This window comes from Perognathus longimembris, chromosome 11 (genome assembly GCF_023159225.1).
Source record: "Perognathus longimembris pacificus isolate PPM17 chromosome 11, ASM2315922v1, whole genome shotgun sequence".
Classification (NCBI taxonomy): Eukaryota; Metazoa; Chordata; class Mammalia; order Rodentia; family Heteromyidae; genus Perognathus; species Perognathus longimembris.
The window spans coordinates 56518039-56583847 of NC_063171.1; the positions used below are offsets into that span (position 1 = coordinate 56518039).

General features: G+C 42.8%; 2 protein-coding genes and 2 pseudogenes across 2 annotated transcripts; 1 reads left to right on the forward strand and 3 right to left on the reverse strand.

Moving 5' to 3' along the window:
• Positions 1 to 12783: 12783 nt before the first annotated feature.
• On the reverse strand, positions 12784 to 22274 carry LOC125360218 (annotated as a pseudogene).
• Positions 22275 to 25936: 3662 nt separating this feature from the next.
• Positions 25937 to 30952, reverse strand: LOC125359318 (apolipoprotein R-like). The gene is made up of 4 exons (XM_048356997.1): positions 30552 to 30952; positions 27714 to 27884; positions 26941 to 27116; positions 25937 to 26344 (listed from the first exon to the last, which is right to left on the reverse strand). The coding sequence occupies exons 1-4, from the start codon at positions 30634 to 30636 to the stop codon at positions 26189 to 26191; spliced, it is 588 nt and encodes a 195-aa protein (XP_048212954.1). The 5' UTR covers positions 30637 to 30952; the 3' UTR covers positions 25937 to 26188.
• Positions 30953 to 35021: 4069 nt separating this feature from the next.
• LOC125360219 (zona pellucida sperm-binding protein 3 receptor-like) lies at positions 35022 to 59711 on the reverse strand. The gene is made up of 14 exons (XM_048358244.1): positions 59525 to 59711; positions 57975 to 58154; positions 56916 to 57015; positions 54794 to 54879; positions 54429 to 54623; positions 52722 to 52913; positions 51191 to 51385; positions 49054 to 49254; positions 46663 to 46838; positions 45857 to 46099; positions 40637 to 40778; positions 36972 to 37142; positions 35609 to 35784; positions 35022 to 35264 (listed from the first exon to the last, which is right to left on the reverse strand). The coding sequence occupies exons 1-14, from the start codon at positions 59709 to 59711 to the stop codon at positions 35091 to 35093; spliced, it is 2418 nt and encodes an 805-aa protein (XP_048214201.1). The 3' UTR covers positions 35022 to 35090.
• On the forward strand, positions 39117 to 39728 carry LOC125359319 (annotated as a pseudogene).
• Positions 59712 to 65809: the final 6098 nt, after the last annotated feature.

A 65809-nucleotide genomic window follows, 5' to 3' on the forward strand; every position in this document is an offset into this window, starting at 1 on the left:
TTTTTGCTCAAGGCTGGTCCTCTACCACTTGAGAGACAGCTCCACTTCCTCCAGCGCTTTGGTGGTTAATTAATTAATTAATTAGTTTATTTTTTTGCCAGTCCTGGGGCTTGGACTCAGGGCCTGAGCACTGTCCCTGGCTTCCTTTTGTTCAAGGCTCTGCCACTTGAGCCACAGCGCCACTTCTGGCCTTTTCTGTATATGTGGTACTGGGGAATTGAACCCAGGGCCTCATGTATACGAGACAAGCACTCTTTGCCACTAGGCCATATCCCCAGCCCCTTTGGTGGTTAATTGAAAGTAAGAATCTCATGGACTTTCCTGCCCAGGCTGGCTTTGAACTGCAATCTTCAGATCTCAGCCTCCTAAGTAGCCAGGATTATAAGCATGAGCCATTGGTGCCCAGCATAGAACTGAAATCTAAAGGTTTATTTGTTGTAGCAACTAATACACCTTAATTTATAATTGAATGAGCATTTATTTTCTATTAGATCTTGCTTTCTGCTTAAGTATCTTTTGTGTCAGGAGTTTATACATTTTGGGGAAAACATAGGGATATTGCAACTGGGTAATTACAGGGTAATTGCCAATAGAAATTGATGGAGATGCTTCCTGTGTGTTTGTGTTGAAATTCCTCAGAAAGATGACCTTTAACCTCACTCAATTACTTGCTGAAAGCTCCAGTTGTGTGACAGGATGGATTAGCACAAATGTCCCTCTGGGGGATATTCTCTAGGGAAATGTGATGTAGACAGAAGGGGCTGGGCTGATTTTAAAAACAAAGCTAGTTTTTAGGGATCACTTAATGTGTGTGTGTGTGTGTGTGTGTGTGTGTGTGTGTGTGTGTGTGCTATTTAAGATGGACATAAAAGATGTGACACTTGGGGCTGGGAATGTGGCCTAGTGGCAAGAGTGCTTGCCTCCTTTACATGAGGCCCTGGGTTCAATTCCCCAGCACCACATATACAGAAAACGGCCAGAAGTGGCGCTGTGGCTCAAGTGGCAGAGTGCTAGCCTTGAGCAAAAAGAAGCCAGGGACAGTGCTTAGGCCCCGAGACCAAGCCCAGGACTGGCCAAAAACAAAACAAAACAACAACAACAAAAAAAGATGTGACACTTGGTGGGCAAATGTGCATCCTCTTAGGGTGGGGAGAACTGGGGTTCTCAGTAGAGGGGTTGCTAAGCAACGCTGTGTAACTGGATTCTCCAGCAGGATGGTTGCTGTGGGAGCTGGGGCGGTCAGGAAGGGTGAGGGGAATCACCCACGAGGCAGCCCTGTTCGTTTACAGGGGTCCGTGGCTAAAAGAGGAGAGCAGAGCCATCAGGAAAGAGTGGCAGCAAAGAAAGCTACCCAGCATCCCCCTGGGTGTGGGTGTTTGCTTTCCTCTGTCCTGACTTCTAAGTCACTCAGTCCCCCTCTAAATGAGGACAGGACCATGGGAGGGGTGGGAAGGAAGGGTCCTGAAGGAAAACTAGCTGTCAGAGACCAGGCAATGCAAAGGTATCGGAGGAAAATGAGGGAGGGGGTAACAAGTGGGACAAGAAATGTACTCAGTTCCTAATGTATGTAATGGTAACCCCTCTGTACTTCACCCTGACAATAAAAGTTAAAAAACAAGAAAAGGTAACAAAAAACAGTATTTGACCACGTTTTTTCCCCCTAGGATTATAAGATAAACCCTGTGGTTTTTCCCCCCATTATCTCTGTCCTCTTGTCCTTCGGCTGTTTCTAGAGACAAAGGTTGCTGCCTTTTAGTTGAGTCATTTGGGTATTTCCTGAATGTATTTTCCACAGCAGCTCATAATGTGGTCATGTTGTACTTTAGTCGCCCCTCCACGGGACCTCCTTTATCATCTTACCTGTGACTGGAGAAGCCCATCCCCCATCATCCTTGGTTATTTTGCAATCAATATCCACATTCACCTACCTCACTTGCGGTTCATGTGAGAATACTGTTGTTGTTGTTTTTTTCTTTCCTTGCTCTGTGACTTCCTTTTGGGCCTTGTGTCTACCTTATTACAAACTGCCTTTTCTTTAATGCTCTATAGCCTGAACTAGATTTTGCTTGGCCCCTTTCCATGTATTAACATTTTATATCTCTTCTTCCTTTAAAACTCTTGCAATGTTACTTTCGTTTTTCTATATCGGTCTAGCACCAGCCTGTTGATTCACTCTCTACTGAGGTGTCCAGTCTCTTGATAAGGAAACATTTTCAGGCAAACTTGAAAGTCTAGGAGTTATTATTATTACTATTATTGTTATAGTTTTTTCTTCAACCCCCTCCCCCTTCCCATCTCTCGGTCCATTAAAGAGTTCATAATGGGGACTGGGAATATGGCCTAGTGGTAAAGTGCTCGCCTCGTATACATGAAGCCCTGGGTTCAATTCCTCAGCACCACATATTTAGAAAAAGCCATAAATGGCGCTATGGCTCAAGTGGCAGAGTGCTAGCCTTGAGCAAAAAGAAGCCAGGGACAGTGCTCAGGCCCTGAGTCCCAAGCCCCAGGACTGGAAAAAAAAAAAAAAACCCAAAAACAAACAACAACAACAAAAAAGTTCATAATGTAGATTCATTAAAGCCCATAAACTGGTTATTGAGTTGATTAGTAATCCATGTTTGTTTGTGTCTGATTTTTGTTATTCAGCTTATTGATTCTTTCATGATTTGTTGTAATGATCTTGTAAGGAGTTCAGGCAGGATTCCACCCTGTAGGCAAGAGCTGAGGGAAAAAAAATACTTCTAAATTGCGCTGATTGTCTTACTTCCCCCTTTGAAAACTGTGGAATGATTTCCTTTCACCTACAGGGAAGATTCCAAACCTCTCAGCTGCTTAAAGTCTTTTCGTGTGGCATCTTCCCACTGTCATTTCCTCAGCCCTACTCCTTGCCCTGGTTCACAGCTCCCACTGAGCCATGCCAAGCTGTCCCCTGCCCCACTGTACCTCATATCTCACCCTTTCTCCTCTTGACTTCTCTCTGTGCTTGTTGCTCCCTCTTGGTGGTAAAAAGCTGCGTCTCTTTCTGTCCACCCCCATTCCAGAGTAATAGACATACCCCAATACATTCAGAGAAAGCTATTATGCTGGGAAAGCTATTATTCAGATTTTAGGGTATACTCATTATTTAAGGCTGTGCATGCCATGCTCCAACAAATAGACAATATTATTGCTGAAAGATGAACATACGTCTTGGGGTGGGTTGCTGGTTCACCTCCTGTCAACTGCATTAGGACCATGGCGTGCTTGACCTTTCACAGAAACATTGGGTCTCTAAGCATCTGGGGCTGGCAGGAGACATGGGAATGACTAAATAAGTGGAACCACCTGAAGTTGTCACTTAAACTGGTTTATTTAGTAAAACAGAGAGATGATAACTTCTAGATACCAAAAGGTCTATTATAATTGTTGGGATGTATAAGATTCATGATATCATGTGCATTATCATCAAATTAATTCTTTATAGTATATGACCTACCATGCTGAGTTTGTTATATATGTCTTCTTCTGCAATCCTCATGCTATTTGATTTTACTCTTGCTCTTTTATTTCCAGGTATATTCTTACCATTTCCAGTGGATTCTTATCTGGGGCTAGGTTTTTTTTCTTCTTCTTCTTTTCCATAGCAATCTTTACCTTCCAAAGTACTATATTGTTTACTTGTATACTCTTCTTACTTTTTATTCACTATCTTTTCTTTCCTGGATAAAAAAAATTCTACAGAGTAGCAACCTTTTGTCATTTGTATCATGTCATTATAGACATATATGACAGGTGATCAATAAATGTGTTACATGACTAGCTGCAATCTTATGAGCTACATAATATTGTTTAAATCTTTATTGTATGAGTAGGGAGATGAGGAAACAAATATAGGTTAGAGGACAACAGGTAGGCTCAAACCCCAGGATTTGAATTAAAAGTAGCATTAGAAAGGCAGACTCTGCCAGGATGTACTGTAATGGTCTATTTAAAATTATCTTTAATTTAAACATTATCCTCACAGGAGTTGGGAATTTAGTACAGCAATGTAGTATTTGCCTGTCATTCATGAGGCCCCAATGTCACTGCCCAGAATTAAAAAACAAAATTATTGCAGGGTGCTGGTGACTTACGCCTGAAATCCTAGTTACTCAGGAAGATGAGATTTGAGGATTGTAGCTCAAAAATAGACCTGGCAGGAAAGTTTCTGACTCTTATCTCCAATTAGTCACATAAAAACAGGAAATGGTGCTGGGACTCAAGTGATAGAGCACTAGCCTTGAGCAAAAGAAGCTCAAGGACAGCTCCCAAGCCGAGTTCAAGCCCTAGGACAAGCAAAAACAACAAAAACTATCACTGAGCAACCACATAAAAAAAAAATTAAAGTCATCATCAGTTATGGTTGTAGAGAGCTAATGGTTCCTTTTATGGATAGAATTCTCTAGTTTTTGTTTGAAATGTTCTAGGATAACTGTTATTCCCAGCTTGCGTGTTCTAAAAATTATTGCCCTCATGCCCACTGTTTATGTTTTCTATTTTGTTTTTGGGGGGCATTTATTTAGGGAGTTGCCATCCTACATGAAATCACTGGTTCCTGGTAGCAGGGGCTCCAACATGTATATGAAGCTTCTGAGCCCTGTTGCCAAATGGTAGCTTTGTCACCCAGCTGGTCTTTCTGGGGATCATGACTTCACTGCCTATGGCAGCATGCACTCATGTCACACCAGAAGTCCCCATGGAAACATGACCCCACCCGCAAGTAGTTGCTGAGTTCCTGTCTTCTGCATGATGCCATCCATGTGCTCTGCATTTTTCTTTTTGTGTTTGAAAAAAATTCTAGCCAACTCATGTGCCAGGTCTGCACTCATGCAGTTAAATTCTTTTGGTGGAGACTGTGGTTGATGACATAAATACACAGAAAGTGTTATAATAAGAAGGTTTCCCTCCCTTCCTTCCTCTCTCCCTCCCTCTTCCTCTTTCTCATTCCCATCATTTTCTATTGAGAGTGAGTCCCATGGTCTTTCCTTCCTGGGATGGCTGGAACCATGAGTCTCCTGATCTCAATCTATCTATCTGACCATAGCTAGAAGAACAGGCAAACAAGCATGAGTCACTGGAACAGGATGAAGGGGGCTTTGGAAAAGGAACCTTTGCATTTTAGTTTCTCTCTGTGTCTCTGTCTCTCTCTCTCTCTTTCTCTCTCTCTCTCTCTCTCTCTCTTTTCCTCTGTCTCTGTGTGTGTGTGTGTGAGAGAGAGAGAGAGAGATTACACATATATAATAACCAGTGCCTGACTTAAAGTCCCCTAAGTTCACCCATGTTAATGAAAGTGGCAGGACCTCCTTCTTTTCTAAGATGGAATGGTATTTCATTGTATGTGAACCACAATGGGTTTAGTTATTTATCCAACTACAGACTTGCTTACCTTGGCTATCATGCAGAAGGCTGAAATAAACACAGAAGAACAGATATCTCTTTTAAAATATACTGATTTCATTTCCTTTGGGCTTTGTCTAGTCATCAGCTTGTTCCATTCTGAATTTACAGAGGGGCCTTCATACTGTGTCCCATAGTGGCTGTGTCAATATATATCCTCACCCACATAGATAAGGGTTTTCCTCTTCTTCACACTCCCATCAACCTTAACCTTTTCACCTTTTCATACTAGTCATCCTAGCATGTGTAAGGTAGTTAAGATTCACATTCCTCTGATGATGAGTGATGGAGAGTAACTATTCATATATCTGGTTGTCACACGCGTGCACACACACACACACACACACACTATATCCTTTTAAAGTATCTATCCAGTTCCTCTTTGCCCATTTTCAGTTGTGTTATTTGAGGTATTTGCTACTGAGCTGTAGACATTCTCATTATTATTTGGATATGAACCCCCTAGGAGACATGGTTTGCAGCTACTTCCAGTCTGAAGACTGCCTTTTTCTTTGTGTAATTATGTAACTATAGAGACACTTCAGTTTGATTTAACCCCACTTTTTTTTAACCTTTGCATTTGTTGCCTGTGCCTTTGCTATAATATCCCAAAGCTCATTGTAGAAGTTCGCATCAAAGATCTTTCTTGTATGTATTTTTTAAAAGAAGTTTGAAAAAGAAACAATAATTACTGGGGTTGGGAAAGGGAGGAAGTGGGAAGAAGTAAGCCAAAGGGTACAAATTTGCAGTTATAGTGGATGAATAGCAGATTTAATGTGCAGGATGAGGACTGTAGTCAATGTTGTTTGCTAAATGTTGACAGAGAATAGTTTTAAGGGCCCTTATTCTATATAACACCAACAAAAAGATATCTATGAAAGATGATGAACACATCCAGCTGTTTGAATGTAGTAGCCATTTTACTACATGTATGTTCATCGAAAGATCATGTTGTACATCTATGTATGTAAATAGAAAAAATATATATATATATAAATAAGTGAAACAAAAGAATCTTGAAATAAATGTTGAGCCACAGAAGAAAACCAATGCAGGTAAGAATGAGGCTTCTGCAGGTGGAACAACTTGTGTCTAGAAACAGCTTGAATTGAGGGCTATGAGCATAGATCAAGTGAGAGGGCTCCCACCCAGCAAGACGCACAGTTCAAACCTCAACACTGAACAGACTGGAGTGTACTTATAAGTTAGAATTGTATCGTCATAAAAAGTGTACTTTCTGGGGAGGGGAGGGGGAGCACCAATATAACATTTGCACCTAATATCAAATGGCTAAGTAGTAAAGTATATTTATTTAAAGTGAAATAAATATACTTTAATATTTAGTATCAATAGGTTGAAAGAAAAATAATGAGGGCTTTTATCCTAGGCAGTTTTAATAGTTACTGCAAGTAAATGATGGAAATGTAATAGTTTTTGTTAGGTTTTTAAAGTAGGTAGCCAGCGGCAGAAACGGCGGACGGAGCGGCAGAGAACCCGAGCAGCAGCAGTTTCACTCACCAGGGTAGACAAGTGGTGTGGAGGTGGATGTGGATGTGGAGGCCAGCAATGGTATTAGTGAAAAGTGCTGCGTGGCAACTCACAGCAGTTCGGTTCGCGGAAAAAGGGCCGTCAGGACTGGGGATACTCCCAGAAAAAGGAGAAAAATAGGTGGGAATTCCGCCTGTCCTGACTCTTAAGCCCTTCCCGAGTCACGACACCATATATGTTAGGTTTTTAAAGTAGGTAGCCGGTAAAGGAGAACGCCACGCGGTATTCAGGCAGGAAAGAAAGTTTATTACCGAACTGCTGGCCTGTGGCCAAGATGATCCATGGCCGGAGAGAAGGGAGAGAGAGAGAGGGAGCGACCCCCACCCAGCCCTGCTTTATTTAGGGCAGGGGCAAGAGGTGTGGCCAGGTGGATTAGGAGGTAACCTCAGGGAAAGGGGAGGTAACTGCCTCCAGGTCTGCAGGTTACCCAGGTAACTGGGTGGAGACTTAATGAGGTGGGGGCATCTGCATGTAGCCCTCAGGGAGAGGACCTAACAGTTTTAAAAAGCAAGCATAATTAGTACATGTCTGTCTGTGTACAGAGCCTGTGGCTCTTCTGGCTCCTCTCTTGTTTATTGGTGAACCTGGGAAGGTCTAAGTGTCAGCGGAGCCAGGAAGAGAGTAAAATATTGGGGGCCACTTCACTATTCTTTGGTAACTCCTTCCTTCCTTCATCTATCTCATAATACTTGATTATATTCAGATTGAGATATTATATTTTCAAATTTTGAGGTGACAGTGTTGGTATTTTTCTTATTCTTTAATAAGCCTCCACAAAACATATTTTTTAAAATATTCTGGAGCTGTGGACCAGTGACTCACACTTGTAATTCTAGCTACTCAGGAGGTTGAGATCTGAGAATTGTAGTTCAAAGCCAGCCCGTGGCAGGAAAGCCCATAAGACCCATCTCCAGTTAACCGCCAATAACCCAGAGGTAAAACTGTGTAAACAGCTCAAGGATATTGCCTGAGTTCAAGCCCCAGGACTGGTGTGCACGTGTGCACACACACGCACGTGCATACACACACACATACACAAAAGTACATCAGCCTACATGAAATAAGATAATCCAATTTAAAAGTCATTGTACTTAAGAAAACAAGTACCATCTCACGAAACAATTATAGAAAAAAATTAGCACTTGGATACAATCGAATCTACTGTTTGGTGTTGTGTATTTATTTAATTTCATTAGATGTTTCCTTGGCTTACATAATGTTCTTTCTCCAAAATTATCTACATACCTTGCTACTTAATCATCAAATTGTTTCTCTATTTATTTAACTCTTAAAGAGTTATTTTGTTGTATGTACAATCAAGAGCTTTAATAGCAAACATTAATCACATATAGGATATATTTGTGATGATACATATAAAGTATCTTTATTCTTTAATTAACTGATAGACTCTGACTAGAAAGCACATGAAAAATTTTCACCCTGAGTCACAAATGGAATACCTACCCATATTAAAAAGACAGTGTTCACCGGTGATATGAATCTGAATGTCATTCTTGTCATAAACGACCAATTCTGTTTCGAGGTGACATTCATGGACGCCAAGATTACATAGCAGGATGCATCTAGATATTTGTTCCCACATATGGCAAATCTGAAGAGCAAATTGTTCCCAGTGCTAATAATGTTAGTAGCATGTCTCTGACATGCATACCTTCCCCCTTGTACTACAGAGCTTGAGGAAAGTTGCTCTATTATGAAGCCTACTGTGATGATTTCCTTGGGAAACACCAGCAGTGTTGGAAAGTATGCAGGTGTCACAGTGATGGTGAGTTAAGGGTGTCGGTCATGTCACATTGCTAGACACCCATTAGGATCTCAGCATCTTAATTATACCCTAATTGCTTGTATTATCCCTCAGGTAACTGATCAGATCCCCAGATTACTCAAACTCTCTTCACTTTGATAGAAAAAAAAGAAAGGAAAAGAAAAGACAGTATTATCCAAACTTCTCAGGCTAGACACTTCCCCAAGTATTGGTTCCAACCATCTGTGTTCAGGGAGCTGGATGCTAGGTTTCATATAAATGAGTCCATGTATCTTCCACCTTCCATGTAAACCAGGATATCAGAAATTCTCTTTCTTGCCAGACATTGGTGGCTCATGTCTGTAAATCTAGCTACTCAACAGGCTGAAATCTGAGGATCACAGTTCAAAACCAGCCTAGGAAGAAAAGACCATGAGACACATCTCATTAACCACCAAACCTCACCCTCCTCCCCAGAAGTGGAGCTGTGGCTCAAGTGGTAGACAGTAAGCCTTGAGCAAAAAGACTCAGGAAAAGTGCCCAGGTCTTGAGTTCAAACCCAGGACTGGCACACACACATACACACACACACACACACACACACACACACACACACACACACACGAAAAGAAATATTCTTTCTTCTAATCATCCCCATAACCCACATTATCCATAAAAGACAGAAATTGCATATCAATCCTTGCAATTACTTTAGGTTCCTCTTTCATGCATTCATGCGAGTTCTGGGGTTTGGAATCCGAGTAGCCCTGGGTTGGGGAGGGGAGTAGGCAATAAAGAGAGTTGTGAGGCTGTGCAAAGCAGGACCTAAGTGAGAGGGAAAATATCTCCAACTGAACTTCTGTTAATTAGACCTCAAGGGTTACTACCTTCTAGAGAGGGCAGGCTCCATCTCCCTGGGTACGGTATTTTCCAGGGGCAGAGAAGAAACAGTAGCTAGACCTAGCCAATGCCACAATTTAAAAGAAGCATTTACTGTAAAGATATCAATCCTTCTCCTCGAGGGGGACTTCAAACCCTGATCAGCTGGGCCAGTGATGGAATTTCAGGTCCTAAGAGGGAGGAGCTAAGGCAGGGAGTCCTGATCTCCAGAGTCACAGGCATCTCATTATTAAGTACCACTCAGGGATTAGGGTGACAATAAATAGCAGTCTGCCCAGGGACTCATAAGGAACTGAATGATGCTTTGCCAATTATAACCCCCTTCCCATTGCTCCCTCTCTTCTCACCCCTGCTCTCTCAGCCTGGCTTCCTAACTGCAAGACACAAGGTCAGGACACAAGGTCAGTGACCCCTCAACCAGGACCTGGCCTTTCAAGTTCCTTGTGCTCCAGGCCTCCAGTACCATTCTTCTCTGAGCACCCTGTCCAGTGGCCTCTCTAGACTTTGTCATTGCCCACGACTGTTCCAGGGAGAGTGTAAAATTCAGTTACCTCGTTCTGTCACCACAAGCTTTAGTCTTTCCAGTTTATTCATTCTTAATCTTTTGCCACTAACACTTTTTCAAGATCATCTACCAAGATGCTCTGTCGATTTCTCTCTTTCCTTCCCAGCTGAGTTGGCAGGACACCATTTTATCATTAGGCTAAATGTCTCTGTTTCTGATCCCTTCATCATATCAACATCTCAACCCCGAGTGAGGCAGGTACCTGCTTGTTGAATGCCAGCAGACCTCTGGAAAACAACAACACAATATTAAGTAGAATGGTGTCACTCTGTATTTGTGGTTACCAGCTTGGCCCAAGTCCTCATCTCTGGTGCTCTGAAGTTTCTCTTTCATAATGTCATTCTTACATTTCCTACTACATTTTCAAGTCTTCTTTGCTTATCATGAAATGCAAGCTTTCTTCTCGTGTGTGTGTGTGTGTGTGTGTGTGTGTGTCTGTCTGTCTGTCTGTCTGTCTGTGTGTCTGACACTGTATATGTGTGTGTGTATCAGTCCTAGGGCTTGAACTCAGGGCCTGGGTATTGTCCCTGAGCTTTCTTTTTTTGTTTAAGGCTGGCACTCTACCACTTGAGCAACAACTGCCCTTCTGGTTCTCTTTTTAATGGTTAATTGGAGATAAAAGTCTCACAGACTTTCCTGCCCTAGCTGGCTTCAAACCATGATCCTCAGATCTCAAGCTTGCAGAGTAGTTAGGGTTAAAGGTGTTGAGCCACCTGCACCTAGCTTCCTTTCCTCTCTTTGATGCTTATGCTAATATCAAAGGGCCATGATATGCAACCAAAGAGTGCCTGCATCCATTCGTTTATTTTCTTTCCTATAAAATGTGATGTCTAGTCTCCTCTCTGAGGTCATTTTTCTACAGCTGAGCTTGAAACTCCTTCCCCTATGTCTTTATCAAGAACTCTATACACTGTACGCATCCCAGTCTCCTCTCATCTGCTTCCTCTTGTCTAGAGTAGCTAGTTTGTCCTTTGGCCTAATGTCCTGTTCAGATAGTAGATACTTGCCCAGTATAATTTTTTGTGCCAGTACTGGGGCTTGAATTCAGGGCCTTGAAGCCATTCCTTTGCTTTTTTGCTCAATAAGGATGCTCTACTCACTTCTGAAATTTTAGTGGCTAATTGGAGGAAAGAGTCTGGTGAACTTTCTTGTCCAGGGTGGCTTTGAACCCCAACCTCAGTCTCCTGAGTAGCTAACATTGTAAGCATGATCCACCAATGTCTGGCCCAGCCAATATAATTTTTGTAGTATTCACAATTATTTCACAGTAGTATTTTCTATTACTGTTATAAGGACATAAATGAAACTACTATTAGTAGCATATAGTTTACATAGTATATTATAAAAAATCTTTGCATTGCAAGTAGCACAAACATTAATGTTTTCTCTTTCTAGCCATCTCCTGAACACATAATCACTATGAGATTTTGCTCATGCGTGCATGTTTGAAGTAATGTAGATGTTAAGGTTTTCCCACACAAATGGAATTATACAGTTTTTCCAGTTTTGCCACATGCTCTTTTCCATGTTACACAATTTAGATATCTTTCTGCATCACTATGTATACACGTACCTCATTCTTTTTAATAACTGCATTTTATTTTAATGGCTTTCTCATGTTCCAACTCCTTTAATTGCTGGGTGCTTAGAATAATGCCGACACACAGTGGTCCTCTAGGAGCATACAGTGAATAAGGGAATGAATAAATTATACTGTGTGTAAACATATCATACTTAAACCAGTCCTCTACTGATCAACAGGTGGGTTAACTAATAATGAATAATACTAATCTGTTAGAGATAAATCTAGCCCTTCTATTGTATTTCTGGTCCATTTATGCTAAAAGCCATGGAAAAACTGGGATTCCAGGGAACACTCCTGAATATAATAAAGGCAGTCTATGACAAACCAACAGCAAGCATAATTCTAAATGGTGAAAAACTAAAGCCATTCCCTTTAAAATCAGGAGCAAGACAGCGATGTCCACTCTCTCCCCTTCTCTTCAACACAGTACTAGAATTCCTAGCCAGAGAAATTAGGCAAGAAGAAAATATAAAGGGGATCCAAATCGGAAAAGATGAAGTTAAACTTTCTCTCTTCGCAGATGACATGGTCCTATACCTAAAGAACCCGATTGGCTCTACTCCCAAGCTACTAGAGCTGATCCAAAACTTTGGCAAAGTTGTAGGACATAAAATAAACCCTCAAAAATCAATGGCCTTTCTATATGCTAATGACCCAAACGCCGAGGCTGAAATCAGGAAAGCAACTCCTTTTGCAATATCCTCAAAAAACATCAAATACCTAGGAATAACCTTAACCAAAGAAGCGAAAGACCCCTATGTGAGAACTTTAAAAACATGAAAACCGAAATTAAGGCAGAACTAACGAAATGGAAAAACCTCCCATGCTCCTGAATTGGGAGGATTAATATAATAAAAATGGCAATATTGCCAAAGGCTATCTACAAATTCAATGCAATACCCATTAATATCCCAACACAATTTTTTTTTATTAATTGGACATAAATTTTTTTACAAGGTGTTGTGCAAAGAGGGTGCAGTTACATAGTAGGGCAGTGTGTACATTTCTTGTGATATCTTACGACCTGTTTTTCTATCCCTTGTCTAGGTCAGGTTGACATATATGCAATATACAATGTATCAAGAACATATACAGTATTCACAGACTTGGTCTCTACTGTCTCTCCATCTCCCTTTGTTAACAGTCATATATCAGGGAGATCATGCCCCTTTGTTTTCTGTGTTCTAGGCTTGTCTCACTCAACATTATTTGTTCAAGTTCTGACCATTTCCCTGCGAGTAACAGTATTTCATCATTCCTAATCGCTATGTAGTATTCCATTGTGTATAAGTACCATATTTTTTGGATCCATTCGTCTGTGGAGGGGCATCTGGGTTGTTTCCATATTTTGGCTATTGTGAATTGTGCTGCGATAAACATGGAAGTACAAATGCCTTTTTGATATCTTGGATTTTGCTGTTTAGAATAGATGCCTAGGAGTGGTATGGCTGGGTCATAGGGTAGGTCTATATTGAGCTTTTTGAGAAACCTCCATACTGTTCTCCAAAGTGGTTGTACTAATTTGCACTCCCACCAACAATGGAGAAGGGTTCCTCTTTCCCCACAGCCCCTCCAGCATTTGTTGTTTCCTGAGTTCAGAGTATAGGCCATTCTAACTGGGGTGAGGTGGTATCTCAGGGTTGTTTTTATTTGCATTTCCTTTACTAGCAGGGATGTTGAGCATTTCCTCATATGTTTCTTTGCCATTTTTATATCTTCTCTTGTGAAGTCTCTCTTTAGCTCTTTTGCCCATTTCCTAATAGGTTTATTGGGCTTGGAGGGGCTTAGTTTTTTGAGTTCTCTGTAGATGACCGATATCAGGCCTTTGTCTGTTACTGTGCTGGTAAATATCCTTTCCCATATCGTTGGCTGTCTTTCTATTTTGGTGGCTATGTCCTTAGCTGTGCAGAAACTTTTTAATTTGTAGTAGTCCCATTTGTCGAGTCTTTCCCCTATTTGTTGTGCCCCTGGGACTCTATTCAGGAAGTTCCTTCCTGTGCCTATAAGTTCTAGTGTCTTTCCTACTCTGTCCTTCAGTAGTTTCAAGGATTCAGGTCTGATGTTGAGGTCCTTGATCCATTTTGAGTTGATCTTGGTGCATGGTGATAGGCTTGGGTCTACTTTGAGTTTTCTGCATATGGCTGCCCAGTTCTCCCAGCACCAGTAGTTGAAGAGGCTATGCTTTTTCCATTGTATGTCTTTAGCTCCTTTGTCGAATATCAGTTGGCTGTAAGAGTGCGGTTTTATTTCTGGGTCTTCAATTCTAATCCATTGGTCTTCTGATCTGTTTTTATACCAATACCATGCTGTTTTTGTTATGATGGCCTTGTAGTAGAGCTTGAAGTCTGGTATTGTGATACCTCCTGCACTGCTTTTTTTTGCCTAGAATTGCTTTGGCTATTCTAGGTTTTTTGCTGTTCCATATGAATTTATGGATTGATTTCTCTATTTCAGTGAAGAATGTGGCTGGGATTTTGATAGGTATTGCATTGAATTTGTATAACAATTTGGGCAATATGGCCATTTTCACTATATTGATTCTGCCTACCCATGAGCATGGGAGGTCTTTCCATCTCCTTGTGTCTTCTTTGATTTCCCTTATTAGATTTTTGTAGTTTTCATTGAATAGGTCCGTCACGTCCTTGGTTAAGTTGATCCCTAGGTACTTTATTCTTTTTTTGGCTACTGTAAATGGGATTGTTTCCATAATTTCCTTTTGTTTGTCTATTGCTGGTGTACAGAAAAGCTGCTGACTTTTGTGGGTTGATTTTGTATCCTGCTACTTTGCCAAATTGGTTTATTAGGTGTAGGAGTTTGGGTACTGAGTTTTTTGGGTCCATCAGATATAAGATCATGTCGTCTGCGAATAGGGATAACTTGATTTCTTCCTTGCCGATGTGGATCCCTTTGATGTCCTCCTCTTGCCTTATTGCTATGGCTAGGGATTCCAGCACTATGTTGAACAGAAGTGGGGAGAGTGGGCATCCTTGTCTTGTTCCTGAGTTTAGGGGGAATGATTTAAGTTTCTCTCCATTTAATATATTAGCAGTTGGTTTGTTGTATATGGCTTTTATTGTTTTGAGGAATGTTCCATCTATTCCTGTTCTCTCCAAAGCTTTTAATAGGTATGGATGTTGTATTTTGTCAAAGGCTTTTTGGGCATTGACTGAGATAACAATGCAATTCTTAATTTTAGATCTGTTTATGTGGTGAATTACGTTGATTGATTTACGGATGTTGAACCATCCTTGTGACTGAGGGATGAAGCCTACTTGGTCATGATGTATGATTTTCTTGATCAGTTTCTGGATCCTGTTAGCTAATATTTTATTGAGGAGCTTTGCGTCTGTGTTCATTAGTGATATTGGTCTGTAGTTCTCTTTTTTTGTTGGATCTTTGCCTGGTTTGGGAATGAGTATGATATTAGCTTCGTAGAATGAGTTTGGGATTTCTCCCTCTGTTTCTATTTCGCAGAAGAGTTTGAGGAGTATTGGTATTAGCTCCTCACTAAAGGTTTTGTAGAATTCGTTGGTGAATCCATCTGGGCCTGGGCTTTTCTTAGTAGGGAGGTTCTTGATTACCTCCTGTATCTCACCGTAAGTTATTGGTTTATTTAGCTGATTTATTTCTTCTTGGTTCAGTTTGGGCAGTTTGTACTTCTCTAAGAATTGATCTATTTCTGTAAAATTATTGTTTTTTGCTGAGTAGAGGTTTTGGAAATAGCTCCTTATGATTGTTTGAATATCGTGTGTACTTGTAATTTTTCCTGTGGAGTCCCTGATTTTACGAATATGAGTCTCTTCTCTTCTTTTTTTTGTAAGTCTTGCAAGGGGTCTGTCAATTTTGTTTATTTTCTCATAGAACCAGCTTTTAGTCTTATTTATTTGTTGAATGGTTTTTCTATTTTCAATCAGATTTATCTCTTCTTTAATCTTTGTGATCTCTCCCCTCCTAGTCGTTTTATATTCTGTCATTTCTTGTTTCTCCAGTTGTTTTAGTTTCATCGTGAGGGTATTCACCTGCTCTGCTTCCATTCTTTTAATGTGGGTGCTGAGTGCAATGATCTTGCCCCTCAGTACTGCCTTAGCTGTGTCCCATAGGTTTCTTTGTGATGTGTTTTCTTTGTCATTGTGGCTTATGAATTCGTTGATTTCATCTTTAACTTGATCTGTGGCCCAAGTGTTGGATAGCAGCGTGGGGTTTAGACTCCAAGAGTGTGTATAGGCTCTGTGGTATCTTTTGTTGTTGAGGGTTACCTTTAATCCACTGTGATCAGATATAATACATGGGATGATGTCAATACTTTTGTATTTGCTGAGGTTCTTTGTGTGGGCTATGACGTGGTCTATTTTGGAATATGATCCATGGGCTGCTGAAAAGAAGGTGTATTGGGTCTCTGTAGGGTGAAAGGTTCTATATAGGTCTGTTAGATCCATTTGGGAAATGCTGTTATTTAGGTCCTCAGCTCCCTTACTAATCCTCTGGGTGTTGGATCTGTCTCTTGGAGAGAGAGGAGTATTAAAGTCACCCACTATGATTGTGTTTGCGTCTATCTTGCTCTGTAATTCTTTGAGAATTTGCTTGACATATGTCGGGCCTCTTTTGTTCGGTGAGTATACATTTATCACCGTGATTTCTTGATTCTGGATTTTTCCTTGTATTAATATGTAGTGTCCTTCTTTGTCTTTTTGAGTGGACTTTAAAGAGAAGTCCAGCTTGTCTGAGATCAGAATGGCTACACCTGCCGTTTTGGTGGGTGCATTTGCTTGGTAGATCTTGCTCCATCCTTTCACTCGAAGCCTGTTTTTGTCCCTTGCTGTAAGGTGGGTCTCTTGTAGACAGCAGATGTCAACTTTTTGTTTGCGAATCCATTCTGCCAGCCTGCTCCTCTTTATCGGGGAGTTTAAACCATTTATATTTAAAGAGATCAAGGATAAGGGTGTTTTTTCTCCTTCCACTTTCTTGGTGGGCTGTTTTTTCCTCTTTTTTTTTCTTCTTGTCTTTAGTGAGCTGGTGTTTCTGCTGGACTTTGGCTATTGAAGTTTCTTTCTGATTCTGTCTGTGTGTCTTTTACAATCTCTGTTGGGTGGGGTTCCCCTCTTAATATTCGCTGTAGGGCTGGTTTTTTATTCCCATACTCCTTTAGCTCCTCTTTGGTGTGGAAAGATCTGGTTCTCCCTTCGAATGTGAACTCCAATTTCGCTGGATATTTGATCCGAGGTTGTAAATTGTTATTCTGGAGTACTTGGATGGTGTTCTTCCACTCACTTCGAGCTTGGTAAGTTTGTGTGGATAAGTCAGATGTTATTCGAATCCTCTTCCCATTGAAAAAAGTTTCCTTCTTCGCTTTGGCTGAATTCAGAATTTGCTCTTTAATCTTGAGGTCTGTAGTCTTGAATATTATGTGCCTTGGGGTGGTTTTCCTGGGGTCTGGCCTGCCAGGTGTTCTATAGGCTTCGGTTACCTGGATGGGGTCCCCTGTGAGATTGGGGAAGTTTTCTGCAATAACTTTATTGAGGACATGATTAAGCCCTCTGCTCCGGTATTCAGCTCCTTCTTCTATTCCAATTATGCGCAGATTATATCTCTTGTCTTTGTCCATTAGTTCCTGGATTAGTCTTCCCTGAAGCTTCACCTTTTCTTGGAGTGTGGTCATTTTCTGGTTGTTGTCAGCTGCTTCATCGTCCAGGCGAGAGATTCTGGATTCTATATGGTCCACTCTTTGTGTTATGGTTTCAATTGAGGAGTTTATGGATGTCAGAGAGCTATTTATGGTTGTCATATCAGCTCTGATCGTGGAGATTTCTTCCTTTAAAGAGTTGTATTTAAAATCTATTTTTTCATGCATTTCCATTCTCAGGATGTGGAGATTTTCTTTAAAGGCAGCTTGCATTGTATCCATTTTTGCTTCCATTTCTTTAAAGCAGGTTTGCATTGTATCCAGTTTTGCTTCCATTTCTTTCTTGGCTTCCTGGGTGTCCTTCCAGATTTCCGCTCTAAATTCCTGGAATTGTTTTCTGATTTCATTTCTGATGCTTTCGATCATTCCTGTTAACATGGCCTCATTTGCTTTTTTAGTCTCCATCTCCTCTTCAGTCGTGCTGCTTTTTGGAGCTGGCGAGTTGGCTTGCCCTTTGATGAACTGAGTTATGTTTCTTTGTGATTTGCGCATCTGGAGATCTGGATGGCTTCTCAGGTTTGGTTTGTAGCTCTTCCCTCCCTCCTGTGTAGGCGTGACTATGGCAGCAGGTGCTGCCGTTGTGGCCCCGCCCACCAGTGCAGGGTACGCCTACCAGAGCGGGCGCTGTCGCCGGGGGTCCCGCCCTCCTGTGCGCTGTGCGTCGACTTCAACAGGCACTTCGGCGGGATATGCCTCCCAGAGCAAGTCCCGGGTTGTTGGGTTGTGCTTGCGCCCTCCTGCGAGTCCGTTGGGGGGGGGGGCAGTATGTGTGGGGCCCAGTGGGATTGACTGTCCGGGTGTGGCTTGGCACCTTCAGACCTTACCTCCGCTGTGAGGGGGGGACGTGATCAGGCTCAGGTGACCCTGCTGGGCTGGTATTGCCCACCAGCGCCTGTGGTTTTAGTTGTAAGAGTCTGCGAGGTCCAGGCGCCTCCGGTGGGGTTTGCACAACCGGCCGTCTCCCGGCCCCTGTTGGGAAGGGGGCAGGGCCGATTCTGCCAGTTCAGGAACCTGTGGGGTGTTGGTGCTGCTGCGCCCTTCCCCTGCTAAACTGACTTCCCAGTGCCTGATGGGAGCTTCCCTACCTGATTTGGGGGTTCTTTGTTCCCTCAGGGGTGGGGGAGGGGGAGGGAGGGAGATCTAGCTTCTTTGTCGGGCTTGGGTCTCAGATAGCTGGTCTCCCGTTGGGGGAGGGGATAATGGGGCACTCACTTTTGCTGCTTTGTGTGTGTGTCCCGCACAGCCGTTGGCCCTCCAGGGGTTGGCTAAGTGTCGTGGTGGCTTCCCTGGTTCCCATTTCTGCCGCGCTGGGTTCCCTTGTCTGAACCCGGTGTGGACCCGAACTTCTCGTCACTGCCGGTGTGTGTCTTGGTCCGCACCCTGCCTTGTGTCCGTGGGGTCTCCCGCTATATGAATTCTGCGCTCCTGGCAGCCTGTCTGCCGATCGCCGGGTTCCCCTTTCCCAGCCTGACCCTGTTTGGGCCAGGGTCGGCTGGTGGGGGGAGGGTGCCCTGGTGAATCTCCGGCTCCGTGTAGGTTTTCGGTTCTTCTTTTTTGCTCCTTTTTGTTTTCCTGCGTTTCTCCACTGCTTCTGGCTGCTGGTTTTGCTGGGTTCTTGGGGTGTTGGGTGTTGGAGTTCCCAGCTCACTATTCCGTTGGAGCGAGTCGGGGTGCCTCCCTATTCTATCGGCACCATCTTTCCTCCTCCCAACACAATTTTTTAATGATATAGAGGAAGCAATCCAGAAATTTATATGGAACAATAAAAGACCCAAGATAGCAAAAACAATCCTAAGCAGAAAGAACAGTGCTGCCTCCAGCACTACAATACCCAACTTCAAGCTGTATTATAAAGCTATAGTAATAAAAACAGCTTGGTATTGGCACCGGAACAGGCCTGAAGACCAATGGAACAGAATTGAAGACCCAGAAATGAACCCACAGAACTATGCCTACTTAATCTTTGATAAAGGAGCTAAAAAAATTAGGATGGAAGAAAGATACCCTCTTTAACAAATGGTGTTGGCAAAACTGGTTCAACATATGCAACAAACTAAAACTAGATCCTTATATATCACCCTGCACCAAAATCAACTCCAAATGGATCAAAGACCTAGAAATCAAAACAGATACCCTGAAAACACTAAAGGAAGGAATAGGAGAAACACTTGGGCTCCTTGGCACAGGATGGAACTTCCTTAACACAGACCTAGAAATGCAACAAATCAAAGAAAGGATGGACAAATGGGACTGCATCCTTATATCTTCTGAACTCTGTTTCTGTTTCTACATCTGTGTTTGCTAAACAGGCACCATGTCCTGCACTGATCAGCTGAGAAACAACTTTTTTTTTTGTAGGCCATGCCACAGGTGCATGATATATATTGATGCCACAGTTCTCACAATGAATGGAAAGTGTATTCCTGTGATGTAAACCTTCTTCAGTTTCAAGTTTTAACACAATATCGGTAGTTACTTTGCACATAACAAAAACTCTTTAGGCTTGTAAGAGGTCTTGGGGGTGGGAGGGGGGACTGGGGGATGAGAGACCCACTGCCCTAGTGCTTTACAAAAGTGAATGCCAGATTGTGTCTTTTAAAAATCCAGGGGCTGGGAATATGGCCTAGTGGTAGAATGCTTGCCTCATACACATGAAGCGCTGGTTTGGATTCCCCAGCCCCACATATATAGAAAACGGCCAGAAGTGGCACTGTGGCTCAAGTGGCAGAGTGCTAGCCTTGAGCAAAAGGAAGCCAGGGACAGTGCTCTGGCCCTAAGTCCAAGGCCCAGGACTGGCAACAAAAACCAAAGCAAATAAACAAACAAAAAATATCCAGCCACTCAGTGGATGAAGTTTGTAGATAATGACACACTGTTTGAGAGCAATACTGTAGTAAGCTTGGGCTAGAGATCATGGTGGCTTCTATAGGATGATGGTGGTTGCCTTCACTGTGTTTGCTTCTCTGAATCCTTGCTCATGGTAGGCAGCCACCCAGCACACAGCCTTGATTAATCCAAGCAAGAAAAAGGCTGACAGGAAGAGGCCTACACCATCCTCAACCGAAGGTCCAGTCAGGCCTACCACCTGCAGGGTGACCTCTGTGCTGTGCCCTGAGGCTTTCAGGCTGGGATGGCGCACTCGGCAGGCATAGCGTGCTCCATGCTGCTTGTGTGGTGACTGGAAGTGGCTGCAGGTGCTCCAAGAGACTGATAGTGCCATTGGAATGGTGGCGGGGAGACTGAAGCCACCTCTTCCCTTCAGCCTTCCGAGAGCCGCCCTCTGGGCCACCCCGGAGCTCCCACTCCACCTCCAGGCCTTCAATGGGGTAGAAGTGGGACACTTGGCAGGTCAACTCTGGGGGTGCCTCCCCTGGGGCAGCCCATACAAGGGGTGCTGGCATCAGGGACACTTTGGGGGGCTTGTGCATAGAGAGCTCCAGGGTGATCTGTCCTTGTAGGTAGGGCAGGTGAACTGTCGCTAGGTAAGTGCCTTCCTGAAAGGGTTGCACCCCGCGGGTAGCCAGAAGGTGCCATTCCCAGTCCACGGGCCCCAAGGTTCATCATCATCCCACGCAGCAAATGCCATTGCTCCCTCTTGGGCTTCTGCCATCTGTCCACACAGTCCAGGAGTTGCAGCCAGGGGCAGATGTCCTTTACCCCTGTGTTGGCGTCGACACTCCAAGCCAAAGGGAGGGGGACGGGGGGAGAGATGCAGCAGCCACTGTGGGGCATGCCAGCCCCAGATGCCTTGCAGCTTTAAGAGGCGGTTCTAGCCGGCCCGCCTACTTTCCCAGCCCCTGGAGCCGCGTGGCTGTTAGCCCCGCCTGCCTTCCGGGTCCAGAACCGGAAAGGTGGCTCTAACCAGCCCCGCCTCCAGCCTGGGACCGGGTATGAGCCAAGATGGCCGCTGGTGGTGAACCCAGACGCGGTCCTGTGGGCCATGACGTAGATTTACGCCACCCTTAGGGGAGGTCCCTCGGTGCCCCACCCTTGATGGACATCCCAGGCAGCCAATCACAGCACCTAGCTAGGTACGCTACATTCCCTCCTCTTCCTGCTGCCATCCGGCCTTTATGAACGTGGTTCCCTCCTTATTAAAACCGGAAGACTGCGTGACATTTCCCCAGAATCATCTCAGTGTTCTTAAATGTAAGGGGGGCTGGGGGTGGGCGGTTTCGTGACTCTACCTCACCTTGGCTCATCCCGCGGGGTACGCTCCCCGCCTCTCCCGCTGGCCAGGAGAACGCTGGGGGGTGAAGGACCCCAACAAGCCTCAAGGGTGGGGGGGGCATGTAAGAGAAGCTCAAGTCCATGATGGCATCTTTACCCAGCTGGACTTGAAGGACAGGGGTTTGAGTGAGAACAGTAGCACCACCGTGGCCTTGGTGATGGGGTACAGGCTCCTGCTGAGGTTCCGGCTGTGGTTGGTTGCAGGAGGATGGAGAGTTTTCAAGACAGAGCTCGAGCTGGGGATATGGCCTAGTGGCAAGAGAGCTCGCCTCGTATACATGAAGCCCTGGATTCGATTCCCCAGCACCACATATACAGAAAATGGTCAGAAGTGGCGCTGTGGCTCGAGTGGCAGAGTGCTAGCCTTGAGCAAAAAGAAGCCAGGGAGGGACAGTGCTCAGACCCTGAGTCCAAGCCCCAGGACTGGCCAAAAAAACAAAAACAAAACAAAAGCCAAAGGCAGAGCTCGACAGGCAGCCAATCAGCCAAGCTCCTCCACGAACCAGCACTGGATCGCCTTGGATCCTGCCAAGGCGGCAGTCACCAGGCCCAAAGCCACAGCCAGGAGCAGGCCGGCGGGATCCATGGCATGGCCCTCTCTGCGCTACCCCAGCCTCTCCTTCCCCTTTCGCTTTCCCAGGAGGAGGCACGCCTTGCCTGGGCGCCTCACCTGGCCCCAGCGTGCATCCCCTGAAAAACAACTTTTTTTTTTCTTCAAATTTTTATTATCAAACTTATGTACAGAGAGGTTACAGTTTCACACGTTAGGCATTGGATACATTTCTTGTACTGTTTGTTACCTCATCCCTCATACCCCCCTCCCTCCTCCCCCTTTCCCTTTCCCCCCCTGAGGTGTTCAGTTCACTTACACCAGTTTTGCAAGTATTGCTTTTGTAGTTGTTTGTCTTTTTTTACCCTCTGTCTCTCGATTTTGGTATTCCCTTTCAATTTCCTAGTTCTAATACTAGTATACACAGTTTTCAATGTACTCAGATAAGATTACAGAGATAGTGTAGGTACAACCACAGGAAGGTGATACAAGAACATCATCAATAATAGAAGCTACAGATACACATGGGACGTTGAAAGTAGTTACAACTGTGATATAACAATAGTTTCCATAACATGGAGTTCATTTCACTTAGCATCATCTTATGTGTTCATAAGGGTATAGCTATTGGGCTCTTGTGATCCTCTGCTATGACTTGCCTAAACCTGTACTAATTATTCCCAGTAAGGGAGACCATAGAGTCCATGTTTCTTTGGGTCTGGCTCACTTCACTTAGCATAATTTTTTCCAAGTCCTTCCATTTCCTTACAAATGGGGCAATGTCATTCTTTCTGATAGAGGCATAAAATTCCATTGTGTATATGTACCACATTTTCCTGATCCATTCGTCTACTGAGGGGCATTTGGGTTGGTTCCAGATTCTAGCTATGACAAATTGCGCTGCGATGAACATTGTTGTGCTGGTGGCTTTACTGTGATTTTGTTTGTGGCCTTTGGATAGATACCCAAAAGTGGGGCTGCTGGGTCATAGGGGAGTTCTATATTTAGCCTTCTGAGGAATCTCCATACTGCTTGCCAGAGTGGCTGAACCACTTTACATTCCCACCAACAATGAGGTAGGGTTCCCTTTTGGCCACATCCCCTCCAACAATTGTTATTGTTAGTTTTCTTGATATATGACATTCTTACTGGGGTGAGATGGAATCTCAGTGTTTTGATTTGCATTTCTTTTATGGCCAGTGATGTAGAGCACTTTTTCATATGTCTCTTGTCCATTCTCATTTCCTTATCAGAGAAGTCTCTTTGTAAGTCTTTAGCCCACTTGTTGAGGGGGCTATTGGTTCTTTGCGGTTTTGTTTTGGAGGAAGGTAATTTTTTTAGTTCTGCATATATTTTAGATATGAGGCCTTTGTCCGTTGAATGGCCGGTAAAGATCTCCTCCCAGTCTGTGGGCTTTCTGTTTATCTCGCGAGCTATGTCCTTTGCCATCAGAAGCTCTGCAGTTTGATGCAGTCCCATTTTTCCAACCTTTCTTTGATTTGTAGCCTTTCTGGGTCTTTGTTAAGGAAGTTCCGTCCTGCGCCAAGAGAAACAACTCTTGATGGATGGTCACAAGAAACTCAAAGATGAGTGTATATGGTGACTGTATACTTTTTTTTCTTTTCACTACCAGAGCTTGAACTCTTACTCAAGGCTGGCACCAAAGCCATATCTCCACTTCTGACCTTTTGCTGGTTAACTGGAAATAAGAGACTCTCAGATCTCATCCTCCTGAGTAGCTAAGATTATAAATTTGAGCCACCTCTGCCCTGGCTAAGTCTTACTGGGAATTTCTGTGTTCCCAGTGCAGTTCACCATGGAGTCTGATTCCTTTCTGTCCAGAGATATATAACAGGACTGCTCTTTGCTCACTTCTAAAGTGATTTGCTTTCATCTGTAAACTGGACAGCCATTGAAACTCCTTTCTTCATTCTGCTTCCTTGCTTGGCCAAGCTGGACAAGACCCTCACTCTCGCTTCTGGAGCCTTTCCCGCTCACATTCTACAGAAAAGCTCTTTAATGTTGGGAAAGGGCCCTGGACACTCACTCGTCTAACAAACTCCATTTTGTGTCCGCTTTGGCCAATTTTAATATATATTTTTTCTCCTCCCCCACAGTCACCTTGGAACTTCCAGAAGGACAGGATTAGTGGGTAAACATCTTGTGACAACATCTCGTGAAACTGTCCTCTTCCCAAGAAACGTCTTCGCATGGCTGGACACTAGCAAAATATCCTGAGATCATGACCGATAAGAGCTCACCTTTGGCCCTGACTACGTAATTGCACACACCTCGAGCCTCTGCCCCCAAACTTCTGATTCACACTTCAGATTTATGTCAAATCTTCAAAGAGAGCAATCACCAGTGCTCATCTGTCGAGTAGGCATGGAGGGAGGGATGGCAGACCCAGACCCATTTGGAGCCCCAGGAACTGAGCTTTTTCACCCCAAACTCCAGTTTTAGCGTCTTAAGGTTCATAGTAGCTTTAGACTAGGCCTCTGTCATACTTCCTTTCAATCCTCATTCAACTCTATATTCAAGGCCAACCCTATCATCTGACTTCTATTTCCTGTTAAAGATGGATTTGGGTGAATATGGTACCTCACCCTCTTCCTTCACCATCTTTGTCAGTCTTTTTCCCTTCTCTTGTAATTTGGGTCACTTCTGTCTTTTGAACTCAGAGACATGTGCTCGCTTGGCTTTACTTCCTCGGTTTTGCTTGCCTGGCTGGTACTCTACTGCTCGAACCACATCTCCAGTCCAGCTTTGTGCTGGTTGTTTTGGAGATGGAGTCTAGCAAACTTTTCTTCCCAAGCTGGCTTCAAATGGTGTTCCTCTAGATCTCAGCCTCCTGAGTTTCTAGGGTTTCTAGGCATGAGACACTGGCACCTAGCCATACTTCTTATACATTTATCATAAAGGCTATCCTTATTACCACCTCAACAAAAGAACAAAGAGTAAACGAGTTTACATGTTAAAGGCTAAGTTGTTCATCACAAAGTCATTTTTGGTAGAGTTGGAAGCAACCTAGATGCTCATTCCAAATGGAACAGACAAACATAACATAGGAATACATGTGATGGAAAACTGTGTAGTTATTGGGACAAAAGAAAACACACACACACTCACACAACCTTTGAGTACATTTAGCAAACTAAGAATGGGTTCCTAAGAAGCAGAAAGAGGGAAATAAGAAATGGCAACCAAAAAAAAAAATAAGAGCATTGATCATAGCTGATAATCTCTTACAAACTGCACTAAATTCTGTGCCTGAGGTCCAGAGAGAATCCCATGATCACAGCTACATGACTCCTTGCTCTGCATCATCTCTAAAATATTGTGAAATGGAAGAAAAACTCAACCAAGTATAGGAAATGAACTTGTTCAAGGTATACATATTATATGCTAGATTTCATAGGTATTTAGGCATTTATTGGTAGATAGGTACAGGTCTTGTATAACACGGATTCCCAAATGGAAACTTAGGACTAGGAATATGGTCTAGTGATAAAAGTACTTGCCTCGTATACATGAAGCCCTGGGTTCGATTCCTCAGCACCACATATATAGAAAAAGCTGGAAATGGTGCTGTGGCTCAAGTGGCAGAGTGCTAGCCTTGAGCAAAAAGAATCCAGGGACAGTGCTCAGGCCCTGATTCCAAGCCCCAGGACTAGCAAAAAAAAACAAATAAACCAAATGGAAACTTAAAGGTAGGTAGTTATTTCAGCGAGCTCAGCAAATCCAGAAATGCCTAATCTTAAGCAGGGAGATAACAGAGTAAATTATTAATAATTCCATATTCCAGGATCACTATGTCCATCAGCAAATTTTGCCCAAGGATTTATTGCAATAAATGATGAGGCTTAGGTAGAGAGTTGATAAACTGATATTTTTCTTTCTAGAATGGTACAGAAAAGCATCTTTCCTCCATCTTCTTATGGGAAGGCATGTTAAATGAGTTTTGCCTTGTCTCTATCCTGCTTCAGCTTTTCAATCTGCAGAGAAAGCTTCTGTAACTCCAGGGCCACTTTGGAGTCCCCGGGGTTTGGAAGACACTGGAAGAGCTTCCTGCCTGCCAGGACTAAATCACGATCTTCAGGGATGTCCTGAAATGAACAAACAAATAAACAAACAAGTCAGGAGTGGTGATTTCAGAAAGCTTGCAAACCCACAGAGGGCTGCGCTTCTTTCAAGACCTCTCCTAACAGGAGGAAGACCGGAAGGTGAGCAATAAGCCCAGTCAGGGTAGGAAACCCATTCCTTTGAAGTCTAGCTAAATGTTCCCCTGACAGCTGACGCCATGCACACGCTGAGGTGAGGGTATCCGATCAAGGAAAGAGGGATCCTAAGCTCAGGGGAACCCCAAAAACAAGTGGCATTTATTCTGCTGACCAATGAGAAATAAGAGTAAATATACCAGATATTAGAGGAAATACTGAGCTCCAGGACCAGATCTGCTAATATGATCCTACAGTATAGCCAACCTACTCTGCTAAAACACAGAGCCATTAGCTTTCCACCATCAGAGACACATTACACACAGTGCCTTGGGGGGTACAGACTAGTCCCTGCAAACCCATACGAGTGAACCCTAACAGACAATCCTTTAGGACAGGGAGCACTGTTCCTGTTTTATAAAACAGATCATCTGTAATGTGTTTTCAGCTGTCATGTGAGACAATATTCACCGTGTCTCATTCACCTGTTTACACTTGGGCACAGCAGGGCTCCAAGATTTATTCTCTGAGCAGGAGATTTTCTGTGATCCGATCATCCGATAGCCAGGGTCACACAGGACAGTAATGGTTTCAGGGTTGATATACTGATCCTTCTCCACAGACAGCTTTCCATTGAGTATCTTTGGTTTTGCACACAGAGCTATAACCAGAACAGGTCTCATGTTAGCTTAGAGAAAACTCCTTCTGATACTGATGATCAACAAAGGGGACAGCAATACTGCTGGCATCTATTGTTTCTTTCTCACTACAGCTGTCACTACACCATGATCACTATGACCACCTTGCCAATATCGCCACTAGCTGGGCGTGTGCTACACATGTGTGCTCTGCATGCTGCAGAGCCATTGCTAGGTGCTAAGCATGTCACACACATTATTTCATGCATCCTTAGCAACCCTGTGGGGGTGGTACTACGGTCACAGTCATGCTCTAGAAAGCTCAGGTCTGTGGTAAAACGAGAGCAGTGATGGTAACATAGCACACCCTAGGGTGATGTAAATAACAGCCAGGTGTCTGAAGGCAAGGTTAAATCTCTCTTGAAAGATTCCAGTTGACATCAGAAGCCAGAGATGCTATTTCTTGGACATTTGGACTTAATTCATCACCAAACTCCCTTGGGCTTGAGCGTAAGTCTATGGCAAGTCTGCTCTGGTTGGGGGTGCCACTGGGATCTGGGCCATTTCCAAGCACCTCTGCAGTGGTCACCCGCCTTGCAGTCATTTGCAGCATGGGTTACCTTTACACTGAGGCGCTGAAGATGACCAGTATGAGAACCTGCAGGACACCATGGCTGCTCCGACGAGCACATAGCCTTCCTTGCATTCATACTGCACCACGGTGCTGATGGACAGGAGTCCACTAACATCCTTGTAGTGTCCATGTGCGATCTGGGGCGGGGAATTGCAACCTGGTTAGGCAAAGAGAGATGTTATTTTTCCTGATGTTTCAACAATATAAATTCACCGGGTCTTCACCATTATAACACGATTCCTGCGATAAGGAACACACTAGGAAAAGATTCATTTTCCAGTTCTGAAAGAGATTCCAGTTCTTGATCAGATGGCCTGTGGCGAGTCAGCCCATCATGGGAGGAGAGCATGATGGAACGAAATGGATCCTCTCCTGGCCAGAAAGTGCAATGCCAGCGGGGCATGCCACCTCCCTTACAGCTTGTTCTCCCAAAGGCTGCAGACTCCACTTGACCCTACTTCTGATGGGCGATGAGATCATCACCCAATAGCACCCTCCAGAGGACTGAGCCTTTAATGCAGGGCCCACGAAGGACAGTTCAACATCAAACTATAGCAACGGGGCTTAGGGAAGACTTTTATTTCCCCCATTACTTCATTGCTCGTGAACTAACATTCACAGAATGGAGGTGTCAGAAGACTGGGGCATAAGTGGGCACACACGTGAATTTGGAGAAGGCAGAATTGACTCCTCCCTGTGTATGCAACTATTCGTTGATGACTTCAATATTTTAAAAATGTGTATAAGGACATCTATATCTCTAGCTAGCTAGCTAGCTATGGTTAAAAGGACATGAATCGAGCTAAGAGGCTACCAGGAAGAGGACGGGGGCAGGGAGGGGGCGCTGGGATTAGAGAAAGAAAGGGGAATAAATAGCTGTACAACAAATCCCAAGCAAGATATATGAGAAGAGCCCAGAGAAACTCTGAAGAAAGGATGATGAAAGGCAAATGGGCTCTGTAGGTGAGCGGGGACTAGCAAGAAGAGGATGACACTGGGATGAGAATCAAGAAGATTGAAAAGTCCTGAAACAGATCACTTGCAACTATGAAAATGGAAAAAAAGAAAAAAGAAAGAAAGAAACCTGGTGGGTACGCTTTTTCTTAGAGGGAAATAGACTGGAATACAGAGTTAAGTTGTTACAAAGAAATCCTTCCCCCCCAACTTCCCATATGGTTGATAGGGAAATATGGATACTGGATCTAACTGATGCCATCTTGGCATCTTGGTGGATGAGGGACTTTCCAAAAACTCTTACCCTCACCCTCAAGTGAAGGGCATGCCAGAATTCCTAGAGGCAGGGGCGGGGACACGGGCAATAGGTTATGGACCTGCCAGACCTGTTCCGTGAACTCTCTTGAGTTCCTTGTGACTCTGTCCCCTGACCATGACCCTATTTAGGACCCAGCACCTCAGACACCATTTGCCTTGTGTCTCGTGACTCCCTCAGGTCACCAAGGTGTCTCAGTCCAGCTCTCCATTAGAGTTGATTTGGTTTGTTGAGACTGTTTTTCTGCTCTTTCTTTATTCTGCTACCCTCCTGGCTCAGTTTTCTAACAGTGTTAAGTGTATTTGAGGCTGCAAGTTTTTTGGAGACCTGTCTCCACTCGCAATCATTGGTTTTCTAATAAGGACTCTCAATTCAACCTCTCAAAATGTAGCTTCTCTATATCTTGCGATTGAGTTCCTGTATAACAATATAAGCCAACTTTTTTTTAAGCTGAAAAAATGTACGTGTAGCGGCTGGTTATTAAATACCAGGCAATGCCTTAAGCTTTGACAAATATAAATTCATGCAATCCCTCAGTAACCCCATTTTGCAAATGTGAAAAGAGAAGCATAGGGAGGTTGAACAGCATACATAAGGTCACACAGCTAGTGAAGAGCCCAAATTAATTTTCCCTTACACAACCCACAAATTGTCTCTACTAAGAGCGCATGCTACCTGAAGGACCATAAGATGTATATATCAGCATCGGCAGCGAGGAATCTTAAAGAAACATTTGTGTTGGTTCTACAAATGCACAAGGCTGTGTACCCCCAGAATCCTGAAGCCCCCACCCACTTCCTAGCCCAAGACTTCCCTGTACTTTAGAATCTTCTAGAGAAAATTCTTCATGAGGAAATTTTGCTTAAATACATGAATAATAAAAATGATCAAACTGCAAAAAAAAACCAAACCCTTAGATTTAGATAACATTTTATGACTTAACAGAGAACTTTGATTATGCATACTACAATGCATTTAAATTTTACTTAACTTTCTCTGGATCTCTTTGAACAATACCTATTTCACATTTACTTTGCAAATACTAAAAACTAACAATATTAGTAAAAAAAAAAATATGGCAGAGGCTAACACCTGTTAAGATGAAAGGGATTTTAATCATTTCTGCATGCAAATCTATAAGAAAACAAAGCATTATACTTTATTCTTCCCTGTTCATCAGAGTAGATATGCAGGTATGAAACCCAACCCTGTTCTTTAATAATCATACTCATATACCTAAAAGTATTTAAACCTTAAAAAAAAACATGGTAGTTAAACCTATCCATTACTGAAATGGAAGTTAATAAAGTGTTTGTTATACCACTGATAAAATAAGTAGCTCATTGATGGTTAATAAGTAAATGACAGTAATAAAATGGTATATTATACCTCTTACAAATTAGTATACGTGACTACAGATGGATTCTCACTTTACAATTCCTCATGTGGATCCAATGCACTTGCCATCCAGCAGTCTGTTCTACCTTCTCTGCCTTGACTGTTGCCCATTCTCAGCATTCTGGGTGCCCTGGCACTGGAAACTGCCCTACTCACCCAGGAGGTTGGCGGGGCCCGGGAGCAAGAACAGAACTCCCAGGAGGCACAGGGTGGAGGAGTTGCTCCCTGGCATCAGCCTCATGGCGAGCGATGACGGTACACCAGCAAGAAGCTCAGAAGGCGTGGATCCCACCTGAAATATGGGGAGGAAGGAGAGAGAATTTGCAGTGGGGGGTCTCCCAGAATCCGATGTGAAGCAGTCCGTGGCAGCAGAACCCAGTGGGCAATCAGATCAGGAGTGAACTCTTAATCAGGAAGCACTCAGGGGAACAGAGCAGAACTGTGGTTTCCAGAATTCATCCCGTGAAAGGACACTTGGCAATCCCACTTCAGCACCAAACCCTGATGTCGGGAGTGAACACCTCGTGGAGGTCTAGGGGTGTTGGCAATGTCACCCTCATCTTTTCACTGCAAGAGTGAGACGTCAAAGAAACAGAAGCAATGCATTTGTTTCTGACAAAAAAAAAGTGAGGGGTGGGTGGGGAAGAGGGGAGGTTCAACATGGGACACCCTGAAAGCAAATCTTGAGTAGAGTAAAGCTGAGTCGGAGGCTCTCTTGAAATCTGGATATTACAATGAAAGAGAAAGTCCTCTGGAGAAGGACTTCCTGCTCAGAAAAGCTCTGAATTTTACAAAGATGATATAAAAAAAACAAACAAAGCAAAATAAAACGAAATAAGTAAGCCTGGAGCTGGTGGCTCACACCTGTCATCCTAGTTACTCAGGAGGCTGAGATCTGAGGATCATAGTTTAAAGCCAGTCCGGGCAGGAAAGTCTGTGAGATTTATTTCCAGTGAACCACCAGGAAATCAGAAGTGGTGCAGTGGCTCAAAATGGTGGAATGCTAGCTTTGAGCACAAGAGTTCAGGGATGGTACCCAAGCCCTGAGTTCAAGTTCTACGACCAACAACATAAAAAGATGTGAAAGGTTAAATTTACAGAGATCTTCAAACCTAGTGGGGTATGTATCATGAATAGCAGGCTGACTTTACAAAATTGCTCAGACAATACAACCATGCGGTGGCGCCACTGTCATCTATTGAGAGAGGAAGCCGTGGTACTCAAAGTTCTGGAATGTTCAGGTCAGAGTGCATGGGGAGTGAGTAGAATTGGGGCCCAACGAAGAGGAAGAATCTGTAAGACTAAGAATATCTGCTTGGCGTCCATTCAGACAAAAGGTCCATCCAGCCCTGTGGTATGTCACTGACACAAGCAATTGGAGCCAAGTGGTCAAAGTTCATCATTGTTAGATTTCATGGGAAGTGATACTGAAAGACATGCTGATGTTTACTAAAAGAAGATGAATCTGAGGAAGTTACCTGCAAATGACCTTCCCACCAAGATCAGCTGCAAAGAAGATCATAGGAGTTCAAAATACAAAGTGCTTAGCTGCCAGAAACAGCCAAGAAGCTTATGCTGTACTCAACCTTCCAGGACAGAAAAGAAGCAAATAAATTCAGCGTGAACACATTGAGCTTTATAAAGCAAATCTAAGACAGCCGCTGAATACTGAGAACAAATAATTTGAAACTTAGCTACAGTACTGTTTTGAATTACTCCTTCAAAAACAGTGCTTTCTCCCTCCAAGTCATCATCAAAGGAAAAAAAAGTTCAGAGCCACTGAATGAATGAGTAACAACATTGATACAACCTATTCGTTCTGTTACATATGGCTGACTGAGGGAATTTTTTGCTCTATTAGAGTGAAAAAAATCACAAATAGGTAGATTCCTAAGTGTTAGCAGCCCTATGATCCTAGAATGCCAAAGGCCAAGTGTTCAAACCTCAAAAACAAAACTCTAGGTTGTGAGGACTAGAGACTTGTGGCTCTAAGCTTTCAAGCGGGAGGCTTATGGCTCAGCCTGTGTCCCTGAACCTCTCGGATACCAAGATGCCTGGATGCTGACCGTGAGCTCTGGATGTGTGGAATTTTTCCAGTGACCCTGACTCACGGTTTCAGCTCTCAATCTCTTCTCGTCTGGAGTCTTCTCTTTTCACTTCCTTTTATCTCTTTAGTACTTCCTTAGTTTTTCATAGTCTTGACAAGCTCTGTTCTCAGTAACTCCCTGGGTCTCTTCAGCCACCAACTAGCTTCGTTCGGAGGGAAGAGATGATAGTCTCAGGGATCCCAGTAGCTTGTACAGCCTCAGGAGTTACCCCCTGCTGCTTTTTGCATCTTCTGCCAGGTGCCTTTGGAAGCCCAGACTTTCCTCTACTCTTAGGTACCTGCTCAGCCCACCACTCTACTACTTGGGATAAAGACTACAACTAGACAGCCAAAGACCACTCAGGAGAAGCATGTATTGGCCTAATGCAAACGTTAACACTGGGAGCTGTGGAGAGGAAATTAAGTATGCAGGAGAAGCCTTTTGGACTAATGCAATGAGAGAAATAGCTTTCTTCTATAGCTAAAACAGGGCACAGCTTGCATTGTGATTCCACTCACCACAGCCTTGCGTCTATGCCTGTCTTCCATTTCCACTACTCACAACACCCCCTCAGATGTTGTTTATTATAATAATAATTATTATTACTAGTCCTTGTGCTTGAACTCAGGGCCTGGGCACTGATCCTGAGCTTTCGTGCTCAAGGCTAGTGCTCTGCCACATGAGCCCCTAGTTTTTTGGTGTGTTTATTATTTTTTGCACCACTGTGATAGATTATCAGGCAGATACAACTTGATGGAGGATGGGTAAGTTTTGGTTCATGGTTCCAGGGGGGTACAGTTAGTGGTTGGTTGCTTGGCTCCATATTCTCAGCCCATTTCAACGCAGCACTTCATGGCTGAGGAAACACGTGGAAGACATGACTCACTGCATGATGAACAGAAAGCAGAGCAAGAGAAGGGATCCGGAATCAAGGGTAACTTTCAAGAGCAAACCTGAAACAACTCACGGTTTCCAATTTTTACCATTTCCCAAGTAGCACCACCAACTTGGAACTAAGGATTGCACAAATGAACCCACTGGGGATAGTTCACAGTTAAATCGTAACAGCCAATCATAAGCCTGGCATTGCACCAATCACAGGCTTTTTTGGTTTACACCAAATGGTTTTGTAAGTATTGCTTTTGGAATGGTTTGTCTTTTTATCCTTTGTCTCTAGATTTTGATATTCCCTTTCCCTTCTCTGGTTCTAATACATGTATATACAGGATACGTGTGCTACAGTGATAGCAGGGGCACAACCACAGGATGGGAATACAAGAGAAACAAACAAACAAAAAAAAGCTATGGTTTCACATGGCATGTTGAAAATAATTACAACAATGATATAACATTTGTTTCTATAACATGGAGTTCCTTTCACTTAGCATCATCTTATGTGTTCATAAGGGCATAGCTATTGGGCTATTGTGATCTTCTGCTGTGACTAGCCTAAACCTGTGCTAATTATTCACTAGGAGGGAAACCATAGAGTCCATGTTACTTTGGGTCTGGCTCACTTCACTTACTATAAAAATTTCCAAGTCCTTCCATTCCCTTACGAATGGGGCAAAGTCATTCTTTCTGATAGTGGCATAGAATTCCATTGTGTGTATGTATCACGTTTTCCTGATCCACTTGTCTACTGAGGGGCATCTTGTGTATGTGTTTAACCTTTTTATATCCTCTTGCTGGATTGCTCCCTTTATCAATATGAGGTGATTTTCTTCATTCGTCTAAGTCTTCTAGGCATATTTAAACAAAAATAAAGCTAACTTCTGCATGATTTGGGCTTCATCTTCTTGAAAAACCTTTCTCTATCCTTTTACTATAAGCCTGTGTTTGTCTTTGCCGCATCAGGTGGAAGAATTGGGAATAAGCAAGCGGCTAATGTGGCCTTTACATTCATTACTCTCTAGAGTTCCTTCACTGGGACTGAACTGGGGGTGACAGACAAAAAACATCAACCTCTTTCACAGAAGATAACAATTAAGATGTGATATGAATGAAAGAGGTAGTGTGTACAGGACTTGGGAGAAAGTTGAGACTCCCTCTTATGTCACAGCTGGGCAGGCTGAGTGGCTGACACTTAATTTGACTTCTGAGAACCCAAATCACACGCCTGTGTGGAACTGTAGAGTAAAGGCAATCCAGGAGTGCACTAATGTGAACCAAAGTACTTCTTTTTTTTTTTGGCCAGTCCTGGGCCTTGGACTCAGGGCCTGAGCACTGTCCCTGGCTTCTTCCCGCTCAAGGCTAGCACTCTGCCACTTGAGCCACAGCGCCCCTTCTGGCCGTTTTCTGTATATGTGGTGCTGGGGAATCGAACCTAGGGCCTCGTGTATCCGAGGCAGGCACTCTTGCCACTAGGCTATATCCCCAGCCCCCAAAGTACTTCTAACATCCACACAGTAAGCATTAATATTAATTTTGGTAACCTTCTGGGACTCTCATTCCTTGGAGCCTGAAATGACCACAAAGACAAAACAGTTTTGATAAGTGAACATTTTACTGTGGTGAACAGCGGTGCCACAGATAAGCTGAAGCAATCCATATTAACTGTAAGGCAACAAGTCAGCCAGGCACCCTTTCCTTCCTCATTTGGGAAAAATCACGTCGATGACTCTAGAACTGGGTGTCTTGCTTTGCCTCTCTGAAGTTCCAGTAGCTCAATCTCCAGAGACAGCTTATACATCTCCAGGGCCATTTTCACCTCCTCCGCACTTTGGAGACACTGCGTGAGTTTTCTGCCCTGCAGCACTTGCTCACAGCCTTCAGGGACATCCTGAAAGAGATGGGGGCTTGTGAGAAGGCTCTGCAGAGCATCCAGAGACAGAACAGTGGGCTACATAGTCTAGAAAAAGCACAGTTAGGAATAATTTCCCCCCATGTTCGTAGGACTCTAAGAGGCCAAGTTTTTCCTGTTCTCAAGCGAGAAAAGAAAAGTGTACTGCCTCTTCTGCCACCAGGTGGCTTCAAGGAAAAAATGAAGAATTCCTTGGAGTGACTCAGGAATGAATCCCAACCGATTTTTTTTTTTTTTCAGATTAACTGCTAGAGGAGAGCTTTCTGGGAAATTGTATTTTTAGAGTTTGACAGCAGAGAATGTTCTTGAATCGTACCACTTACCCACTCACACTTGGGCACCTCTGGGTACCAGGTTCCATTCTCTAAGCAAGTGATATTCTGCGGACCCACCACGGAAAAGCCAGAGTCACAGAGGACGGTGACATTTTCCATTTCGACATACCGAATGTCATCCACGGATAGCTTTCCATTTTCTATCTCTGGTTTCAGGCACAGAGCTGGAGTGAAAATATATTTATGCAATGTTGAAGTCTAAGGAAAACGTGATACTTCGTAAGAACAAGTTATATTTGAGATGACTTATTTATTTCATTTTTGTAAGAAGAACTTTATTGTTTATTAATACACTATTAACATATAATTTATGTTATTAAGTGTGACCAATGATCAGATTTGGGGCTTGGCGCTACATGTGACTATTTTTAAGTCTCACAGTAGTCCTATGAAGTGAGTGCTGCTGTTATTACTATTTTTTTTTGCCAGTCCTGGGCCTTGGACTCAGGGCCTGAGCACTGTCCCTGGCTCCTTCCCGCTCAAGGCTAGCTAGCACTCTGCCACTTGAGCCACAGCACCGCTTCTGGCCGTTTTCTGTATATGTGGTGCTGGGGAATCGAACCTAGGGCCTCGTGTATCCGAGGCAGGCACTCTTGCCACTAGGCTATATCCCCAGCCCTGTTATTACTATTTTACCTGCAAGAAAGTTGAGGTACAGAGAGAGCAATGAAGGGTTCTCAATAAAGGGATGGGGTGTAAATAAATGTAGATGGCAACTATCCTTCACAGCCAAACTTATCACAAGACTCTAGCTTTCAAATTTCCCCTGCTCTTTCTCATTTTCCTGTGATCAGTGGAGACCGCAGCAAATATGTACTGACTTTCTTGATAGAAACTTGGAGTATGTGGATGCAATCCTAGATGTGTGTGAAAACCACAACCAGTAGTGTCTCTTCTTGTCCCTATCACGGTCCCTGTCACAGGCACGCCCCTCCCTCCCGGCCGGTAGTGCTCTTCCCATAGCTGTGACAGGAACACCTGGTCTGTGATACTCAGCATTGCTGGCGAGACCTTGAGACCTGACATGAATGCCGGAACCACGTTGCTCAAGGACGCTGTGACAGACCTACAGGCCCACGCATCCAAGGCGACGCTTGTAGAATCGTTCTAGAAATATTTGCAAGAAACTGAAGGAGATTGGATTTTGTGGTGAGGAGGAAGACACCACAGGGAGGAGCATGTCTATGCCTGCTGTATTCTTGGCATGGCATGCCATCTGCTCATATTTAAAGTCAATGCAATTAAATCCAATGTGTCTGTGCTGTCTCGGGCCGGAAAGAACTTTGCCCTTGACGCTCTCCTCTGACTGTTTCTGCTACGTGGTCACAAGCCAAGAAGGGAGTGGAGTTACCTTTACACTGAGGGGCTGCGGGTGTCCACTGAGAAGAGCTGCAGGAGAGTTTTGCTTGTCCCACCAGAGTGTATCCTTCATCACATTTATAGAGAACCTCATATTTAAAGATATTGTAGGAATGAACCATTTTGTGGTGTCCATGGGCAATTCTAGGAGGAAAATCGCAACCTTGATAGTGAGACGGGGAACAAAAAAAGAGGAGAGGTGATGAGATTGTAGAAGTTGGCAAATAATCACATTCCCCAAAGGAGTCGTTTTTGTCCCTCTGTCTTCTCTGCTGTAAGATTACCCAGCTAAACCCTTGCACCTGGGTTGCTCTCTTGCAGATCTCAGGCTGTGGGTCTGTAGAGGGGCTGGAGATGCAAGGATTTAGGCCTTCTTTCACTCCATTGGCAAGTCCCCTCGACTTTACCTTGTTTAGGAACTGTGGGTGCACAAAGGAGATTCAGCCCCAAATCACAACTAGTGATGCCCTCAATCAGCCTCAAGTGAAACACAGAGATGTACAGCCATGAGAAAGATGCAAAGATGTCAACTGTGTCCAAAAATCTGAGTCCTCCCTCCCTACTAGTAACTTTTCATACATCTCCACTAAGAAAATGCCTCATTTGAAATATTTCAGAAGAGAGCTTGAACATGGGAATAATAAACAGAACCAGACACAGAGCCACCTTGGAAATGGATGGCTATGAGGGTCCATAAACAACACATGAGAGAGTTAAATGAAATAGGGCAGAGGCAATGTCGGACAATGCCAGTGACAATACTGTGGTAATGTCAGATTTCTTCCTAGGGCTGAAACCAAGGAATAACTGCTTAAGAAATTTTAGAACATTTACCAACAGATCTATTTAGAAAATCCTCCTTTCCAAAGGAAGATATTCTTAGAGTAGGAACACAAAGGCACAATGTCTGAGTGCTTTGGGTCATATAAAATAATATTGATTAAAATGAACTCCACAAAATAGAAACAAGAGGTTTGTTTTTTGCTTGCTGTTTTTTGTTTCTTTTTGTCCTGTTTGTTCATTTATTTTTCTTTGGGAAGGTGAAGGATGGCATAGAAATGGAGGGACAAAGGGCGAACAAATGCAGCAGTGATAGTCACTGTTGAAAATGAACTATACAACTTGTAGGTGGGGATGAGAGAGAAAAACTGGGAGAAAGCGAGGGAAAGGGTAACATTGTCCAACAAGGCGTGTACTCATGACCTCACTTTTGTAACTTTAACCCTTCTGTGTGTCACCTTTATAACAATAACAGAATAGAAAACTTAATTACAAAAGAGGAAACTTTCTTCTTCCTTTCTCAAGGATACTTCACCCTTCATAATCCATATTTTCTTATATGAGTTCTCTTTGTAGGTTCATCAACACAGCTAGCCACTGATCACAAATATGCCCCATGCATCCCGCTCCTGTACCTGCATTCACACCAGCTCTCCTACCTACAGTGTCACATTTCTTTCTGTGTGCTGTCCCGTCTGTCATTCGAAGCCTTGCCTCGCTTCCCCAGTAAATGCCTGTTTATTCCTCTGACTTCCCACTGATGTTATCAGGAAGAGATTCTATGCCACATTTCCTAAGATCATGCTATAGTTCAGATACTATGCACAGCATCTATTTTATCATATATGTATTTTTAAATGTAGAGAATATATTTACCCCTATATTTTATTTTTCACTTCATGGTATGCATAGTTTATCCTATGTATTTATATATATAGAATGTATTCTTTGTATTCTCTGGCAATGAGTGTGACACACAGTATGTGTGTGTGTGTAAATGTGTGCAGTGTGCTTCAGTACCTGGTCAACTTATATGTATTTTCTTATCCAGCCATCATATCATCATTCAGAGATTGCATATTGTCATCTTTTCCACCTTTTCTAGAAGAATACCAAACTAGAGAAATTTAGTGTCTCACTCCAGGTGAAGTAACTAGTGAGTGGCAAAAAAAAAAAAGAGTTAAAGCTTTAATTTTCCCTGTTCTCTACAACTTCTGTCTAAAATTTCAGCTAATATTTGACAACTATATTATCTATGATTGAACATTTTTCCATTTGGAGAGCAGAGTATATGTCGACCATCTTTGTACCTTTGCTGGTGATATTGTGGGTCTAAAATTAACATTCACATCCTCTTCCTGTAAGCAGCCTGAGGTGACCTGTGAAAATGGTTCACTATTCTCTAGACCCAGAAAACCCCACAAAATCATGCAAGTCACGAGGTTTGAATCTTCGTGTTCACTTTAAGAACACCAGAGAAACAGCCCAGGCCATCAAGGGTATGCATATCCGAAAAGCTACCAAGTACCTGAAAGATGTCACTTTAAAGCAGCAATGTGTGCCCTTCCGGCGTTACAATGGTGGAGTTGGCAGGTGTGCCCAGGCCAAACAAAGGGTGGGTGGCCCAAAAAGAGTGCTGAGTTTCTGCTGCACATGCTTAAGACTGCAGAGAGTAATGCTGAACGGAAGGGTTTAGAGGTAGACTCCCTGGTCACTGAACACATCCAGGTGAACAAAGCACCCAAGATGCGCTGCCGAACTTACAGAGCCCATGGTAGGATTAACCCATCCATGAGCTCCCCCTGCCACATTGAGATGATCCTCAACTGAAAAGGAGCAGATTGTTCCTAAACCAGAAGAGGAAGTTGCACAGAAGAAAAAGGGATCCCAGAAGAAACTGAAGAAACAAAAACTTATGGCATGGGAATAAGTTTAGCATAAAATTGCAAATACATGAATGTTACCATTAAAAAAATAATAATAAAATTAACATTCACCTACATATAAGGCTAAGGTTTACAAATGAAATATAGTCATTAAGAAAAGACCTTTTTTACTATGCTGTTTGCTTTCTTCGTGATAGTATATTGCTATATAGTCCAGCTTAGATCAAACATTATATGCTGACCTCTACATCATGAACCTCCTGCCTCAGCACTAGAGGCTGAAATTATAGCCATGTGCTACCATATTGGACTTGAAAAATATTTCTATGAATGAGTTCAACAAGTATTTCTGTAATGTATCCTCGTAAGGTTGTCCAGCAGACAATGAACAATATCCTGGCCATACTCTTACATTTACAAATTAAAACAGTTACTTATATCTGCATCTATAAATAACCCTATTGTAGTTGGTCTAGCAGATCCTCACAAATCCTTTTAGTGCTTATTGGTTAAAGGTAATTATTCTCTGTTATAAACCTCATATCATGACTTCATGGTTTTAGTTTATAGAGTGGTTTATAATTTCACTGTAGCAAATGTACTCCTTGTTTATAATAACATAAAATTGTTTTTGTTGATGGAAAATATGTTCTACTCAATCATTATTCATCAAATAGAAAAAACACACAAAGCCTATAGAAGATTAGCTTTAGGCACTTAGGAATATTCATTGACTTGCCAACACTAACACAGAAATTAAATTTTTTCTGTTAGACAAATCCCTCAAGTGTTTGTAACATTTAGCTTTCTGAACAATAATAACCTATATGGAAAGAGATAAAAGTTATGTAAATATATTTCTTAATAATGTACTTCACTGTACTTCAAAATTGTACTGAATGGTAGCCATTTGTGTAATTAATACTGAACTGTGAATTCTTGTCCATACCTTGATTTAAACTATGAACCAATTCTCCTAGTTTCTACTCACCACACAGGACTGCTGGACACCAGAGCAAAGACAGGAGCCCGAGGGGCCACAGTGCTTGAAATATTCCCTGAAATTTGCAGGCCATGATGCTGAAGCTCAGGGAAGGACTTGGGGACCGTTTACTAAGTCTCCCAGAATCAGGCTAAAGTTGAGCCACTGGAAGATTGATGACCGAGCCAAGGAACTAAGTGTCTGAGTCACTGATGGGGAGGAGCAGAGTTGAACAGACCTGGTACAGGACAGAATCTAACCTGGAATCATCCAATAAACTTCCAAACCGAGGGATGGGCCAGTGAGGGGGGGGGGTAGGGGGTGTTCTTGGGATTTCTGTGGCTATGTATAATTGTAATCCTAAAACTTTGTTCTTCTGGTAACAGGAGCCCTTGCTATTTCTATCGCAGTCTATACAAGTTCTGCTGGGAGCTGTCTAAGACGCTGAGGCCTGTTCTATGCCACCATGTTCCAGAGGCATTAGGTCGTCAGGAACTGGTAAGAATTCCCTGTGGGAAAGTGGAGTAAACAGTGATCTATGGTTTTCTTCCTAGAGCCTCATTGTCTCTAAAAGCACAAACATAGATTACTGTGAAGACAGAAAAATACAGTCCAAACAGTTATTCCTTCAACATTTATATCTTCTTATATCTATGACCCCAAATTAATTAATATTGGGTTATACAATTTGGGAAGTAGAGTTGAATAGTAGATATGAATAAAGTACATGGGGAAAATGAAAACGAAGAAAGATCAAGACAACCTGAAGTAAGTTCCCTGGGCCTGAATGAGAGTGAAGAACCTTCTGTCCTAACCTTGAATCTCTGGGGCGGGGGGGGGGGGGGGAGAGAGAACACAGGCACACAAGTAAAAACCATTCATAGGTAAGCTATAGATCGGAGTTCAATAGGAACTATCTGGTTGAAGTCAATGCACTAACAGCTACTCCATGTCTCCTGTTGAGATTCTTTAGCTCCATGAAGGGGAAGGAGAAATTTTCAAGCTGCCTCTCAAGTTTTGCCCCTTAGCTCCTCAATACACAGCAGTTACTGTAAGATATACAAATAGTCATCCAGACCCAAAGGTGAACCACAGAAAATGTGGTGACTTTTGCCACCAAACTGAGCTGACCCAGGGGGAATGGAGGCTAAACCACCAAGTGCTTAGCTCTCGGGAAATAAAAGAGGAACTTGCTTTACAAGCAAATGAACGAGCGCTCTAGGAATATTGATGACAGTGATTTAATTTTGACCTTTCTACAGAGTCAGGAAAGCAAATAAATCTATCACATGCTTGCTTCCTCTTGTAAAAAGGAACTAAGATTAATATGACCATGCCCAATAAAAGATAGCGTTTAATATAGAACAGAATGCCATTTAAAGCACAGATTCTTCTTATTCATCATATTACAAACATTTACAAGAATTACTACATTTCTTTTTCTTCTTAACGCATAAGTTTATTTCAGATGTAACTACAATATGTAATGATGTTCAAATTGACAAGGTTAACTGTCACCTGCACCAAGCAAACCCAACTGTTTTAAGTATTTATAAAGTTATTTCCTGCACAAACCCAGGGAGATTTTTCTTGGCTATCACCATCCATCATGGCTTCCCAAGATTTCTCTTTTGGGAGGATTTTTTGGAATGTCTTAGCAATCCAGAAACACTCCCTTTCCCCAAATAAAAATTATCTGGCCAAATTATTCATTGCATAGGTGTCACTACCAATTTTCTTTAGAACTTAAATGCAAATATCATAGAGTCTAATTTCAACAGTTAGAACCTGACAGCTACAGCTGAAAAGCATGATGGGTACAACCTATAAATAGATCCACGGTTATATCTCAAAGATAACTTTTTTATCATTTACAAAAACTAAAAACTAAAAAACAAAACTCAGCTAGGCACTTGTGGCTCATGCCTGTAATCCTAGCCACTCAGCAGGCTGAGATCTGAGGATCATGGTTTGAATCCAGCCTGGGTAGGAAAGTCTGTGAGACTCTTATCTCCAATAAACAACTCTGAAAAAGTTGAAAGTGGTGGTGGTATGGCTCAAGTGATGGAGCACTCACCTTGAGCAAACAGAAGCTCAGGGACAGAGCCCAGGCCAAGAGTTCAAGTTCTAGGACTGGCACAAACAAAACAACAACTGAAGAAGGTATATTATTTTAGTCTTTACTGACTCATGGCATAGAAATGACACCCAGCATTTACCTCCTCCTCATCTTGTGGGAAGATTTGCTCCATATTTGGTTGATAGAGGACAAGGAACTCATCCATCACATGTACTTAGAAGTTTGGCTAAGCCATTGCCTAGTATAGAAAAGAATGATAAGTAGCCTATACATTCGATTCAGTCTTTAATGCTCTTCTTTCTTTAAATAACGAGTACTTAATTTGATGGTGAGATAACTGTTTCTTTTTTTTGGGGGGGGGGGGGCAGTCCTGGGCCTTGGACTCAGGGCCTGAGCACTGTCCCTGGCTTCTTTTTGCTCAAGGCTAGCACTCTGCCACTTGAGCCACAGCGCCGCTTCTGGCCGTTTTCTGTATATGTGGTGCTGGGGAATAGAACCCAGGGCCTCATGTATACAAGGCAAGCTCTCTCGCCACTAGGCCATATCCCCAGCCCCTGTTTCATTTTTAATAGCGACATTTAGAGACACATCCATTGGTATTCTTAGATATTCCAGGTAACATGGTTGTAGAAATAGAGGTGCTGTCAACTCAGAAAACACATTTATATATCAAAAACAATTTTGATATCCACTTTCGAGCAGGCTGGCTCTGTGTGTGTGTGTGTGTGTGTGTGTGTGTGTGTGTGTGTGTGTGTGTATGCTGCAGCTGGGACTAGGGCCTGAACTTAGGGCTAATAGCTCTCACTTAGCTTTTTTACTCAACACTGGCTAGTGAGCACCTTTTCTTTGAAACTTTAAGAGACTGGTACCCAAGACACCAGAATTGCCTGGCTTCGCTCTACCCCCCTCCCATCCACGTGGGGGGAGGGGTCCTGGGCTTGTCTGCCTCTTCCATGGGTGGTCCTTTCTCACTCTCTCATATCCCCTGGCCAGTAGGGATTAATCGCGGAAGCGGGGGCCCCCAAGTAGCCTCAGTTCGCGTGTGGATGCGAGACCCCTGTCCCTTCCCCATCTCAAGGAAGACAGGGATGCGTGAGAGTCCCGGAGAAAGCCTCAGGGCGTTCTGGTTGAATAAAGGGAGGAGCCAACAATTTATACCCCCAAAGGCGGGCACAGGAGAGGGGCTACTGGTTGGCTACAAGGACTGTCCTTCAGGTGATGTTAGGGAACTTCCTCTATGCGCGGAGACCACAGCCCCCAAGGACTGGGTTTCTGGGGTCCCTGCCATAGCACATGTGCTCGCCCCCAGGGGCGGGGCCTTCTCGTCCAGTTGAAGCCGGAAAGGTGGGAGGGACAGCTAAGTGGACCGTCCCCTCTTAAAGGCGCAGCTGTCCCCAACACAGAATAATCTTTCTACATTCCTATTAAGATTAGAACCCAATAAACTCATTTATCGCCCATCTTCCATTTCTGTATTTTTCTTGGCACTCGGGTATGACTGAAAAAGTTAATTTTCCTTTACACATTTCTATATTCTCAAATAAAAACAAGGCTACACACAGTATACATATATTTTATCAAATATTTTTGTTATTTAACCTATTTAGAGGTATGACTTTTATTCTACAATTTTAGTAAGATGATTAATATTGTGAACAAACTTCTCTTCAAATGATGGAAAACTAAAGTCTCTTGTGTTATTTTAAATCTGAATGAGAATATTTCTAGAAACATAACCACTGACAACCTAATATTCCAGATATTACAGTTTGGACAAAAGGAGAAGAATAAGAGTATTTAAGATGATATTTATCTTCCAAAAAGTTATCAGCCTTTGGAAACCACTCTGAGTGCCAGAAAATATCCAACCTCATCAACCTTCAGGGAAGAACAAATGAGCAGTGTTAGTGATGACATTTCACATCTGGCAAAATGTCTCCAAAAGAAAATACATGAGAAAGTACAAGGGTTGTATAGAATTCTCGCTTTTCATGGGTGGGCAAGTGGTGGTAAGACCTCTTTGCAGAACTGCTAAACAAATATGGTCCTAGTGTAAGCCAGCAATGCAGTCTTAGATATATACTGGAAAAAAAGTATACTTCATAGAAGATAAAGAGAGAGTCACAGCTGCACTATTCATAATCCCCAAAGGCTGAAGAACCCAGTGTCTATCAACCATAGAACAGACAAATTAATTGTGACATGTTCATGCAATGGTGCAACATTAAATAGAAATGAAAACAAATGAACCTGGACTATACCCAACCTGGCTTTATCTCACAAATATAATGTCAAGGGGGGGGGGGGTTGTTTAAAACATGATTGAAAGAATTTGTAGTGCCCGATTCTATTTCTATAAAGTAGAAGAAAAAACAAACAAAAAAAAACCAAGCTCTGCTGTTAACAGTGAGGTCCTTTGCTGGGTGCCAGTGGCTCATCCACTGTTACCCTTGCTACTCAGGAGGATGAGATCGGAGGATTCCAGTTTGAAGGCAGCCAGAACAGAAATGTGTGTGGGACTTTTATCCCCCAATTAACTAGTAAAACGCTGGAAGTGGAGCTGTGGCTCAAGTGCTAGAGCTCCAGCCTTGAGCACAAAGGACAGTGCTCAGGCCCCAAGTTCAAGTGAGGCCATTGAAGGGAGGGGTTGAATGGAGAAGGGGAGATGGCCAGCAGAGGGCTCTAAAGGACCTGCATGATTAGTAACGTTCTTGTTCTTGCTCTGGTGTTCAGTCACAGAGAAGTGCAGAGTGTATAGAAATTCCGATGAAGTTTTGGTTCTCTTCTGTAGGCCCAGAGCAGGCACGTTTTAGACATGGAAGTAAGGAGTGGTATCATTCAGGCAAAAATAGAGATACAAATACAACTTGAGTCTTCCAGCTTTCATTTTTTTCTGAGATAGAAAAAAAAAATAAAAAGGAAGGGGAAGGTAATGGATACGTGCACTGATGTGAGTCATAGTTGTGTAACATACTGACAACACAAACATATTTGATAAACGATTATTTATTTAACCAACACGGAATCAAACTGAAGTAGACATCTGAATCATAGCGGCTAGGTAAGCAATCACTACCCATCTTCAACAGCTAACCACATGAAGTTCTTCTGGCCAAGAAACTTCTCAGCCTGAGGGATGGTAGTTAGGGATGCGTGAAGTTGCCGGGTATAGATCCTGCATATTTACTTAAAGATACAAGTAGACCCTTCATGGCCTTGTTTTTAGAAAATGTTTGGTAGTTCTTTATCCACATATCTTTCTCTGCTTGCAATTGTTCAATCTCCAGAATTAGTTTATATGCCTGCAGGGCCTTTATCACATCATCAGATTGTGGAAGACACTGTAGCAACTTTCTTCCAGAAAGAACGCTTTCACAGCCGGTAAGAACCACCTGAAGGTGATTGAAAGAAACGGCTAAGGGAGGGTGGGATCCGAGAGGGAAAACTGAGGCCTAACTGAAGCGAAGCTAATCAAGGGAGGCCACATTTTAACAGGTGTGTTCACATGTGGAGGAGCCCACATCTGCTCTTGAAGAACATTGTGGGGGTGGGGTGAGGGTGGGAGGAGTCACAGCTGGAGGTAGGGAAAAAAAAAAACAAAAACAGAACTTCCCAGGGAACCCAGAGAATCTCTCCATAAGTGCAGCAGGGTGGGTTCGATGGACCACCCAGAAATGGGACGAATGCATAGCATTTCCTGTAGAAAATGTACAGCTGGGGTCTGCCACATCGTGGTCTAGGAGACCCTTGAGTCTGGAGTTTGGACTCCAAACATAGAGCAGAAAAACTTTCCAGGCTTGCTACAGTGCTTTGGAATCAAAATCACCAAGTGTGGCAAAATGACTTAAGCATCCTGACAAGGATGTCACAGCGGTTGGCTAGGACAGAGCTATGGAGGAGTCCATCGCGTATGAAGGGCTCTTAAGTCAGAACTTCCCTGCATTGTGCCACTTACCTTCACACACTTGGGTACCACTGGATGCCACATATTTTTCTCGGAGCACATGATATTGTAAGGACCAACCACTTTATAACCATTATCACAATAGACAGTGACATTTTCAAATTCAAAATAGTGATCCTTTGTCACAGACAGCTTCCCATTTTGTATCTCTGGTTTTGAACACAAGGCTAGAATGGAAACATATTTTCAACATTCTATGTTTTTGTTTTTTTCAGAAAAAGGCACCCAAATAGCATTGGATACAAAAAAGTACATGAAACACTGTTCCTATTTATGATCAGAACCTACAAATTGTTCTAAGCTCCATTTCTGTCATTCTTCTTTGTTAGGTGTAATACTAACAGTCACGTTTAGGGAGAAAGCACCACATATTTCTATTTGCTGAGTTTTTATTAGCTTTTATCTAAATTTAATTCTCCTTACAATTCTTTGAATTAGATACTAGTACTACCAACGTTTTAGCGACAACAAAACTGAAAAAGTTAGGGAATTTGCATCTGGTAGAACTTAGGCTCTGGATTGTTGTCCCACCTTCTTGATCTGTGTGTGGGTGATGCTACGTTATGTAGTTTTCAATGCTTTCTGAGGATTGGATCCTTAGCATCTTCCTGGGCCCAGTGAAAACAATGATATTTTTTAGCAAAAGATGAAGGGAGTGGGCCCAGTAAAGATCTTCTCTTGGTCCATCTTGTTTCTGTATAGACCATACAGGAGAATCGACTGATCATAAAAATGTGGAAATAGTTGCCAGGCACTTGTTGCTCACTAGATACTCAGGAGGCAGAGATCTGAAGGTTATTGTATGAAGCCAGCCTGGGCAGGAAAGTCTATGAGATCCGAGATCCTTATCTCCAACTGACCACGGAAAGGCTGGAAGTGGAGATGTGGCTCAAGTGGAAGAGTGCCAGCCTTGAGTCAAAATACTAAGGGACAATGCCCAGACCCTGAGTTCAAGCCCCAGTATAGGCACAGAAAGAGAGAGAGAAAGAGAGAGAGAGAGAAAGAGAGAGAGAGAGAAAGAGAGGGAGAGATACTTTAGAAGTGCATTTTGTGAACTCTGTTATGTCTCACTAGTTCATTCATGCCTACTTGTCTTCTGCCATGTTGTAATGTAGACTGGATAAACCCACCAAACACAGCTCTTAGCAATCTTTTTGGATTGTCAAGCTTCAAGAACCATAAGCTAAGTGAACTTTTAAAAAAAATAATTTTTAATAAATCACTCTGTCTGTGGCACTGAGTGGAAAATGAATTAAGCTATCTCCTTATCCTGAAGCTACAAAGGAATGTGTTGAAGGATCTACTATGGTAGTTTTCATCTATTTCAGCTTGGCTAGTTGTTTTGCTGGGTGTCTTTGTCTTTTCTATATAAAGACAACTCCAGCTCTAGTAACAGCTCATTGAAGACAGAAATGGTTTTTTTGTTTGTTTGTTTGTTTTTAATTTGAGTTAGGATGTCTCATAGGTTAGCTAAAGCATGGAAAAGTATATCAGAATTGATATTCACAAAAGTATCTCTTCATGCTTCCATACATGGGATTAATAGGGAATGGACACTTGTAAGACCCCAAGGAATCCCATTCAACAAGAATTATTGCTAGAGTCAGCAGATCTAGCATGAAATTTAAGCCTAGTGAAGTGCTGGTGGAGATGAGAGAAAGCTGAAATGGGTGATAGTGAGTGGAAATGACTAGTAATAATGACATACTTAGCATGGTATGTATGCATGAGACTATCCAAATGAAACTCCTTTGTATAATTAATATAATATACTGAAACAAAAAAGGAATATATACTTTATATAAATAGAGTTGGATATTTGTTTATGTTTCCTTGATAAAAAATATGATAAAAAATTATAGCCTTAATAGAAAGGTCTCTTTAAGAGACCGGGGCCAGTCGCTAGTTGAAACCACCAGCAGCAGAGCAGGGTATCAGGGTATAATATCAGGGTATGAACAGATCTGAGCAGTGCACAGGACCCACTGTTACCAGAAACTTCTGTACCCACATCACAGCACCTTGGGCTGCCTCTGAGAACAGTTTGTTCAGTCTCAGATTTATCCTGATTTTGTTCTACAAAAGCAGTCACTGTGAATCTCTTTTTTTTTTTTCTGTACCAGGTCCATTTCTAAAGCTGAGAGAAGCAGAATTGGAATTGCACAATTGCTGGCCTTCAAGAAACACTCGTAAATCCTCCTCATCTATGCCTCTCACGGTGTTAGTGTCATGTACCTGTGATCCTCTTTGCACAGTACTTCTTAGAAGAACAATTGCAAACTCACCGGGTCTTAAGACATTTACCACTTGGCAGAACTGTACGGGATGATGCTTTGGGGGCATCTGGGAAATCATGATAACCAGTTCTCCCAGTATTCTTACCTGACTTACATGATGGTGTTTTAGGTGCCCACTTGCCATCTACTTGGCATGAACTCCTTCCATCAGTTGAAGCAGGGATGTAGCCTTTATCACACATGTAGAAAATATAGTCTCCATAGGTGTAGAAACATACATGAGTCAAGTCTCTCCTCTCACTTATGATTCTGATGTTCTCCAGGTTTGGCTTTGGACAACATACCTCTGATAGAGGAAAAGTGATATTTAGGTTTTATGAAATCATCAGGAAAGCACACCTTTTTATTGAAACCCTTACCCTACCTTTGAAAAGTGTTAGTGGCTAAACTCACAAAACTCTTTGATCAAAGTACTTATAAACTAGTATGTTGAATTTTAACTTCTTTGTACAACTGCTTAAAGATAACTTTAAAAAATCAAGAATTTCTGGAAGGATGAACACAATCAAATCATGATTACAGTGACTGGACTAAAGATTTAATCCTTTAACATGCAGTCGTTGCTATACACTGATAAAGATGTTTCAGAGGTCTGGGAATGTGGCTTAGCGGTAGAGTGCTTGCCTACCATGCATAAAACCCTGGGTTCGATTCCTCAGCACCACATAAACAGAAAAAGCCAGAAGTGGCGCCGTGGCTCAAGTGGAAGGGTGCTAGCCTTGAGCAAAAGTAAGCCAGCGACCGTGTTCAGGCCCTGAGTTCAAGTTCCAAGACTGGCAAAAAATAAAATAAAATAACAAAAAACTGCTTGTTATTTAAAAAATAAAAAAAGAAAAGAAAAGGATCCTTCAGGAAACTTTCACTAAAGGTACCAGAAGTGATAGATATATGTAATCTCTCAGAGAATTCAAAATCACTGTTTTAAAGAAATTCAAGGAACTGCAAGAAAACATAGAAAAATAATCCAGTAATTTATCACTGACATTTAACAGCTTTTTTTTTTTTAATTGAAGAGTAGCTAGGTGCCACTGGCTCACGCCTGTAATCCTAGCTACTCAGGAGGCTGAGATCTGAGGATCTTGGTTCAAAGCCAGCTCAGGCAGGGAAGTCTGTTAGACCCCTGTCTCCAAAAAAGCTGAAAGTAGATTGGTGGCTCAAGTGGTAGAGCACTAGGCTTGAGCAACAAATCTCAGGGACAGTGCCCAGGCTCTGAGTTCAAGCCCCAGGACTGGCACACATAGACACACATACACGTGCACATGTGCTCACACACACACATCAAAGAGTAATCCTGAAGCTGATAAGTATGGTAAAGAAAACAAAAAAGGCTATGGAAGCATAAATCAGACAGCAAAAAATCAGTAAGGCATACAATACTCAGCGAGATTAAGGATTTTCAGAGGATTGGGAAAATGGAATAATAGTGGACACTAGCACCTTGAGAGATAGAAAAAGAACAGCTGGAAAGGGGTAAAAGGCCTTATCTCAACCAATAAAAAGCCAGGCCATGTGGGGGCTGCCTGACATATCACTTACATAGGAAGCATAAATGGGGTCATTCCTGGCAAAAAGCAAGACCCTATTTGGCTGGTAATTAGAACTAGGAAAGTAAAAGGGAATACCAAAATCGAGAGACACAGGATAAAAAGACAAATGACTACAAAAGCAATACTTGCAAAACTGTTTGGTGTAAATCAACTGAACAACTCATGGGGGGAGAGAGAAAGGGGGAGGGCTGAGGGGGGAATGAGGGAGGAGGTAACAAACAGTACAAGAATTGTATCCAATGCCTAACGTATGAAATGGTAACCTCTCTGTACATCAGTTTGACAATAAAATTTTTTTTAAAGACCCTATTTGGAAAATAATGAAAGCAAAATGGATAAATAGTAAAGCAATAAAAAGAGTCATTTTATAGCAATAAAGTGTTAAACTGGCCAGTAAAATATGCCATTCAGAATTTATATACATTTGGTAACATCATTTCAAAATATTAAAAGGAAAATTGTATAAAAATTAAAGACATCAACAATTGAATAAATTTTGAAACCATACCTGTAAACCATGCATAGTTTCAAGTACACTCTAAGTATGTACCCAAAAGTAATGACTGTATTCTGTGCAATAGAGTAGGTACCAGGAAATTTCAAAGATTGTACTCCACATGTTCAATAGAAAAGAAGTACAGCAGACTCAGTAAAGGAAGTTTTGAGTTCACTTACTCTCACACCCTCTAGAAGGTGTCCATTTCAAATTCTCCTGACAGGTCACAGTCTGGGGCTCTCCTGAAACGAATCGATAGCCAGGCTTACACTGATATTTCAAGTGTGTTCCAACTCCAAATGTGGTCATGTTTCTTGCCAAAGTGTTGCTTTCCCAGGAAGCAAAGGGAATGTCTGGTAAGTTTTGACAACCACCTAGTCATAGGAAAGAATAAAGGTGAATGAAAACAGTTACTAGGATTGCTAGAGAAATCCACAAGATTGACACACACACACCCCATAAGAAAGGATATGGTAGCCTTATTCAACAAGCAACTGGAGGAAAGAGTAATGAAAATCAGGAAGACTAGGCAGCATCACTTCTCAATAGCCTCTGTGGCTCTGAGAGGCAGCGAAGGGGGACGTGGCATGGTGCAGGAAGGAAATAGTTCTAGGTGTTGGTCCAGCCCCCCGGAAGTACAATTCTCCTTCCACTTTCCTGCACTTCAGAATGGCCCATCTTCAGAGGAGGCATTAGGATGACTGGATATGCACAACAGTCACTTGCCCCAGAGTAAAACGTGCTCAGTGTCTCTATGCCTAATGAGGAACTAATTTAAGAGACATTTCCCTTAATATGAGGGCACTCCCCCCTGGAAATCCACGGTGCCACATCAAGTCCCATATACCTTTTCTTTTTCCCATATAACTTTTGAAGGTGCGTCTTAGTCTGTTATTTTTGCCATTCAAGCATGTGCTAATGGCTAATGTCGAGTGAAAAGGAGAAACTGATCTGTCACGTTCGATTGTTTCTTGAGTTCCATCTCCACACAGTTTGAATGACACGCATGTGCTTGTGATGGCAGAAGGGGACAGACAAGTCACCATCCAGGGATGGCACCCATCACCCCCAATTCAGTGTGTGCTTGGACTAGCTTCCTAACAGCTCAGTGTTGTCACATTTGCAATGGGCTATAAACCATGGCTATCTCTTAGGACTGAAGTGAACATTAAATGAGTTAATTAAAACTCAATATTTAGACTAGTATTTGATATGAAAAAGTGTTCAATACATATAACTGCCAGCAATAGGTATTACTAATATTTTGTATTTGTATATATTATACATATGTAATATATACATATATATCTATATATTTCTCAATGCAAATAGCCCACAGAAAACCTCTGTAAAAATCATGGAATTCTCCTTCACAAGGAATTTCGCCTCTCATCCTTCCAGACATATTCATAATTTATTGATTTCGTTATGACGAGAAAGCTTATTATCACCTACGGGAGCAGTTTTGGAATGATTATATAGCCTATCATCAAAACCCTTGGAGTGACAGCTGTCATGCATATGGAATTCTTCCAGGATGCTGAGAGATTGCTCTCAAGATCTTCCCCCTAACAAGACCACTAAGGAAAAGCATAGCCCTAGCAGATGAGTGTTGGGATGAAAGGAAGCATGTGCTTCTAGAGCATTCCACATCTCCACTCCATGCAACGTCACATGACACAGCAGCAGCCCTTCACAGTCTGTACTCACGGGGCTCATGGGGCTGGCAGGTGGGAACAGCAGGGTACCACTGGTTGTTGGCTTCACAGCGGATGGAGCTACTGCCTTTGAGAACATAGCCATTCATGCAGCTAATCACAATGGTGTCTTTGTAAGAGTAAACGGCTTGGAACCCAGAGGCTAAGATTGCTTTTGGAATCTGGGGCTTCTGACAAGTGATTTCTAAAAGGGAATCGGAAAGGACACCTAAGTTATAAAGGAAAAATAGCAACAAACATGTGACTACCACTCCAGAGGCTGAAGCAGGAAGCTGGTAAATCACAAAGCCGTTCTGGGTTACAGAATGAGACCCTGCCTCAAATCAACACACAGACATGACTGCAAATGTTGGCATGCTTCCAAAAAAAAAGGCATGATACAGGTAGGTACAATAAACACACAAAAAAGCTTTGTGTGTTCTTTCAGTACCTGGGAAACTGAGTTGGTCCCTGTAGACAGAATGGAACAGCTTTCTCATCCACAAAATCCAGGAGTTTTGAAACCTTAAAGCCCCAAATCCTTCCACAACCATGACCAAACTTCCAGGCTGATTTTGGCTGTGAGTCAGTGACCCACAGAGATGACACGGTGCTCATAAAAAGGGTAAGAAAAGCAGCTAAAAGCTTCCCACGATAACAGAAAACAAATCTAACCCAAAGCACAAATATAACCAAACAAATATAACCCAGTCAGCAAGTCCCACCCGTCCATCCTTCGGCCCGAATTCCTCTCCACTTCTTTCTGGCCCACTACCAAGGCACAGCTGAAGGGAGCTTCATCTCCTAGCTGGACGGAAGCTACGGGCATCTCACATGCCTTGTCCCTCTTCCGATCGCTGTCCCTTCTATGCCTCCACTTCACTTTCATTATGATTCCTGGGTGTGGCATGCTAGAACCTTCCTTACCTGGCTTGTGCCACCTTTCCCAGCCTCAGCTCCTGCCAGATGCCCTGGTGTTGTCCTGACTCTAGGCGTGCTGAGCTCTATTCACCATTAAGCTATCTCACGCCAGCCTTGGATGTGTCCTGTGCTGACTAAGAATGGGAAACGGAACATGTTTTGAAGACACTTGAATAGTGGGAATGACGAATGCTTTAGAGCAGCAAGCTGAGCCACTGGGAAAGCACTGCTTCTGCCTTCCTGCTTCTGGTTCTGGGGAAGGCACTTTCTTTGGTTGACTCGGACTCCCGAGTAGCCCGCCGAGTGGCTGACGCTGTAAATGCCTAGTATGTGTCCACTAATTCTGGAATAAACAGATCGTAGGCACAAGCAAGAGACTAATTCTGGCCAAAAGACCGATGGCAATGCCAAGAGTGACTTCCAAGTCAAGAATTGAAGAGCCGGAGATTGTCCAGTCATCTCTCTGATTTCTTTCTCTTGCTGAACTGTCTAGGGATGCTATAACATAACAGGGAAGTGTTGGAAAAATCTAAACAATCCTGAATATCATGTATATGAGAACTACTGTAAAAACTTTCCTAGCCTAAGAGCACATGACAAAGAGTTTAAAAAAGCTTCCCACGGAAAGCACAGCTTTTGCTGGGGTGCCAGAGGCTCATGCTAGTAATCCTAGCTACTCAGGAGGCTAAGATCTGAGGGTCGAGGTTTGACGCTATCTTGATTAAAAGGGCATGTAATAAGATTAGCTAGGGGGAAAAGAAAACCTTCATTGGAGTAGTTTGTCTTTTGTGTGACTTACTTTTACAGGTAGGAGGGCCTGGGCTCCAGACACCTATTGTTTTATTCACCACAGAGCAGAAAATGGTGGCATTGCCTATGAGTAAGAAGTTGGGGTTACAGCCATAGGTGACTGAGGAGCCATAGGTGAAGATATCTTCATCTCCACCACTGTGCTTCCCATTGCTGATGGCAGGCGGGGACTCACACTTGACACCTGAGAATGTGGATGGGGAGAAAGGAACAGTCAAAGAGGCAATCACCGCATGTCTAAAATTCCTCAACATTCAGACTGAGAGCCCATGAGGCAATGAAGGATCGCAGGAGAGTCATCTCACCTAACACAGTTTAGGGATGTGATCATGGTGAGAAAGAAATTTTACTTACTTACACATTCTGGGAGAGGATTACTCCAGTTAACTCCCTTTCCCTCGATATGACACTGACTAGTTGCTTCACCAACTAGTTGAAATCTGAATAGACAGACAAAAGATTTCAGTGACATTGATCTTTCTCTGAGTAGCCATTGCTGTGATGTTTTGGGGTTGTTTGGGTTTGGTTTTGTGTGTTTTGTTGCTGGTGGTGGTGGTGGTAGTGTGTGTGTGTGTGTGTGTGTGTGTGTGTGTGTGTGTGTGTGTGTGTGTAGAAGCAAGACCTATTTGAAAAACTCCAAAAGCAAAATGGGTTAGAAGCATGGCTCGAGTAGTAGAGTAGAGCTCAATCCGAGTACCACCAAGAAAAAAGAAAAAGGTACCCAGTGTCAAAACTAGTGTTCCTTTTCTCCAGTCCAGCAACCGCATTTCTGGAAATTTATCCTTTCAGGGCTGGGGAACAATTTTCTTTCTGCTAAGGGATACTTAGATATTTAGAACATCACTATGGAGACAGGCCAAGGGCAGCCAATAAAAAGCATGTCTGCGCGATCATGTATGTACCCATCCATGATTTCTGAGGGCCTCATATGGCACTGTATTTGTGATATGACACACAGGGCATGAGACAGGAAACACCAAAGTGTCTACATGTGAGAACCTTTAAATAAACGACGATGAGTGATACTATCTATTCTCATTAGACAACTACATCCTTGTTATAGTTTGGATCTGGAACATTTCCCCAAAGGTTCATGGGGCTTGGTCCCAATATGGTGACACTATTGGAAGGCTGTAGAAACTTTAGGACCTAGGACTTGTTGGAGGAAGTAGCTCATTTGGGAACATGTCTTTGACGGGACCCCGGTCACTTCCTCTTGCTCTTTTTGCCTTCAAGCTACCATGGAGGTTAGTAGCTCTATTCTACTGCTTTCCCCCTACCACAATGATTGCCTTACCCTGGGCCCAAGGAGACTGAACTCGAGCCGCCATGAACTAAATCTTCTAAAGTCATGCACAAAAAATAAGGCTTTCGGGGCTGGGGATATGGCCTAGTGGCAAGAGTGCTTGCCTCGTATACTTGAGGCCCTGGGTTCGATTCCTCAGCACCACATATACAGAAAATGGCCAGAAGTGGCGCTGTGGCTCAAGTGGCAGAGTGCTAGCCTTGAGCAAAAAAGAAGCCAGGGACAGTGCTCAGGCCCTGAGTTCACGGCCTAGGACTGGCCAAAAAAAAAAAAAAAAAAAAAAATAAGGCTTTCTCCTTTTAAATCGTGGGTCTCAGATGTTTTGTCACAGTAATAAGAGGCTAACATAATACCTATAATAGATTTCTCTCTCTCTCTCTCTCTCTCTCTCACACACACACACACACACACACACACACACACAGGCACACATACAGAATGGCTAAATACTTGGCACAGGAGAATCAAAGCTCTTCAGTGTATATCTGCCTTACTTCAGGCTGCTGTTACCGAATGTGATAGAGTGGAGAACTTAGAAATCTCATTCTCACAGCACCAGGGACTTAGAATTTCAGGATTAAGGTACCAGCACAGTTGAGTTCTGATGAGGACCGCCTCCCAGCCTCCCTGTGTGCATATGTCTGTCTTCTTATTATGGTCTCACATGGAAGAGAGATGGAGAGAAAGCAAGTTCTCCCCTGTATTAAAAGACACGGAACCATTCATGAGGTCTCCACCCTCACGATGCAGTTCCCTCCCGTGAAGACCATCCCACTGGGAATATAAGACAGACAAGCACATGGGAGAAAGAAAGCAACATTGGCTCCATAATGCTATCGGAAAAAGAAGAAAAGTCAAAACAAGTTGCCAAACAATGCATACAGTCAGATGTCTTCTGTGTAAAACTGTGCGTAAACTGTTGACCATTGGTGCGTTTGTGTAAGTAAAATACTACACTCAGTTGTGTTTCTATTTGTAAGCACTAAGTCATTCACTCCCTGTCAGAAGGTGGAGAAGAGAAAGGGGAAGGAGGGTAGTGGGTGGAAGTAAGAAAGCTTGAATATATGAATGAGTCATTTTTATTCTTGGAACATATGAATGTACTATCCCCCCACCTCCCCTAACCAAAATCCCTTCAAAGAAGGTTATTTCAGCCTGCCTTATACTCACCCTTTTGAGCAAATGAACTGTATGGTTGATCCATAGGCAAGATTTGTCTTCATTTCTATTTTCCCATTCGTCAACCCCCCCGGGTGTTTGCACTCCTTCTCTGGGAGGGAAAGGAAATTGATGATGAGACAGCTAGCTTATTAGAAAATATCTAATATCTATATCATTAGAGAAAGGAAGTCTGCTTCATTACCTTCTGTTTCTGTTTCCAGATAGAGCCCAAGATTATTTTCAATGCTGACTCTTTGCTTTGTCTTGTTTGGACACAAGATCTCACTCTGGAGTCCAGGCTGACCTTAGAGTCATGATCCTCCTATCTCAACCTCACAAGTACTGGGATTATAGGGATGCACTACCACACCCAGCTCAGTGCTTACTTCTTTATGATTCTGCCTCATTAAATTTTTATGAATGGGGGGGGGGAAATAAAGGTAAATATATAACCCATTTTTTCTGACATTTTAAGGAGGAAAAATATCTGTGTCTTGTTGTTTATTGAATAAAACCTGTATGCTAAAATAGAATGTGACATATTGACCATTTGTACATACAAATGTATGCTCTTCAAATTGTGCAGTGGATCACAGAGAGGCAGAGGAAAAAAAAAGAGGGGAAATAGGTTCTTTAAGCTAGATCTTGTTAGAAAAATATTTCATGGCTTATTCCCAATGGATGTCTTCTAAATAATATATATAGGTGGTGCTAGTCTCTAAGATAACTTTGCTCCAAGATTTTCATATGAATTAGAAAAATTAGTTTCTCTGAGAACTTTCTGGAATAAAATGTGCAGGTGAGAATAAATGTAGCCAGGTGCTGGTGGCTCATGCTTGTAATTCTAGCTACTCAAGGAGGTTGAGGTCTGAGGATCATGTTTCAAAGTCAGCCTGGGCAGGAAAGTCCATGAGACTTGTATCTCCAAGTAACCACCAGAAAACCAGAAATGGTGTTATGACTTAAAGTGGTAGAGGGCTAGCCTTGAGCAAAACAGCTCAGAGACAGTGCCTAGGCCCTGAGTTCAAGCCCCGGCCCCCACCAACAATAATAAATGTAGACACTTACTGACACAAAAGATAGTGTACACCCATTCACCACTGAATTGACAAGTAAGGTGACTTGCATTAATTTTCTTGTAGCCTAGGTTGCAGGTGTATTTCAGAACAGTTCCGGTTGTATAAGTTGTTACATAAAATCGTTGGATTGGAGTAGCAAATGGCAATTTGGGAGGAGGATTACAGTCACCTGGACATGAAAATGACAAGGAACACCAAAAGTTACATGTTGAGATCCTGCCTCCCCTTGTCTTAGTAGCAAGGTAGTTACAGCACAGCCCATACTGCCCCAGGGCTCAGAGACCACCATGATTGCTTTCTGACTAATGATAACAATGATCATAAAAAGTTCCTCAGTCTATCCCTGAATGAGTCATAAAAAGGTAAAAGTGGATGAATGTAATGTCATTATTCTCTCAAGATGTCCACACCTGCCTATTGAAAACCTATGCTACATAACACTACCTCTTGCTTATTGCTTATGACAGTCCTGGGACTCGGGACTCAGGGCCTGAGCACTGTCCCTGGCTTCTTTGTGCTCAAGGCTAGCACTCTAGCTCTTAAGCCACAGCACCACTTCTGGCTTTTTCTGCTTATGTGGTGCTGAGGAATCAAGCTCAGGGCTTCATGCATGCTAGGCAAGCACTCTACCACTAAGCCACATTCTTAGGCCTAGTCAAGCAATATTTTTCAATAACAATACTATGTGTAAAACTAGCTGCCTCTACAGATAGGAATGAGAAGAAGCCATTTTCTTTTCTTTTCTTTTTTAAGTCCATTTCCTTCTCCCCACCACCCCCAGCCTTATCTCCTTTTTTTTTTTTTTTTTTTTTTTTGGCCAGTCTGGGAGCTTGAATTCTAAGCCTGGGCTCTGTCCCTGAGCTTCTTTTGTTCAAGGCAAGCACTCTACCACTTGAGCCACAGTGCCACCTTTTTTGAGTAGTTTATTGGAGATAAGAGTATCTAAGCGTTTCCTACCTCAGCTGTCTTCAAACCTTGATCCTCAGATCTCAGGTTCCTGAGTAGCTAGAATTACATGTGTGAGCACCTGGCTCCCCCTCGCCCTTTTTATTAATACAATTTTATTATCTTTAAGTATTTATACAAAGGGATTCCAATTCAACATGTCAGTTTATGAATACAGTACAGCCATTTCATGATGTTCTTTAGGCATTTGGGTTTTGGTTAGATTGCCTATAAAATCTTATTTCTGTGGCAAGAATTAAATAAAATACTAAATATCCTTCCACATGACCCAAACAGAATTATTATTGCCCATCCTCGGCTCTGAGTAACCCCAGGAGTAGTAGAATTTCTTCATAGTCGTGCTGTAGGTAATACGCATTTATTCTAAGTCATGACTACTTTGAGGTTTGATTCATATATAGATTCCTAGGGAAGAAATTCTACAAGGGAAAAACAGCGAGCATGCATCAAATAGCAATTTTATAGCAAATTTGTTTAAATTCTAGGCCGTCAATGGGAAAGGTGGATATTTATTAGCTTGTTACTCAAAAGAACATGCATAATGAACCCCCGTCTTATCTTCCCATTACTCACCAAGAATTAGAGGCATCAGAATAGCCACCAAGGTCATTTGGAATAGAAATGAATCTGTGGATCTCCACAGCCGAGGGAACGGCCAGGCTGCCATTTCCTCTCCCCTTTGGCAGGTGAACTTCTTGGGCAGCACATGTGAAGGTCTTGAGGCGTGCATGATCTGATGTGGGGAGTGTCTCTTCAACATGTTTCTGCTCGAAGAACTCGATAAACAGTCACTGAACTCTTACCTGTCATAATAGCCTATGGGAAAAAAAATCCCATGGATATTATCTTCAAAGAGATTTCGATCAAGTGTGTAAGAAAAAACCTTCCATGAAAACCTCTACATCAAATATCAGGAGCCCACTCAGTTAGTTCTAAGTGGAGAGACAGGAGTAGGCTTTCCAAAGGTGGCTTCACCTGTGCTGTGAAAATCAAGTATCAGACCCAGCAATGAGAAGGTAGAGGCTATTTCTGGGAAACACTAGTCAGCACTCTGCTTAGAAGTAAAGGAATGTTGGTAGGGAAGTGATAGCTACAGACAAACAGGCAGATTCAAGTTGACTTCCAAATAGCAAAACCTGGTGGCTGACATTTGTAATTCCAGCTACTCCAGAGGCAGAGGCTGGTGAATCATAAAAGTAATCCAGGAAGAGGTAGGGAGACCTATTCTGAAAAACCACCATAAAACAAAATGGCTGGGGAGTGGTGTGGTTGTGTGGTGTGGTGTGGTATGTTGAAGTAGTACAGTTTCATTAGCCTGTGAGAGGCCCTGTGTTCAATCACCATTACCACAGAAAGAAGAAGAAGGAGGAGAAGGAGAGGGTAAGGGAGAGGGAAGGAGCGAGAGAAAGGGAAAGCAGGGAAAGAGAGAGAGGATGAGAAGGTATGATTTGGGTTTTTCAGTGCCAAGAGTAGTAAACTGAATTCAGGGAATGTCAAGCTGCTTTGGTTTTGCTGCTGCCGCCATCACTGTTGTTGTTGAGAAGCATGATTACTGTGCTTTCAGGTCACTGTGGGGCTTCATTAAAGGAAGATTAAATGAGGCAGAGTGCAACGAGGAAGTTGATAAAGAAGAGTATTGGAGTAGGTCAGGTGATCCATGGAAACAATCAGAACAAGGAAACGGCAGAAGCAAAAGCAAGAAAATGCCCTGCGCAGTGATTGATGTTTATAATCCTAGTCTAGAGGTGAGGATTGAAAGGATCATCGCGCGAGGCCAGCCCAGACAAGAACTGATGGAGACCCTATCTCAACAATAAAAGCTTGGTGTAGAGGTGACATGTGATACCACTAGTGACAGGTCTGGTGGCTCATACTCATTCTAGTTCTGAGGGAAGCAGCAACAGGAAGATTACATCCTAGGAAGGATCAGGCATAAAAGTAAGAACTTATTTAAAAAAAATAAAGTTAAAAGGGTTGAGGGCAAGTCACAAGGGATAGAGCTCTTGTTCCAGAATAAAGAGAAGCAAGAAAATGATAACACATAAAAAGTATTTGCATTATCTATCTGTACCTATGTATGTTCCATCTATATCTATTTATATATCTATCATCTATCTATCTATCTATCTATCTATCTATCTATCTATCTATTTATCTATCTACCAATCTTTTTAAATTTATGTCAACAAAAGCAACAATACTTTGGGCCAATGAATTTTCAAAGCATGGTTTAGCCACCAAAATAAATTAATTCATAAACACATACATATTTTTTAAAGGAAACATTGCTTTTACTGTTACCTTTTCCGGCTCTGATCACTCACTACCCAAAAACTTTTCCAGCTAGATTTCTGTAAAGCCATTCTTACCCCTGTTTATGGGGAAATCTCTATATGTCCCAACTTTCCTTCAGACGTTTTATACAAAAACTAACCTATGAAAAGAATGATCAATGAAACACAAGCTCTCAAGCTAGGTGCCAATGGCTCACACCTACAACCCTAGCTGTTCAGGGGGCCAAGATTGTGATTTGAAACCAACCCAGGCAAACAAATCTTCAAGATTCTTAACCCCAACTAAACAGCAAAAGCTCATTAATGGGGATAGGGCTCAAGAAGTTGAGCATCAACTGTGAGAAAAAAAAAAAAAGTGAGCAAGAGCTCAAAGGCCCTGCGTTTAAGCCCCAGCCAGTACTGGCGAAAAGCAAGCAAGCAAACTAACAAAAAAGGATCTCATCTATGATTCTGAAACCTTAGATGGATTAAGAAGGTCTCTATTGCCATCTGTCCTCATTCATATGAACTGTCAGTCCGGGTCCACCAGCCTGTATACCATTCCTCCATCCCAAGGTTGTCACTGGCCTCTTTTTGTAGCACGTGGAGGAAGAAGCTCAAGTTAGCTCAGCCTATAGGAGGAGCTTACCTCATTTATTGAGCAAAAACTCACGTCAGATTTTTTCCCCTGGTCCTGGGGCTTGAACACAGGGCCTGAGCACTGTCCCTGAGCTTCTTTTGCTCAAGGCTAGCACTGTACCACTTTGAGCCACAACACCACTTGTGGCTTTTTCCAAACAGTTTACTGGAGGTAAGACTCCATGGCCTTTCCTGCCTGGGCTGGCTTCAAACCATGATCCTCAGAGCTCAGCCTCCTGAGTCGTTAGGATTACAGGTGTGAGCCACCAGTGCCCGGCTTCATGTCAGATTCTTAACTTTCCCATCATGTCTCAGCCACGCTGCTCCCTGCACACACACCCCCGCTCATTTCCCATGCCTTCAAGGGCAGTTCAGCCAACAAAATCCATCGATACCACATCCTATTGCTCATCATAATTTATACTGGCTGTTGTGATGAAGAAACAGAAATGGAAGACCCTACCGCCTCTCCCACTTCCCTATCAAAGGATGGCAGTTTGCTCAGCACTAGGTGGGGGCAGGGGGAATCACTCAGGATACAGGACAACCCCAGGCAAGCTGAGACTGTAGGAAAGCTACCTCAGCCTGTGTTGTGTCTACACTCTAACAGGGCTGTACTCCACCTTCCCACATACCAGGCTGTGTTCCCTTTCCACCTCGCTGTTCAGTGAACCCCTGGTAGCCAAAGGGAGCCCCAGACAAGCTATACAGGTGAACACCAATGGACTCAGGTATTCTCTGTGGCTGCTGTAGTGAATTGGTCATTCAATGAAACTGCTAAGAATCTTTAAAGAGGGCTGGGGATATAGCCTAGTGGCAAGAGTGCCTGCCTCGGATACACAAGGCCCTAGGTTCGATTCCCCAGCACCACATATACAGAAAACGGCCAGAAGCGGCGCTGTGGCTCAAGTGGCAGAGTGCTAGCCTTGAGCGGGAAGAAGCCAGGGACAGTGCTCAGGCCCTGAGTCCAAGGCCCAGGACTGGCAAAAAAAAAAAAAAAAGAATCTTTAAAGTAGCCAAAGTGTTGGCAAAGGAGCTTTTAAAAACACCCCATTTGTGGAGGGGGTAAGGTGGGAGAAAAATGAAGGAGGAAGAAACAAGTTTGATAGGAAATGTACTCACTGCCTTACATATGAAACTGTAACCCTTCTGTATATCACTTTTTGACGATAAATAACTAATAAAACAGGTCATTTTGCCCCTGCAAATCTATTTCTATTCAAATTCAAAGGAAAATGTAGGCACTGACTATATTAGGAAATCTTTACAAAACAGTTGCATAAAAGAACATAAGAACTCTAATTGCCATGCACGGAATATATTAAACAGTCTTCATATGTGGCTTCAAGGAAAAACACAAAATCATGACTATCTTGTTTAGTTATATCCTGAAGATACCTGAGACTACTTCTGAAAACAATGTGAAGTAAATTGATCGTTTGATCCATAAATCCCAAAATTCACTTCAGGAATCTGATCTTACAGAAAGCAGCAATAGATCGACTGCTTTGTGGCAAATCCTATCTGTGTTCTAGCTGCTCCAAACCCTGTCAATTTCTACCACTCCTCCTTTCCCCTCTACATTATCTGCCCAACCAATGCTTGCTAAGTTTAAACACCAAAGCTTCCAGTGAGAAAATAGATTGTTTTGTTGGTTTAGTTGTTTTTTTTTTTTTTTTTTTTTTTTTTTTGCCAGTCCTGGGTCTTGGACTTAGGGCCTGAGCACTGTCCCTGGCTTCTTTTTACTCAAGGCTAGCACTCTGCCAACTTGAGCCACAGCGCCACTTCTAGCTTTTTCTGTATATGTGGTGCTGAGGACTCGAACCCAGGGCTTCATGTATATGATGCAAGCACTCTTGCCATTAGGCCATGTTCCCAGGCCAGAAAATAGATTGTTTAAAAATGTTTCCTATCTCTATCACCGTATTATTTGTCAAGGACAAATCCTCCCTTTTGGAAGATAGGCATGCTGTGAAGCTGACATCAGTGATTTTACTGATGGGGATGAAGGCCCTCTTTCATCCCCAGTCTTGAGTTTTGTATGTCACGGCCCATCAAGAAAGGGGCAGAAAATGGGGAGCAGGATAGGGAATGGATCGTCAGCAACCTGGCTCAGCCAGTGTTTTCTCTACTCCCTAACAGCGCCCATTCCTCCCTACCACCAGTGCCAAAGCCAAGCGACCATCGCCTAAGCCAGCAAACGCTAGAGTGACTCCTGCATTCTCATCTACAGATGTTATGGGTTGGCTCTTATATTTAACTTTAAGGTCCTCAACCTGAGGGTTCTAAATATAATTCAAATATTTTAAGCAGTGGGGTCACCTGGCCAGGTCTGGAAAGTGAGAGGGAGAAGAGGTAAGGAGAACGAAGCTTATTGGCACCTTTTCCTCCAACGTAGTCTGAGTGCGCAGTAAACCCCGGACCTGAAGGTAGCTAAGGGAGAAGTAGAAGACTCAGTAATTTCGCCTTGGGTTTTTTTCTCTCCGAATCAAATACCTTTGATCTGACATTCCTAGCCCCTCCCTAGAATAGAACTCTCCCTAACATTCTTTCCTTTCAAGCAAAGGCTCTACTCAGAATCCCATTGGCTGGTGAAGACATTGGGAGCACCTCATTGTCCCCCCAAATGACTCACAGCAGAAACCAAGCTGTACCAAAGCTGTAGTGCACAATTGGTTACTTCTTCCCCTGGTCTTCAAATCGGATAGGAAGCCAGTGGAGCGTTCTGTCTTTCTCTTTTGTCTACCTTTTCTCAGGAAGGGTAAGTGGAAGGCTGGTTCTACTTGCCAGCCCCCAAAGAACACAGAACTGTCTTCTCCATCTCTGGATTCCACCAGGGGCCAGTGGTGCCCTGTGTAGTTAGGCCTATAATGCTTGTGTCTAAATGGAGTATGTGCAAACATTTCCTTCCTTCTTTTGTTCCCTCCCTCCCTCCCTCCCTCCCTCCCTCCCTCCCTCCCTCCCTTCCTTCCTTCTCTCCTTCCTCCCTTCTTTCCTTTCCTTTCCTTTCTTGTTGTTTATGTGCTGCTACTGGGGCTTGAACTCAGGCCCTCATGCTCTTGCTTTTGTTTTCAATCAAGAATTTGAGCTATTCCTCCCTTTCTAACTATTTGCTGGTTACTTCGAGAAAGGAGTCTCTCAGATATGTCTGTTCAGGCTAACTTCTTGATGCTTAGATCTCAATCTTCTGAGTAGGTAGGATTGGACTGGGAATATGGCCTAGTGGTAAAAGTGCTCGCCTTGTATACATGAAGCCCTGGGTTCGATTCCTCAGCACCACATATGTAGAAAAAAGCCAGAAGTGGTGCTGTGGCTCAAGTGGTAGAGTGCTAGCCTTGAGCAAAAAGAAGCCAGGACAGTGCTCAGGCCCTGAGTTCAAGGCCCAAGACTGGTAACAAAAACAAAACAAATAAACTGAGTAGGTAGGATTACAGGTGTGGTCATCAGAACATGGCCAAACATTTTTCTTGTCACTATTCACCAGATAATACTGTATAAAAATGATTTCTGTAGTTCTTGTGCTGTTCAGCTCTTACAAATAAGCTAGAATTGATTTAAGGTGTACAGGAAGATATACAAATACAGTGAATACTGTGCTATTTCGTAAAGGGCTTTTCAGTAACCCCTGAAGACACTGAAGAAAAACTGTATTTGTTGCATGAGAATGTAGAGATGGAAACTAGAAAAACTGAGGTGAGAGTCTATAGTCCTCATCCCCCCCCCCGTTTTTTTAAGGATGGGCACATTCAACCTGTGGAGGAGGAGCAAGTATCATTCTTTTAAACATCTGTATGTCCAATACTAATTTAAAAATAGAAACAATATATGATCAAACATGTATGTCTATGGAAACTGAGGCTTCATGTCCAAGCTATAAAATATTGATTTGCAAATCATTCAGAAACAGAACCCTTGAATCAAAACAGGAGCAAAGGATGCGAACAAG

Coding starts and splice junctions, on each gene's coding strand:
- LOC125359318 (XM_048356997.1), bottom strand. CDS start 30,636: ATGAGGCTGATGCCAGGGAGCAACTCCTCCACCCTGTGCCTCCTGGGA. Junction 27,885..30,551: donor GGGCCCCGCCAACCTCCTGG/GTGAGTAGGGCA, acceptor TTGCCTAACCAG/GTTGCAATTCCCCGCCCCAG. Junction 27,117..27,713: donor TTCAGCGCCTCAGTGTAAAG/GTAACCCATGCT, acceptor TTCTGGTTATAG/CTCTGTGTGCAAAACCAAAG.
- LOC125360219 (XM_048358244.1), bottom strand. CDS start 59,711: ATGTTGAAGAGACACTCCCCACATCAGATCATGCACGCCTCAAGACCT. Junction 46,100..46,662: donor TGGTACCCAAGTGTGTGAAG/GTAAGTGGCACA, acceptor AATCACCTTCAG/GTGGTTCTTACCGGCTGTGA. Junction 35,785..36,971: donor CGCAGCCCCTCAGTGTAAAG/GTAACTCCACTC, acceptor TTTTCACTCCAG/CTCTGTGCCTGAAACCAGAG.